General features: G+C 42.3%; 1 protein-coding gene across 2 annotated transcripts; it reads right to left on the bottom strand.

Moving 5' to 3' along the window:
- Positions 1-3,389: 3,389 nt before the first annotated feature.
- Positions 3,390-33,309, bottom strand: SQLE (squalene epoxidase). Of its 2 annotated transcripts, XM_032783331.2 has the most exons (12): positions 32,982-33,309; positions 32,110-32,849; positions 29,769-30,015; positions 29,282-29,462; positions 22,300-22,396; positions 19,728-19,841; positions 17,850-18,021; positions 10,032-10,127; positions 9,322-9,464; positions 6,737-6,833; positions 6,195-6,282; positions 3,390-5,304 (listed from the first exon to the last, which is right to left on the bottom strand). In XM_032783331.2, the coding sequence occupies exons 2-12, from the start codon at positions 32,401-32,403 to the stop codon at positions 5,112-5,114; spliced, it is 1,722 nt and encodes a 573-aa protein (XP_032639222.1). In that variant the 5' UTR covers positions 32,404-32,849; positions 32,982-33,309; the 3' UTR covers positions 3,390-5,111. The 2 variants fall into 2 exon arrangements, with proteins under 2 accessions (XP_032639222.1, XP_074919321.1); XM_075063220.1 differs by having other exon boundaries at positions 32,110-33,309.
- Positions 33,310-63,886: the final 30,577 nt, after the last annotated feature.

Here is a 63,886-nt window from a genome sequence, read left to right as displayed (position 1 = left end):
CGCTGTCGGGTCTACTGCTACAGAGGAAATGAAAGAAGTTCAATCTTGCATCATTGGATTCAGGGCCATTTTCGAGCATGCGAACAATTTGAAGGCCTTGTTTTACACAGAGCGAGAGCAGTGCAGAGGCCCCCCTGTTGTGCCACGTGGGGAGAGGAGCTTGTATTTTCCTTCCATCATATAAATAAGGCGTTGACTGTGCTAATGTGTCTCTTAGACAGGGCCGGTGCAAGGATGTTTCGTGCCCTAGACGAAACTTCCACCTTGTGCCCTCCCCCGCCCTGCCTTGAGGCACCTCCGCAGTGGCATCTTCCACACACACACGGCAGCTCCCCTCCTGCACCGTTAGGTACCCCCCACCCCGCGGCAGCTCCCCCCTTAGCCTGTGTCGCCCCCTTGAACCAGACCAGAGTAGTAAGGAGCAGTTTAGGGGCAAAGTCTCAGCAGCACACCGTTGCTGCCAGTGATGTTGTTAATCTCTATCTTTGGCAGTTTTGAACATATAGACTTGTCAGAATGGCACTGTCAACAAGAAGAGGTAGCATATTCCAGGATAACATGGGGACTTTAAGAGAGGAGGAGGAAAGACATTAATTCTGGACGCTTGCATCCCTAGGTCCAGTTCTGATTTCTAAGACGTCTTGGCAACCAGTCAATCTTCCGTTATGAATATCCTGAACTTTTCTTTGGAGGATTCAGGCAACGTGTCTGACTTTGATTATAGTCTCAAAGTATTATTTTGTGAATGGAGAGAACAGCACCTGCTGATTTGCATGCTCATTTGTAAGGATGAGATCAAATACATTTTTATCCCCATCAAACCAACCTCTGAGTCTCTTGGCCTTAGGTATGGACTTATATCTCCCATGAAACAATCTCTCTCTAGTTGCCATTACAACAAGGGAGTTGGAGACTGGATGAGAATAGAAGCACTCAGGACTTTGCACCGGCACATAGTTTCATTTGTCAGTACACTTCCCTGTTGGAAGTAAGGAAGCATGGGTATCCCACGATCTTTCCAGGTGTGATGGTGCCACCCATAAGGCTTTATAGAAATATGCTTTTGGATGTATATATATATATAACATAACTAGAATGTGTTTTATGCTACATATGCCATGTAATATCTCTGTAAAGGTTATGATCTACTGAATCTATTAATCCTATTTGTATGCATGTATCATTTTTGTTTTTGAAGTTATAAATATTGGCTACATACTTGTTTGATTCTACGTAGGCTGTAGTGAAGCAGTTGGTCAGCTTCCGGAGAAAAGACTATTCTGTCTCAATTAAGAAACACTTAGGCCAACAATGAGCTTGAAGACACAAATCCACATCTAGGCTTTCCTAGGAACGTGGCTTGGCTGGTAAGGAACTCAGTCAATTGCGGATATGTGACTTGCCCAGGTGACTCCAAAACTCCATTTTGTAGCTGGACTTTGCATAGGAGAGAGATGATCTCCACCCACAAGAGAAAGTCTATTTAAGCCTGTGAGAGACCCCTCCATTTTGTCTTCAGCTGGCTGAAGAGAGAGAACCTCTCCACCCCCAAAGATACCTGAAGGAAACTGGAACAAAGGACAGTGACTGCAAGGGGTGTGAGTGATTGCTGGACCCAGACTAAAAGATTAGTCTGTAAAAAGAAGCATTCTGGAACTGGTGAGGATCTTATCTGTATTCAGTTTCTTACTGTATTAGACATAATTTGCATGTTTTATTTTACTTAGTAGTTCACTTTGTTCTGTCTGTCACTACTTGGAACCACTTAAATCCTACTTTCTGTATTTAATAAAAATCATTTTACTTATTAACTCAGAGTATGTGTTAATACCTGGGTGAGCAAACAGCCGTGCATCTCTCTCTCTCAGTGTTAGAGAGAAAAATTTTATGAGTTTACCCTGTATAAAGCTTACCCTGTATAAGCTTTATACAGGGTAAAACGTATCTATTTGGGGTTTGGACCCCATTGGGAATTGGGCATCTGAGTGTTGAAGACAAGTACACTTCTGTGAGCTGCTTTTAGGCAAGCCTACAGCTGTTAGGGGACGTGATTCCGACCTGGGTCTGAGTTTGCAGCAGGCTAGTGATTCTGGCTCAAACCAGGCAGGGAACTGAAGTCCCAAGCTGACAGGGCAGGTAAGCAGGAGCAGAGGTGGTCTTGCTACATCTGGTGGCAGCTCCCAAGGTGGGTTCTGTGATCCAACCTGTCACAGCAGGTTCCAATAGTACTTCATTTATAGGGAGAGCTACCTTTTCTGGGGCCAAGGACTGCAGAATGTCCATCAACTTGTGTGTATTTTCCTGCACAAACTCAGCCTGAATGCCCAAGATTGAAGCCATTTGCCTCAGAAGATCCTGATGTGATTAAAATCCTCAGGCCCAAGAGAAACACTCTGGTATGAGTTTCAGCCTGATACCCCTCAGGTGCTTTGGCAATTCTGAAAGGATGTTGGTTAAACCTACAGGGTGAAAAATTCTGATCCTGTTGAAAGCAATGGCAAAACTTATATTGTCTTCAATGGGGCCAGGATTTCACCCAGGAAGTGGGATTTTCCAAAGTGCTCAGGAGACGGAGGGGTAGAGCAGTATGGGTCCCTGGTGCCCCTTGATGGCGGATACCATGCTTAAAGGAGAGTTTCCTGTGCGCAGGTTTGAGTGTGGGCGGAGCTCATCCTTGTAGTAAAACTTCCATTTACTTCAATGGGAGAAAAGTCAGGCCATGAGTGACTGCTTAAATTTAACACATAGCTTCAAAAAGGGGAGCTGCAAGTGCAGAGTTATGCCCTTTCTGTATCAAGTCAAAATTGCATGCAAAACTGGAATTACTCTTGGATTTTGAAATCTAGATAAGACCTCTTCCACTTTTCTCATAGGATAGTTCTAGTATTTGATGATCTAAATCGAAACCTTTTATTTATATGAACCTTTATTATAGCAACTATATTGTTTAGCCTGAATTTGCTGAGCATCTAATATAACCATGCAAATAAGTTCAGCTTTTACTTTCAGGTGGCAGCAGGATGCTATGTGGTGCTTGTATTTTTAGTAGCACGCTGTAGTCTATGTCACTGTTATGTATTTTAAATAGATCCCAGTTCAACATCTCATCATGTTTGTTCAAAAATGTTTTGTATCTTGTTCTGTAGACAAATTATATGTCCATTTAATCAAGTTACATTTGCAAATTACTCTTCAACACAAGCACGCACAGGATTTACTGTTCCCCTATTACAAACTCTGATGAGTAGTATTTGTCCTTCGGTATCCATCCTTAGATCCAGACTCAGAAAGGTACTTAAACACATGTGTAAATTTAAGCATGTTAGTGGTCACTGCTAAATTGGTGCCTTACAACATTCATTACCCAGAGAAAGTGACAAATCTACAAATGAACAATAAGTATCATAACTTTATTTAAGTTAGTTAGCTGGGGGTGCATATTTGGCTCAGGATCTTTAGGCCCTGGTTTACAGGAGACCGACTGCAAAGAATATTTATATATAAAACATACATTAAGAATGCATTAAACCAATCCATAATATTTCAAAAATTAGACTCCACAAATTATGAAAACACTTTAAATATAAACGCTGCAAACTTTGAATACCCTTAAAGTGGCATTGTTTAATTTTTATATATAATAGGATTTGAAAATATTACTGTTTTCCCTTTGAGTAAAGTTATCAGTTATTAAAGTAGCAATGTTTAATTTCAGTAGGGAATGAAGAGTGATATTGGTTAGAAAAATATACCTATTTCTGTTTTCACTTGGAAAAAAAGGTCATTTGAAATATTTATAAAATAAAGTATTAAAATTCTCTCCATAAATATTTTTCACAGTCCAACAGAAAAGTTGATTATGTTTATATACAGCTATGTAATCTGTCATTTTTTTTTAAAGATACATCCTCAATTTTTTGTAAATTGTAGAGGAAAAAAGAGTGATCTGTCATTATTTTCCAACCTGTTGGCAGTGCTGAAAAAAGGGTTTTTAGTGAGCCAAAAGGAAAGAGCCATCCAATATTATATAATACAATCAAAAGAAAGGTAGGGCCACAACAAAAAAACACAGCAGAGGAAAGGACATTATTAAAGGTAACATTGAGAGGAATATTGTCAGTAAACGGCATTAAATTTTTTTGGTCACGTGCAATAACTTGTAGAAGAAAAACAAAAACCAAGTATTAAAAAGAACATTTTTGAAGTCTTTTTCATGCATTTTAAATAATCTTTTCTACTATTTTTAATATCCACTTGGAATAGCGCCTGGCTGATTTTTTTTTTTTTTTTTTTGGTGTGTACAACTTGTGGCTATACTTCTGTTAAATAGTCAGTATTTGTTAACTTCTGTTGCACAAGCAAAATGAAAGGTAAGTCTTTTAAATAAAGTGAGACTGTGGAACTGGAAGAAGGTAGCTTGAATGAAATACAGAGTTGTTAAACAAACTGTGATCTGGTAATCTCTTGCATAAAGTAATTCTGGTGAAGAGAATGATTTTTTTAAATTAGCTACTTAATATAGGATGACATTTGCAACAGTAATGAAGTTTAAATATATGGTAATTTTTTAACCTGAAACCCCTTGACAGTGTCCTTTTAAGTGTCAGTAGATTGCTATTTTAATTGCAACTGAAATAAAATAGAGGCAAAGACTTTTAATGAAATAAATGAAAAATTTCTTACAATATTTCACAGTAATAAAGAAAACAAACAATCCATGGAAACATTGAAGGAGGCTGCAGCAAATGACTTAAACTGTTCACTCTGCATTTTATTAACATCATCAACATTATAGGTGCATTCTATGCAATGGATAAAGTGAGGAAATTGTCCTCTGCCAGAAGTTACCATATGTTACTTTTCTACCATATGTTAACAGTTAATGATGGTCCTTGTAAACAGTTAGATCATTTTTAAATTTACATGGTAAAGGAACATATATTTACATATGTACATATACCCACAAGAATAAAATTAAACCAAATCCTGAACAGGGGGTTGCACTTTAAACAGAGTTGAACATAATACAGTGTTGAACAGTACTTGTCCAAAAGACTGTAAAGGCTTGGGGAGTTTCACATATTCTTCCTCCATTCAATTCCCTCTAATATTTAATAGACTATATACTTCATTTCAGAGCAAATAAGTGGAAATATTACAGAGCAAGCTCGGTAAAGTACAGCACCGCTACGGAAAAACGCTCGTGGCTTCATGATCCAGGACTCTGATTTAAAGCAAAAATAAACAGCATATAGCGCAACGGCAAAGAAGTGGCCTATCAGTACCATTGGTTTAGGAGATAAGCTGTACAGACAGAAGAGAAAACACATTAATAAAGAGAAATTTGAAGCACTATAGAATTTTCGGTCTTACATATTAATTTAATAGATTTTTGTTAGCACACTACTAACATCTGTTTAATCTAAACAATCCCAGCCCTGCTGTCTACAGTGGAAGAATCTGGCATAACTTGGAGTTGCTGTGTGCTAAGTAATTCCTCCTACATCATTACCCTGATACACCATTGCCTCAGCTCCATTTCTGCTGCAGTCCTCATCCCTGCCTTTATCATTTCCCGTCTGGAGTATTTCAACTCCCTTCCTGATAGCCTCCGTAGATCCAGCTCTCTTGACTCCACTGAGTGAGGAACGCAGCAGCCCTCTTTCTCACATGCTCAGAAAAGCACGGTCTATTGTTTTATCCATTTCAGGATACAGTTCAAAACTGTCCCATTTTTAAAAACCATCCAGACTCACACCAACCTTCTTCAAAGAACTTGCCTCTCTCTGCTCCCATCCCTGCTCCCTCCACTCATCTAGAACTGGCCTCTTCTGTAGCTTTACATAAACTCAGCTCTTGGTGAATGAATTGTGCCAGCTATCATCAAGTCTTCAACCATCCTGAACCTCTTTGTCTCACTGAAACTCTCATGCCCACGTATCTTACTTCCTCTCCAAACTGTTAAGAGTGGAATCTTCAACTGTTCAGCATTTTGGGACACACTTTATATGAAAGGCATAAAACAAAATAAGGACCAATCCTAAAGAGGTTTGCTAGTGTGGACCCTTCTGCCCATGCAGTTGCCGACTCAGGGTCAGCAAGGGTCTGCATTAGTGGACTGCAATCCATTATCTATGGTCTATGCTAGTTTCTGATACAGTACAGTAGGTGTTCCGATATTTTATATAACTTACACAGATAGCAATCCAACTGGACCTGAGACACACTCTCCCCCAAGTTTGAAGTAATGGAAACATGCTTGCCTTAGTTGATGCAAGGAATCTAGAAAAGGAATTAAAAATATCTTCAGTAACTACTAAAACCACCTAAAACCAAATAAAGCTGTGATCCAAAGTCCACTGAAGTTAATGGGAGTCATTCATTGATTTCAATGGGCTTTGGATCGGGCCTTACTATTTAAGTAAAGAATAACCTTACAAAACACTTACTAGTCTGTGAGTACTACATTCAGGCACCACAAATATGTTTTTTTAACTGGAATTCCTTATACCAATTGTCCCTGGGCTGTTTGCTGAGACATTATCAGCAAAATGTCAGCTCACACCAGACATCAGCACTACTCTCAGTTTTGGAGGCATAGTCTAACACTGATAAGTATTTCTAAAATCTTTTGAAAATTATAAATGCAATACATGCTCATGCATGAAAATACACAGAGAGTGTACTTATTTAATAAGTTTCACTTAATTACAGAAGTTCTCTTAAATGTACTTACCATCTCTGGCAGCAAACAGTTCATAAAGGGCCTGAGCAAGAACATTCACTACAAAAGAATGAGACTTTTTTCTTGACCAATAAAATGTCTTTTTTGCCTGTAAAGGTAAAAAAAAAAATCTTTATATCAGGGCACAGGAAGATACTCTTTTCTTTCTAAAAAGGTATAGGTATGACTTCCTTTTCAAAGTTATACCGGTGCTACTGCATTATCTTCCTACAGATTTTGTACACTTTTTCTATTTAAAGGTCAAAATCTGTCTCAATTATAATATTGACATCAGCCTGTTTAAAAGCCATTTAGATCTCCTCTTCCCCCATTCTGCTGTAGCCATTAGGATAATAAAATCATAGAACTTTGATATGGAAGAGACCTGTTACATCATAAAGTCCATCCCCCTGCCAACTCCTATAGTATCTCTTGAAATAGAGAAGAGACAGGAAGAATGTTCTAACTAATGGGGCTTTCATTATTTCCTTGGAAGACTATATCATATAGTATACACACGTTTTTTTCAGATATTCATCCATTGCTCCCAGTTATACCCCACTTTCCCATTTAATAATTGCTCTCCATCCTGGGTATTTACCCCTCCAAATATTTGTAAATTCTTATTCTTCTCTCTTTTACACATTGATCTGCCAAACTAAACATTGTTTAACTGGCCACTCTAAAAATTTTGTACTGTTTTGAATAAGTCTACTATTTTAAATATAATTTCCCTCTTATAAACCTATTTCAAACCCAATTGAAATTGATGGAGTCTTTCAATTGACTTCAGTAGACTTTGGATTAGTCTTTATATAGGTATGGAATGCATAGCTTAAAATGATAGACTCTTTCAAAACAGTAGAACTATGCCCACCACCACTTTTTGATTCTTTCCTCTAAAGGTACTTTTGCTGGACCTAATTTCTGTACATTTTTCTGAACTGAAAACAATATTTACTGTGCATAACAACAGTTTAGGAGCAGGTGAAGAAGAATATCACATTCAACTGATACTGAAGAGTGTATTTAGAGATGTAGGGTAAAAGTTTCAAAAGCACCTTGGTGACTAGCAACTTTGAAAATCGATGAGATTTAAGCTCTGAAGCACCTGTCACTTTTGAAAAATATGTCCATGAACGCTTTGAAAAATATACCCCTCACATAGTGGGGTAAGACCTTCTACAAGGGTGTGATTGTTAAAGCACACAAATGGGTCTGTGTAGATTCTGCTGTTGTGGTTAACCATAGTGCTGCCTGAAATAGTACTATTTTAAAGCACACGAGGGTCCTTTAGTGTGCACCAATAGGGTCTACAGAGACTAATTAATGTGCAACACCTTAGTGTGCTTTAGAAATCTCACTTCCGTAGAGCTCATTACCCCAACATATACATAAGCCCTTAGCTTGTGAGATCTGACTAGATCACAGCATGAAGGGGCACATAAAGGATGCTGGCAAAACCAATTATTAATCATGTTTATTGCAGCAGTGCCTAAAGACCCATCCCAAATGAGGCCCCATTGTGCGAGGCACTGTCCAAACACAGACAATCCCTGATCCAAGGAGCTTGCAATCTAAATAGACAAGACAAAAACAGGATGGGGAAATGGGATATAACAAACAAGCAGAGTAACAATGTGATGGCGGCAAACTTCAAGTTAATGCCACATTTGTTTGCAGTGGATTTGGTTAGGAGAGGAGAAGCTAAACATGGAAAATATGAAGGGAGAGAAGATGCTGAAGGAAGAAGGGTGAAGGGCAAAGGAAAAGAGGGTAAGAGGGGCAGGTACAGAGCAATGCTGAGGTGAAGAGACTGAGGGAGGGGAAGGCGAAGGAATGGAGCAAATAGCCAATTACCACAGGACAGTAAAAGTCCAGTCAAACATTTTAGAAACTTCTCTAAGTGTCCAAAAGGTCCTTGATTTGGCTTCTTCTGCAACTGCTCCTACCAGCTACAGTATCTGGCTGATTCCTCTCTGTAGTTTCTTCCCCACTCCCACCCAAATGCTACATAGCAAGAAGCAAGAGTGGGGAACAGAGACACCACCTGGGTCTTAATTTCCTCAGAATGGATGAGGGAGGGAGTGTCTGCCCTGCCTGGTTGTGAATTTACACAGGGAGGGAGGGATGGCCCCAGTTGGGCCCATTTTACCCCTCCCGCCATCCACAGCAGTTTAATGATTCAGAAAAACATCGAAAAACAGCTTTCACTAGATGAGCAAAGAACTATTAATTGCCCCATCCCCAAGTTGGAAGAAATTTTAAGTAAGTGAAAGAAATTGCATAAACTAAAGCCTAGGCATGTCCCAGAAATAGGGTTGCCAACAGTTCCTTATTAGAAGGGACATCCTTTATTTCTTCATCTCTATACAACAAGATCTGAAGTTGCTGAGTACTGCAAAAAGCAGCAAGAAATACCTCAGGAGAATGTGGGTGAGTGCTGCTTATTTATGAATTATTATTATTGACGACAGCAACATTAGGAGAAGGGGTGGGGCAGACGCGCTAAGAAAACAAACCCTTATTTCTGAAATAGGTTGGCAACGCTACTCAGAAAGCACAATTATAATTCTAATATCAAAATAATGTCTCACCTGAAGAACAGCAGAATCCTCATAAAGATCTGGAATATCCTGGAGCAAGCGTCTCCATATTTTAACATCATTCAAAACAACACTCATTCCTCCACCTGTCAGAGGGTGCCTCATGTTATATGCATCTCCCAAAAGAAGAACACCTAGGTGGGAGAAAAATGATAATGGCATAGAACACATGGCAAGTACCCCATTTTAGAAATCAAAACTTTTCTGTCTCTATCCATTTTGCTAAGCCTTAGCAAAGAAAGCATTGCAGTTTGAAAACTACATAGATTCCACACAGCAGCTTAAAATCACAGGGTAAAATGCAACTGAACAACTTAAAGCTTGGAAATGTTTTGTTTTTTTTTAACACACAGCTCAAGGACAGGTTATAAAAATTTCTTCATACTTGCCTTTAAAAAATAAGCCACCTTTGACAGATAACAAGCATGAAAAACCATCAGCCTGAAACTGACTTTAAAAAAAATACGTTTTAAAATAGGGTTTTAAAATGGACCAACCAACAAGCTTAATTCTAGTGTCACTATCAATATGCTGTTTATAGGTGCCAAACACACACACAACTGTTTTTTAAAGTACTATTTTCACAAAAGATAAAACAAACTTGACTGGGAAAGTAGCACTGACAACAAAGAAAAATATTTCTAAATTTGTCATTAATGGTCATTAATCCTATACTTCTAAATATTTTTTTCTTACTATACCTGGTTTGTTAACAGGTGATGGAGGTAGGAAGCTTGCTGGCATGGTCCTCAAACGATCATTCTGAACTGCTATTAGGAATGGTTCCTTTAGGTGCTCTGCAGTAACAAAACTCTATTTAGTTATATTACGTATATGAAGTCAAATAATCTGCACAGAACTACTCATAACCAGTTCTCAGAGATGTAACTCTTCGGAGTTACCTGTGTTACATATGGAAACTGAACAAACTACTGTTTGATGTTATGGTATCTATTAGTAACATAAAATTAGGGTCCAATGCTGCAAACTCTACAATGGCTCAATCCTGCGATATGCTGAATGTCCTCAATTGCAGCTGACTTTTACTGGGAGTACGGGATGCTCAGCACCTCATAGGATCCGTACACAGGTATGAACATAAATTGGAGCTCATCATATATAAGGTTTGCAGTATCAGGTACTTGGGCCATGGCTACACTGGCGCTTTACAGTGCTGCAACTTTCGCGCTCAGGGGTGTGAAAAAAACACCCCCCTGAGTGCTGCAAGATACAGCGCTGTAAAGCCTCAGTGTAAACAGTGCCGCAGTGCTGGGGAGCACAGCGCTCCCAGCGCTTGAGCTACCATCCGAGAGGGATATGGTGTACATGGGCGAGCGCTGGGTAGAGTCCTCTCCAGTCGCTGCACTGCGATCCACACTCGCTTTCAAATGCAGCTTGCGCACAGTGTAGCAACCTTGTTTGCAGAGGGAAGGAAAAACGAAAAGACAAAGAATAATTCAGATTTTATTCAGAATGAGGCACACTAACTCATAATACATTTGCGGTTTTCAAATGACCTTACTCCCACGTTCTCTCTCTCAAATCAGTGGCAAATCACAATTTGGTAACGCAGGATCTGGACCTAGAAAGTACCATGGCAAAATCTATCGTCTTGAAACATCATCAGAGGAAACAGGGCACAAAAGTTGCCTCCTTCAATTGGTCACTCAAAATAGTTTTCAAATCGCCAAGAAGAACCATTTCAGCAGAGACTGACTAGAATATTCCGTCTCTTCAATACCAACTTCCCCCAGCAGGCCTAAGTTGTCTTCAGATTTTTCATTTCTGCCATTATTTAGATTTCTCCAAGTATTTAAATGAGAAACCCACTGTAAATGGCTGCACACTTAATACGATTTCAATTCCCACATTACTGTAAAGAACATAAGAACGGACATACTGGACAGACCAAAAGGTCTATCTAGCCCTAGTCATCCTGTCTTTCTGCACAGTGGGCAATGTCCCAGCGCTGCCCAGAGACAATGTACTGAACAGTAATACTCAAGTGATCCTCCCTAGTCGCATCCGCTTCTAGTCAAACAGAGCGCGCGACAACCATCCTTTCCCATCTGGCTATAGCCTATGCTGGACCTATCCCTCCCATGAACATCTTGTTCTTTTTTTTGAGACCTTTTATAGTCTTGACTTTCGCAAACCCTGGCAAAGATTCCCAAAAGTTCGAGGGGCATTGTGTGGGAAAATTGTCCTATTGCGTTTGTTTAATCTCTGTACTTATTCATTCAGTTGGTGATCGGCCTAGTTCTAGTTATCTTATGCGAAGGAGTAAAAACCACTCCTTATCACTTTCTCCAATCTGATTTTAATAGACCTCCTATCATAAGCCCTCCATATGTCCGTCTCTTTCTCCAACAGCTGAAAACATCCTAGTCTTTACTAATCTCTCCTCATAAGCAACCTGCTCCCCCCCTAATAATTTTGTCTGGCCTTATTCATGCAGCATTTCACATCAATCATATCTTTTCAGATGCGGCATAACATGTCACAAAGTATAAAGGCAGTGGGTGTGTACCATGGATTCTATCATACGAGGCATTATACTCATTTTTCTGCTCCTTCACTATTATTCTCTTTCTTACATGGCAAATTTGACTCCGCTGCAGCAAGTGGACCTTGGGTTTTCAGGCAATTTACTCATGACCTCCGGAATTCTATCTTGAGTGATAACAGTGCTAATTTAGACCTCCATGCATTCTATGTATAGTGGGATATGACTTGTCCGCAATTGTGTTTACTGCACTTGATCAATGTGCTATTATTTCACCTCATTTTGGACTCCGTCCCACCAGTTTGAGAATCCTTTTGAGCTCTTTCGGCAGCGCCGGACTTAACTTCTTGGAGCTAGTTCTGTGTTCATCAATAATTTGCCACATCTAACTCGTTACTTCACTTCTTATCCGATCATGTTTGATTTGAATAAGCCTCTGGTCCCGTACGAGCACCAGCTAGGGGTACACCCTATTTCTCTCTCCATTGAACTGAATTTCATTCTTACCCTTTGTTGAATCCTATCTTTTTAACACAGTTACCAATCAGAGAAGTTCTCCTTCTTATCCATGACACTTACATTTATGTAGGCCTTGGTGGGTAGGGACCTTGTCAGAGCGTTCTCTAAAATTCTAAATACACTATATCCATGGATCCCCTGTCCACTGCTCCCTGTGACACCTCTCAAAATTCTAGTAGATTGGAGGCATGATTCCTTTACAAACAACCGTAGTGACTGCTTCCCCAATCAAATTTTCTTTGTCTACTGTGGTCTGACATTTTGTTCTTTACTATATTCAAGCCAGTTTGCCCGGTCTGATGTCAGGCTAGTACCGGCTGTAATTGCCAGGTCAACTCTGGGAGCCCTTTTTAGTAATTGGTCAACATTAGCTATCCGTCCAGCAACCTCAGTGATTTAAATGAAGGTTACATAGACTACAGTTAGTACAGAGGGTAGCCGTGTTAGTCTGGATCTGTGAAAAGCGACAAAGAGTCCTGTGGCAACCTTATACACTAACAGACCATACTGGAGCATAAGCTTTTCACTGGTGAAATACCTGCTTTTGTTCAGAATTTTCACCAATAAACTCAGATAGGTAATAACAGAAGTTTTTCTTTTCAAGTAATCTGAGCAGCAAGACCCGGGCTAAACAACTGGTTAGGGCCTCTGGATAGATCAGGAATACAAAAGGCAGCACTTAACAGATTGATAGAGTCCATTGCGGAGAAATAATTAATCTGGTTGCTCAGTCTTCATGGCTGAGGATGTTAGGAGATCCCTACCTGAATCGCCTTTGTATGTGACAAATTGAGGAATTGTCACAGATTGAGTGCACCAGTAGAGGAGGTTTTGGAAGCTATATTGATGACTTACATACAGTCCCAGACTGCCAGAAGTTACGGTCCGTCACCAGGACGCCAGGTGTCCTGCACTAAGAGTTGACGTCTAAACTGTGAACTTGCGGAACTAAAACATATGGTTGTAACCTGTCCTTTAAATCAGCTTCTTGCACCCAGTGACTGGAAGATAGCTAATGGTAACGCCAGTATATTAAAAGGGCCTCTAGAGGTGATCCCAGCAATTACAGACACGGTAAGCCTACACGTGTGATTCGACGCGGGCAAATAGTGAAAACAATAAAAGAATAAAATTTCAGCACTAGGAAAGAACAGTAAATTTGGTGGGAAAAAAGCCAATGGTTCATGTAGGAAAATATACTACGGAATACTATTAGAGATTCTTTGAGGGTTAAAAAAACTTGTGGAAAGGGGGATCCAGTGGAACATAGTGTACTTGATTTCCAGAAAGCCTTTTTGACAGGTCCCTCACAAAGCTATTATGTACAATTAAAGTTGTCATGGATAATAGGAAGATCCTATACATGGATTGAGAGAACTGGTATATAAAGGCAGGGAAACAAAGTTGTATGGAAATAACTGGTAAATTTTAGATGGAGAATGGGTCACTACTAGTGGTGATTGCCCAAGAATCAGGGTCCTAGGACCATCATTTAAGTGGCTAGCTGTAGTTAGTCTTGTATCGGCAAAAGACAGTGATGAAGTCGTTGTGCACCTTAAGATCTAACAAATGATCATTGAGCATAAGCTTTCATGAACTAAAACCCACTCATCGTGCATAAGAGGGAAAAATAAGAAGCAGGTAAATAACAATGAAGGAGATGGGGGTTTGCTTTACCAAGTGAGTGAGGTCAGGCCTACGAGATCATCAATCATTCACAGCAGATATCAGGAGGAATGGGAAACATTTGAAGTGGTAAGTACCAAAACCTCTTTACTATCTGAATCTAGGCCTGGAATAAACACTGGGAGTGTGCTGCGTCCATTACAAACCCTACCTTAAAAACTAATTTTCCCCAATTAATTCTCCCACTGTACTCACAACTTCTTGTTCGATGTCGATAACCTGGGACCTTCTGTACCCACTGTCAGAAGTTATTATTTCTCTCCCTTGTAATCCTGCTGTTAATTGATTTATTCATTCATGGACGACCTCAACTTGGTACAGCAACACCCATCCTTCCAGTATTTATACCTCCTCTGTTTTTCACTTCATGGCATCCGATGAAGGGGTTTCTAGCCCACGAAAGCTTATGTCCAAATAATTTGTTAATCCTATTAACTTATTCATAAATGGATCTGGAGAAGGGGTAACAGTGAGGTGGCAAAGTTTGGCAGATCATACTAAATGCTAAAGATATTAAGACCAAAGCAGACTGTGAAGAACTTCAAAAACCATCTCACAAAACTAAGTGATTGGGCAACAAAATGGCAAAATGAAATTTAATGTGGATAAATGTAAAAGTATGCACATTGCGGAAAAAATATACTCCAACTATACATACAATCTGGTGGGGGCTAATTTAGCTACAACGAGTCAGGAAAAAGATCTTGGAGTCATCGTGGACAGTTTCTGAACACGTCAACGCAGTGGTGCAGTGGCAGTCAAAAAAGCAAACAGGATGTTAGGAATCATTAAAAAAAGAGATAGAGAATAGATGTAGACTATCTTATTGCCCCTTATATAATTGCCATCGTATGTCCCATCTGATTACGTGCATAAGATGTGCTCTTCATCTCAAAACGATATACCTGCCATTACAAAAGGTTCAGAGTAGGGCATACAAATGATCAAGGGTTTGAAACGGGTCCCATATGAGAAAGATTAAGGCTAGGACTTTTCAGCTTGAAAAAGAGGAGACTGGAGGGCGGAGCGGGGGATGATAGAGGTATAATAATCATGAGCAGTGTGGAGAAAGTGATAAGGAAAGTTATGTACTTGTGTCCGGACAATTTAAGAACTATGGCGGCACAAATGAAATTGATGGGCAGTAGGTTTAAACAAATAAAAGAAGTTCTTCTTCACAAGCGCACAGTACCTGTGCAACGCCTTGCCTGAGGGGTTGTGAGGCTTAAGGACTATATCAGGGTTTAAAAGAAACTAGATAAATTCACTGGAGGTTAAGTCCATTTAATCGCCAGTACAAAAGGTGTCTCTAACTCTCTGTTCTGTCAGGGGTGTGAGATGCGAGTGGTAGGAGAGAAAATCACTGTGATCATTACCCTCTTAAGGATTGCACTCCCTCTAGCATTGGCCACTGTTGGCAGACAGGATACTGGGCTGGATGGACCTTTGGTCTGACCGAGTATGGCCAATCTTATGTTCTTATGTTGAGTTCCTTCAGAACTCTTGGGTGAATACCATCTTGTCCTGGTGACTTATTACTGTTTCGTTTATCAATTTGTTCCAAAACCCCCTCTAATGTCATCTCAATCTGGGACAGTTCCTCAGATTTGTCACCTAAAAAGAATGACTCAGGTTTGGGAATCTCCACCTCATCCTCAACCATGAAGACCGATGCAAAGAATTAATTTAGTTTCTCCACAATGGCCTTATCGTCCTTGAGTGCTCCTTTAGCATCTCAATCATCCAGTGGTCCTACTGGTTGTTTAGCAGGCTTCCTGCTTCTGATGTACTTACATTTTTTTTTGCTATTACTTTTTGAGTCTTTGGCTAGCTGTTCTTCAAATTCTTTTTTGGTCTTCTTAATTATATTTTTATACTTCATTTGCCAGAGTTTAGTGTTCTTTCTATTTTCCTCATTAAGATTTAACTTCTACTTTTTAAAGGATGCATTTTTGCCTCTCCCTGCTTCTTTTACTTTGTTGTTTAGCCATGGTGGCTCTTTTTTGGTTCTCTTACTATGTTTTTTAATTTGGGGTAAATATTTAAGTTGAGCCTCTATTATGGTGTCTTTTAAAAGTTTCCATGCAGCTTGCAGGGATTTTACTTTTGGTGCTGTACCTTTTAATTTCTGTTTAACTAACCTTCTCATTTTTTGTAGTTCTCCTTTCTGAAATTAAATGCTACAGTGTTGGGCCACTGTGGTGTTTTCCCTGCCAGAGGGATGTTAAATTTAATTATATTATGGTCGCTATTACCAAGCAGTCCAGCTATATTCAGCTCTTGGGCCTGATAAAATCAAGAATGGCCTCTCCTCTTGTGTGTTCCAGGACTAACTGCTCCAAGAAACAGTCATTTAAGGCGTCAAGAAATTTTCTCTGCATCCCTTCCTGAGGTTGTATGTACCCAGTCAATATGGGGTTAGTTGAAATCCCCCATTATTTATGAGTTTTTTATTTCAATAGCCTCTCTAATCTCTCTGAACATTTCACAGTCACTATCACCATCCTTGTCAGGTGGTGTACAATATATCCTTACTGCTATTTTCTTATTATTCAAGCATGGAATTACTATCCATAGAGATTCTATGGTACAGTTTGGTTCATTTAAGATTTTTACTTCATTTGATTCTACACTTTCGTTTCACATATAGTGCCACTCTGCCACCAGCACGACCTGTTCTGTCCTTCCGATACATTTTGTATCTTGGTGTTACTGTGTCCCATTGATTATCCCCATTTCACCAAGTTTCCGTGATGCCTGTTATATCAATATCCTCATTTAATACAAGGCACTCTAGTTCACCCGTCTTATTAATAAGACTTCTAGCATTAGTATATAAGCACTTTAAAAACTTGTCACTTTTTAGCTGTCTGCCATTACATGATGTAATTGAATGTTGTGTTTACATACAGATACTGTATAATGGTTTATTACAGCAGTTCCCAACTTTTTTGCCTGCATGACCCCATTTTAAGACTTACTTATTCCACCACCCCAGACAGCAACAAAACAACATGGGCTTGCAGCACGACCTCACCAGTACAGTGTTCTACAAAATGACATCTTCCATGCAGCATGACTTTGCACACACCATACACATGAGGTCACACCGCACAAAGGACACCATTTTGTGGAAAAGATCCAGGTGCATTCATGACCCTATCTGCTGATAGCATAACTCCACTTGGGGTTGCAACTCATAATTTAGGAACCGCTGGTTTATTCACTATTAAAAACATCATTAAAAGGATGTTGTAGTTGCTCGACAATACCTAGTACCCACCCAGAATGTGAATGTTGGCAGCTGAAACAGAAACACGTGAGTTCTAGGAAATACGCTCAACCAAATGAAGCCAAAACATTAAAAAAAACAGGAAATGCAGAGTTAAGGTAATGCCCACCAGACCACATACCTTTCACTCTGCCCCCTTTAGAAAGGAAAGGCAAAGCTTAATTAAACCTCTGAAACCAAACAATTGACAGTTAAAGTAAGGTCCTCCATACTCTACCAGGTCTGAACTCCCCACCCTGATCTCAGCATGGTTTTCCTGTGCCATAGCAGACCCCTTTCTGGGAGTAGAGTCAGAATCTCCATCCAGCCCATATGACAGTCAAGCTTAGAAAAGCTCCCTGACAATACACATTGTGACTGATAAGATGTCTGGCTTTCCAAATGGACAATTCAGCAACAAATTGAAAACAAAGCCAAAACCAACCCCTCTCTCCGCCCTTCCCCCCCCCGCCCACACCCTGGTGAATAATACATTATAATTCTGAAGAGTACATACACAAATCTTCATAGTCTTACCAGGCAGTTGTGGATAAATTTTCTCAGTCATGTATTCTTTGATGTTTTTTGGCATTTCTCCTCGAATATCAACAAGTACTCGAGTCTCATTTGAAGAAATCTGATAGACAATGACTGGACTAGGATTAGCTAAAACAAGTTCAGCATGATTGGCTTTAAACTGTGGTGAGTCCTTTTAAAAAAAAAAGGAAGGAAAAAACTGATTAGTAAAGGGGTCAAAAGTTGCTCTCTTGCTGAATCATTTTCTGACATCCTTTAAAGTGTATTTAATGCAAAACAAGTCACATTAATTTAACATTAGGATTGCATGTTGGGCAATGAAAGTGCTAAGGTTCAAAAAACAATGATAATTTGACTTCTTTGCACATTCTCAATACTTTGACAATACATTTTAATTTGTATATTAAGCCATATATTTCACTAAATCCTTCATTAATTCTTATGTGTAAAGTGGCCTATTTAGGATTTTGTTTAAATGAACAAAAGAGAGATGAGGAGACAAAATGCCAATAGGTGTAATTACGCTTTCTACTCCATATAGGCACCAATTCAGCAAAATATTTAAGTACGTATTTAACATTAAGCACGTGAGTAGTCAATGGGACTACTTATATGAGAGTTCAGCAATCTCTGGCACGCGGCACACCAGGGTAAACACCCTGGAAGGCCGGGCCACTTTGTTTACCTGCCGCGTCGGCAGGTTCCATGGATCGTGGCTCCCACTGGCCGTGATTCACTGTCCCAGGCCAATGGGTGCGGCAGGAAGCGCACGGGCCGAGGGATGTGCTGGCCGCGGCTTCCCGCCTCCCACATTGGCTTCGGACAGCGAACTGCGGTCAGTGGGAGCTGCGGTCCACTGAACCTGCCGACGCGGCAGATAAACAAACTGGCCCGGCCTGCCAGGGTACTTACCCTGGCAAGCCGCGTGCCAGAGGTTGCTGACCCCTGACTTATTTTTATTCCATGACTGGTTTTAATATTGTTAAATAAAAACCAGAGTGGTTTTTTTTCCCAAACCAAGTAAGGGCACTAGTCCTCAGTATGGACTATGGGCCCAAACCTTCTTTCACTGAACTCAATGAAAAATTTATCACTGACTTCAATAGGGGTAACATTTTTAGAACATTGAAAGTTTGGGCTGGTATGAATTTGTACCTCGTGTATTATATTTGACATTACACCTATAATATCCCCAGATAAAAAATGGTGTTAAGTCTGGGTACACATCAGTGTGATTGTCCACGCAGAAGGTTAATGCATGGTAACCCAAGGTGTGAATCTACAGCACACTAGCTTGCCACACACTAACTGGCCATGTTGGCCCTGCTACTGTGCACTAAAAGTTCTGCAGTACATTTATAATGAGAGTGCATCAAAGCACACTACAGAACTTTTAGTGCACAGTAACAGGGTCTACATAGCCAGTTAATGTGCAGCAAGCTAGAGCTAGAGAGTCACACTTGGGTTGCTGTGCACTAAACTTTTCATGTAGACAAATCCAGTAATTTAAGAGCAAAAATACACAATCCAATTTTTAATGTCCCTACTCTTACTATGGTCCAATAATTCCCAAAGCCAAAATGAAAAAGAAGTTAATGGAACTCCTGTTAAAATATTTAAAATCATGTTGTTCTTCTAATAGATGCTTTGGAGGCCATTTAATAATACTGTATAATTAAAGAGACTGCTGTCAGTACTTGCTAAATAACAAAAAATAATAAAGCATAGGTTTTCTAAATGTCTTCCGTAAGGATAAATTCTCACTTCATATACATAACTCTCATTACAGCTACTGGCAGATATGGTTGAATTTGGAGAGAAAATATATATCAGCTATTAGTCATCTGTCTTCCTGTACTATACATACAAGGTCCTTACTTTCAAAATGCAGCCAACAAAATGGGATGAAACAGAAACTTTGTTGGAGATCAAATTTTTCCTAAACTTGGAGAAAAGCCCATCAGCAACAACAGTCAGAGGCGCATGTAATTCCTGCAACATAAAAATATGATATTTATCTCAAAAAGATAAAAAGGATAAAGTATCTTTTTATTGATATGTTGAGCCTATATAATTTTAGATCTGATATTAAGATATAATTAGCTGAATTAATTTATCTCAATTTTAAAGGGAAAAAACACAATAAATCACTTTTGGAATGAGAGAAAGTAAGAACTTTGAGACATTCTGAGCAATTTAAGAAGATGAAGAGCTTATACAGGAAAATGCTTGTCGACATTTAATTTATTTTTTATTGAAGAATCTGAACGTCTATATATAAATAAATAAGCAAAACAAAAACGGAACATCTTTTACAACAGTAACACACCGATAAATAAATAAAAGATTTCTGCTGAGGTTCCTCAATTCATTTTTCTTTTAAAGGAACAAACAAAAAATAAAATGAGAACATAATTTCCAGATAACACACCACCACCACTTTTATTTAATTCTGCAATTACTGACCAAATCACTGGCAATCTATCAAAATGAGTTACGTAGAATCTCCTACTTCTTTTAGGATACCACATAATTTAATATCAACAAACCACCCCAAGCCCTATATTTTTCAACCACTTACCGGTTTTGAGGTTAAAATAATCATGGAAGAGTGACTGTGACACTAAGCATTCCTGTATTCAGACGCTACACATTACTGTAATAATCTTTGTACAAAATATGCCCTGTGAGGTATCATTTGAAAACTCACTGGTCATTAATATTCTTGGGTGTTTAGGTACACAATGTGCATTAAGAGTTATAGACATCTGCTGGAATGATAATTAAAATGTGTTCAAGCTAGGCATGAAGTATAAAGAAATGTGTTTTTGAATCTCTGACCAGCCTGATATTCAGGCAAAGACAATGAAGGTCCATTTTTACATATCACAAACCTATTAAACTAACAAGTGGGGGAAGAAAGAGCATAGAGCTTCCTTCACCACCAGATTTCAGGCTGCCTACCTCACAGCTTGAATAAGCTTTACTTTGAGGGCTAACCCTCAGACGAATCCATTTCAAAGGTTTCTTGGTATACAAAGTAGACCAATAACCAGACTAATACTATTGGATATTTTACTATTACATAGGAATGTCGTCTTTTCCTGTGAATAATGAACCAGCTCATACCCACTAGATCTGTGCATGGAAGATCCCATCTAGATTCTAGTCTCCACCCTCCCACAGAGAAGTGGAACTCAGCTACCTTTGTAGCATCATCTCCTCATCCGGAGAAGGTCCATGCTGGAGAGAGCACAGACTGGGCAGGCCAGAGGGAGAAATGGGTCGGCCAGAATGAGGACCCACTATCTGGACCCCTGAAAATTGGTCCAAAAAGAAATATGGATTGGAGCTGCATTACCCTTTTTGTGACCTCTGAAAATTACTGCAGGCAGCCACAGACAAAAGCTCTGGCAGCTACACTAAATTTATGCACCCAAGGAGCAGAAAAGTTTTACATGGGAAGCCAGAACCTATGCAGAGACTGACAGGACTTCCACACAGACAGCCGTAGTCTCCTGATATCCACCAGATTTAGTGGTGACTCCTGCAGCCTTTTCTCTATGGGGAACATCCTGCCTCCCACAGGCAGAATGCATCAGAAAGGGGTGAGGGGGTGGGGGTGGGAGGGAGGTGCGAGGGTGAGAGATCTCTGTAGAAAGTCCTCCCATTGGATTTCTGAAGAACAGGTTTTGGCTACTAATAAATAAACAAGGCAGATATATAATACTTTCCATCTGTAGATATTAAAACACTTAAAAGTTAAATATTCTTATCCCCCTGTAGGCTTAGAGAGGTAGAGTGACTCCCAGTCCAGTGGACCACATTTAAAACCCTCTACAGCAAAGAGCAGAAAAACTGAAAAAGTTGTAATGTACAAAAATCCCATAATAAAATATATAATACAGTTTGAAAATACACCAATGATTTTCTGAAATTGAAACTGCAGGAATGTTAAATGGATTGTATTTGAAGAAAAAGAAAATCTTCAGAACTAGAAAGTGACCGAAACTGGGTTTTTTTCCCCAAATAAAGAGAATGTACAAATTTCTTAATGTAATGTACTATCCTGTACTGCCGTAGGTGGAAGTCACTACTTCCTTGTTTAAAAGAATAAAAATACCTCACCTGTATATAGCACTTTTCAATGATAGATCAAAATGCTTTATAAATCATCACATATTCCCAATTTACAGATCAGGAAACAGAGGCACAGGGAGTGAAGTGACTTCGCCAAGATCACCCAGCAGGCCAGTGGCAGAACCAGAAATTGAAACCATGACCCAGTCCAGCCCTCTATCCACATGGCCACAAAACCTCCCTTTATTTTTCCAAAGCTTGATGCACATTTATTTAATGTTCTGAAATATCCAAATCTTCTTACATGCTGTATCTGTGACCATACAACACAACACTTAAACACAAAGAACAGTAAAATCTGTTGTCTCACCTTAATATCTCCAGTTTCTTTATCCTTATACTGAACACCCACCACACAGTCATCTTCCTCGAGCAGTTGTAACACAGTCCCTTCAATGAATTTTGTGCTGAAATAAACCAGAACTTTTAAAAGTACAGGAAAAAATAAAAGGCTATTTAGGGCAATAGTTTCAAACTGACTTATGACATAGAGAATGCAAGTTGTTCATGATCACATTACTGCATATAAAAAGCATTCATTTACACATATAAAATTGTTCTGCCTAGTTTCAGACACAGTATTAAACAGTTCCTGTTTTCTTGAAATCAATGGCCAAGACCAAGTGTCACTGAACACTATGGCCCTGATCCTGTGAAGACATCCACATGGGCTTAACTTTATACACTGTGATTAGTCCTGTTCACTTCATAGTCTATCACATAAAATATACATGGAAGTCTTTCCAAGATTGGGATCTGTGGGCTTGCTAAATCAGTGGTTCTCAATCAGGGGTCCAAGGCCCTCTGGGGAGCCACGAGCAGGTTTCAGGAGGGTCGCTAAAAAGGGCTAGCATTAGAGTCGCTGGGGCCTAGAGCAGAAAGACCTGCCGCATGGGGTTGAAGCCCAGGCCCTGATTCCCACCACCCGAGGTTGAAGCCGAAGCCTGAGCAATGTAGCTTTGCAAGGGCTCCTACGGCATGAGGCCCCAGCCAACTGTCCTGCTTGCTACCCCCTAATGCCGGTCCTAGTTTTTAAATCCAGAAAACCAGTTATTGTGACACAGGTAGACTGTGGAGTTTTTAGGGGCGGGGAAGAGACTTGGAAAGAAAAAGGGTGAGAACCCCTGGTCTACACTACAGAGCCTTGGCCTCTATAGCTATGCAGGCAGAACCTCCTAGTGTACATGGTGTAAGCTGCCATAAGAAGTTCTATTTACAGCATAGCCACACTATGACATTAGCTAAGCCAACAGGAGCACTGTTCTGTTGGTATAGTTGCATCTACATTAGACAGTTTTCAGGCATAGCTAAGTCAGCTAGGGGTTGTGATTTTTTTCACTGTTGGAATGATTGGGGCCTAAGAGGCCTACTTTAGTGGTTAGCTTAACTAGTGAAAAAATGAGTAAAGATTCATGAATTGCTACAATGACGCATTACATAAAATTGTTTAAGAAAAGATGTAAGGAGGAGACAGAAAGACTGATTTAATTTAAACAAAGAGATCCCGATACCACCCAAGGACTGTGTTAAGATCATGAGTGACAAAAACGAAGCATGTAAGACCAGAAATTAGGCCTACTTGGTGGACAAAATAATGAGGGAGATGAGTTATTCTATCCATCAACCATTTTGGGGGCCCTACAAAAAGAGATGGGGTAGGAAGGATGACTATCACCACTACCGTGGCTGCAGCAGAAGGATTTTTATCGTGACACGCAGACCTTGACACACCAGTGGGAACACCTGACAATCACTGCTGCACCAGCAAACACCCCAGCCTGATACCTGTGAGATCCCGCTCTGTCTTCCCCTCCCTTGTGTGTCTCTTTCTGATCCCCACTGTCTTCCTCCTCTTGGTTTTTCGCCACATCCTGAAACCAGCTGCACTGCATGGCACCCGCAAGAGATGAGATGGCCCATCCAGCTCTCCTCAGCCTGAGAAAGACCAGTGAAGGAGAGGGGCCTAACCAGACCATCCAGATGATGTCCTAACTGCAGAGGTGAGCTAGGGTCATAGTCGTGGCTGTCCATGACTGACTAGCTATTATGAATCCTGAGAACACCAAAAGCCATATATCTTCCATTTTTAATTATGCTGTCTCTTCTCTCCCAACTTATTGCGCTCTTCACAATCTTTGTAAAGCCAGACGTGAGTCAGTTCCCCCTCAATGGATGCATGACAGTGACAGACCGCTGATCAACTACACTTAGTCAGAAAGTGCAACTACCAGAGCCTGGACTTAATCTATATTTCCTCTCTTTAAAGAGAGATTTTAATAGGTTTTGATTATGTTCATTTTATTTAATCACTCAATTTCAATTTGAATGCTGGTGTAGGCCAGGTGTAGGCCAGGTCACTATGTTACCACATGGCTTTCCTCCTCCATTATCTCACACATAACTGTATGCTCCTTATAAGTATGGGGGAAGAAGAGGGAAAAAAACACCACATTTTCATGGGGTTAGAGTTTCAGATTAGGAAGATTAAAAAAAAAGTCTGGCTTTTTTTTCCTTTCATTATTTAATAAAAATACTAAAATAAATTTTATTTCCTAGAAAAAGATTTTCAAAACCATTTTCTTTAACAATATTACACTGTAAATATACTTTTAGTTCTATCATCAAAATAAAGGTGTGTACATTACCAAAATTAATACATATTTGCATGACTTGGTCTCATCTGTTCATAAACCTATTAAAATAAATCCTTATGACAGTAAAAGGAGCTCCTCAAGTGAATTGCCAACAACTGAATTGTCAGAGGGATTTCACATGGGTGCAAGGATCCACCTACACAGATTCAATTACAGGCTCTGTCTTTTAGGTTAAACTCTTCAGGGTAGGGAGCACAGGCACTGACTCCGTGGGTGCTCCAGGACTGGAGCACCCATGAAAAAAAATTGGTGGGTGCTGAGCACTCACTGGCAGCTCCCCCCCCACTCCAGTTTACCTCCACCTCCTCCGCAAGCACCGCTGCATCCTGCTTCTCCCCGCTCCCTCCCAGTGCTTGCTCCGCAAAACAGCTGATTCGCGGGGTGAGGAGGGCGGGGGAATGCGGTGCACTAGGGGAAGAGGCGGGGCCAGGGATTTGGGGAAGGAATCCAATAGGGGCAGGGAGGGGGCGGAGTTAGGGCAGGGACTTTGGGGTTGGGGTTGGAATGGGGGCATGGCCAGGGGCAGAGAAAGGGATGGAGTCAAGGCAGGGCCAGGGGAAAGGGGCCGGGGGGGGGGGTGGCGCAGGCACCCACCGGCGCCGGAGAAAGTTGGCGCCTATGGCAGGGAGTGTCTATCTTTGAGTCTGGTGAAGCACTAAGCACATTGTTAGAACTAAACAAATAAACAGTAATAATATTGATAAAGGACCATCCCTTTACCCTATGTGTAATTTTACTTGTATTCATCTGAAAATAAATACTTATTGCTTAGTACATGTTAAAATAATATATTCACTTGTAATGACACTAATCTTTCACTCCCCATGACACATTTTTTAAGAATTCTGAGAGAAAAAGTAAGACCACATGGCACTCAAAATTACAAATGTTTGAAATCTCCCAATTATAATTAAATATTCAACTTTCCCTACCCTGGTACATGGAGAGGTGGAATACATTCAAAATGAACCACAAAAGGAAGAAATGAACTCGTTACAAATACTAGCTTTTCTAAATTTCCGCTAGAAAAATGTGTAAAGAATTTTCAAGGATTTTAAGAAGAAGTAGGTGCCCAAATCACACTGAAATTAAAGGTATGCCCAGGCAGCTTAAACTTTCATAATGACCACAAATGCAGCAGATCACCTCAGCTTGCATCAACCTTAGCAGTATTGCAGGGTTGATATTTTAAAAATTCTTTCAAAATAATTAATTCGTTCAATCTAATAGATTTAATGGAAACAAACAAGTTTTCAGTAAAGAACAAAGATTCATACATACCCGTGTACTTATTTTTTAAAATATATAGCTTATTGTGGTATGTTGCATGATAAAGCAATAAAACCTTACTTTCCTTTAACATTTAGGTTTCTTGACACCCCTCTTACATAAAGGCAGTGATCATATAAAGAAGTTTGTTACAAATGTTTTTAGGGAAGAAGGGGCTGCCTTCAAGACTCTAGAATCCCAAAACTACTGGATGTGTTCATCGCTCTTTTACGAAAATTTTACTTTTATATGTAGTATTGGAAAAGGTGGAGGAGTAGAGAAAAGAAGATCATGATCATCCTCATTCTTGCTAAGGCAAGCTTCATTTCCAGCATCATGAAACATATCAGCAGGAAGATCAACATGTCTATACTTGAAAGTTAATGAAGATCAAGGTGGAGCGTGAATTTAAGTACAGTGGCTATTCCTGAATAACTCCATGTATTTACAATTCCTGATCATGAAGTGAGTCATCTCTACCACTTTCTTCTCTGATCTATCCAGGTAGTTCTGTGCATTATTTACTGATAAGAGTATAGCTGTTTTTGGCAAATAGCCCAGATCAGCACTGGTGTACACAAGTTCATCTCCATTCAAGTTACTACTATTTGCTGCAGGGCTCATTTTGGGTACGTCTACACTATGGGATTATTCCAATTTTACATAAACCGGTTTTATAAAACAGATTGTATAAAGTCGAGTGCACGCGGTCACACTAAGCACATTAATTTGGCGGTGTTCGTCCATGGTCCGAGGCTAGCGTCGATTCCCGGAGCGTTGCACTGTGGGTAGCTATTCCGTAGCTATCCCATAGTTCCCGCAGTCTCCCCTGCCCCTTAGAATTCTGGATTGAGAGCCCAGTGGCTGATGGGACAAAAATCATTGTCACGGGTGGTTCCGGGTAAATGTCATCAGTCATTCCTTCCTCGGGAAAGCAACGGCAATCATTTCGCGCCCTTTTTCCCTGTATTGCCCTGGCAGACGCGATAGCACGGCAACCATGGAGCCCATTCAGCTTTTTTTTTTTTTTTTTTAAACAGTCACCGTATGTGTACTGGATGCCGCGGACAGAGTGATACTCCAGTGCTGATAGCAAGCTTCATTTGCTTTTGCATGATGTAGAGATGGTTATCAGTTGTTCTGTACTGTTCTGCTACCACGTAAATTGCTAATGGAGATGAATGGTTAATCTGTTTGTCTGTACTGCCTGTTACTATATGGTCCCCTGGCTGAGATCGGCCGGAGGTAAAAGAAAAAACTGGGATGATCTCCTGATTCAATCACCTCTTATGGTTTCTAAAAGATAGAGTCGTCTGCTAGAATATGGGCAAGTGTTACTAGAGCAGCACAGTGTAAAATCAGACGAGCAGCTGCTCTGTGGGTCAGATCCCGCAGAAATTGATGGCTATTCGTGCATTCATGGGAGCTGCCTGCAACAAACCCACAGTTCTCCTCTCCCCCACACTTCCTGGGACTACCGAGGCAGTGTCCCCCCATTTGTTTATGAAGTAATAAAGAATGCAGGAATAAGAAACACTGAATTTTAGTGACATAAAATGGAAGGTGGGTAGCCTCAGTGCTATATAGTCCAGGCAGGACATTAAGCGTGTGGGGAAAGGACCCAGCATCCACTGTCTGATAGTCCCAGACAGTACAGAATCTTTCTTTACAATGAAAGGGAGGAGCTGAAGAGAAGCTCAGTCCCATTGCTATGTGAAGACGGCTACACGTTCTGTACATCTACTGGAAATGACAGGAACATTCTTTTTTACCCAGCACCAGCCCGCGCCATCCTCACCTCTAGCCAGCCGAAGATATTCAACAGTTATCAAGCATAGGAGCACTCACTGGTTGATAAGGACGGTTACCAGTCCTACTACATCACTACCACCAGGGAGGAACGAGGAGCAAATCGCTTTCACTGCTGCAGCATCGCGTCTACCAGCAGCAATAGTAGACATAGGGGTGACACTGAAAGAAGTCAAAGAAAACGATTTCTTTCCCTTTACTTGCACGTGGTGGAGGAGGGAGTAAATTGAGGACTATTCCCTGAACCACGGCCAAACATGTGTTGGAACCTACAGGCATTGGGAACTCAGGCCAAGAATGCAAATACTTTTCGGAGACTGCTGTGACTGTGGGATAGCTGGAGTCCTCCGACCCTCCCCCATGAGACGTACATTTGTCTTGGCTTCCGTTACGCTTGTCGCACGCAGCACTGTGTTCCTGGAATTTTTTTTTTTCATAAACGCGTTGGCATTCGTCTTCTGTAACGGAGCTGACTGATAGAAAGATTGTTTCCCCATACAGTGATCAAATCCAGTATCTCCATACGGGTCCTGCTGGAGTTCTTTTGGATTTGACTGCATTGCCACCTGTGCTGATGCAGAGCGCCACGCTGGGCAAACAGGAAATGAAAATCTAAATTTCGCAGGGCTTTTTCTGTTTACGTGGCCACAGCATCCGTCATCAGATTGCTGGCCAGAGCGGTCACAGTGGTGCACTGTGGATACCACCCGGAGGCCAATACCGTCGATTTGCGGCCACACTAACCCTAATCCGATATGGTAATATCGATTTTAGCGCTACTCTCGTTGGGGAGGAGTACAGAAACCGATTTAAAGAGCCCTTTATATCGATATAAAGAGCGTTGTAGTGTGGACGGGTACAGCGTTAAATCGGTTTAACGCTGCTAAAATCAGTTTAAACGCGTAGTATAGACCAGGCCTTTGACCCAATTTATTAAAGTATATATTATACATTACAGACCTGTTTCCCCACTGAATCAGAATCAACCTGTGGGACAAGATCCGCCTCACAGACTGCCAGTTGGACCACATTTTGTAATTCTGTGGCATGCAGTGCAAGCGTTGCATACACAGACAGCACACTATCGATGACTGGTAGTGTTTTACAACCGCTTTGCAGAAATATAAACAACTACAACAGATGCAAGTGAAGAATTAACCTCTGAGACTTGGGACACTCCTTCATGTGGTACAATATGTTGTCTCCGCTCAATGTTTAAAATCTGTATTCTCATAAATCCAAGACCAAATTATGTCCCAAAGACCAATGCACAGTTGCTTACTTACATGCTCTTTTAGCTGATTATGGTGTAATTAATATACCTCTTATAAACATCTACAAAAATATGTTATGTGCATATTGAAGCGAAAAAAAAAACGATTAACGCTCAGTTCCTGCATCAGGATTGTCTAGTGCAGACCTTTGAACCCTTGCAGAGTTCCACTGAAGTGAATGGAGCATCTCAGAGGTGCAGGGAACTGTGCTATTGGATCCTGATGCAGGAACAGGACCTAAAATTTTTATACTATGTTGATTAAAATTTTAAGCCAGCTGTCTTACTTGGGTTCTGCCATGGCTGCCCTTCGGAGACCCATGATGAAGCGCCCATGATGAAATGCTCTTCCACTCTGCACCAGTCCATCTGCAGAGTTTGGATAAGGAATTTCAACCTCTGACTTGCTCTCTAGATCATGAATTACGTAACCCTTTACTATGTGAGCATCAAGACCTTCCACTGAATCTGGAAAACAAATCCCAATTTATTACTGAAAGAATAAAGAACAACAAGGAATATGCATTAGTCTGTAAAAATTGACCTCTACACCAAGAATATTCTATTTCTTTAGCATATGATCACATGCATACAACACAGAAGGGGACATTTTCAAAATGGTGGACAGGAAACAATAAGAACAAGCAGCTTTAATCCAAATATATCCAGAATATGTTGTATTTTTTAAATTTTCTTTGTAAGCATGCTTTTCTTTGATAGAAGGGGTTTTTGTCCTTGTTGAGTAAATACCTTTGCAACAAAATATTTACTTACCTTCAAGACCCAGTTCCTTAAGAGCATTATATCCTCCAGGTTGTAACAACTCTCCAACTATTCTGTCAGGTTCCTTCAGATCCCTCTCTACTACTGTCACTTTTCTTCCATCCCGTGACAGCACTGCAGCCAAAGCAGAACCAAGTACACCTGAACCCACAATGATAACCTCTGGATCAGACCGAGGAGCTAATATTGTATTTGTAGCAGTCTCTGTCACAGTGTTTGAGTTTACCTCTCTTTTACCCTATGTAGAAATTAAGACCAACAAAAATGCAAGTGACATATCTAGCATTTATACTCTTTAATAATAATAATAACAATAGACAATATAATATAAAAATTGAATGACTGTGAATTATCTTTTGGCTTTTAAAATTAGTCAGTTTTTTTCTAAGTCTAGGTTTGAATATCAACTCCCCTAATGCTGCAAACCATTACTACTGAGCCTAGTGATCTGAGTAGTCCCACTGGAATTCAATGGGGGTACTCAGTAATGTGTCATGTTCATGCTGGCAGACATTAAGCTCAGTATAAAGGGTTTGCAGGAGTGGATCCTGAGCCATATAAGGGCCATGGATGGCAGGACAGTACTGATCTGGAGACAGAGATTTTTCTGAGGCCAAGTATAAATGTGGTCAGATTTGGGAGAATTTTCGCAGGGAGGACAAAAAGTATGTTCCTGACACAAAGGCAACCTCCCTGCCAAATTTCTGCAAAGCAGACGCACTAGAACTTCTCAAAAGTTGAAAGAATTTCTTTTAACATGGTCAAAATGCATTTCTGCACAACCTTGTTCTGAGAATGGCTGAACCATTTTAGCTGAAATCTCCCCTCAAAAAAACAAACAAATACCCCAAGGCAGGCACCCAAAATGGAAAATTTCAGCCCAAACAGTTACAATTTGGCAAAGCTATAAATAACTGAAAACAGAGATTTATCATGAAAAGTGTTAGGTAACTTTAAATATATGCTGTGCTATCATTTGACTATTTATATTGCTTACAACTGAAACCCGAAATACTGTCATTCATCAAATTATATATATGCTGGTTAATCAATTTCTCTTGTGTATGGAAAAGGCCTGATAAGTTCCAGTCCTTCCTGGCAATTACCAATCAATTATACCTCACATTGCACAAAATGACAAATGTGATAGTAGAGTTTCTTATTTATACTCTGTCAACAACTCACTTGGCAAACCTGCAAAATATTTTTTGACTACCAGAACTGCAGTTTATACCTGCAATTTTCAAAATCTCAAGTATTTTCTGCTTTTTACGTCACTCCCAGCAATAAACACTCTACAATCAGAATTTAAATGACAGCTGTCAATGGTGTACAAAGTAGAACGGAATCCAGCTCATTTTGACACAGCTCTGTAGCACTTACTGTAGTAAAAGCTAGATTGTATCAGTACAACTACCTAGAAAGGAAACAGGATTCTTAGGTAACAGGGTGCCACGTTTATAGCTACTTTAAATGATTATAAAATCTGGGAAGTAAAGATAAAATAAATTAACTGAGGCTCAGGGTATAGTCTTTATAAGAAACAATACAACAGCTGAAAGTCCCAGGAGAATTGCTGCAGCATGAGGTCACAATCTCTAGTGCAGGGGATCAGACAGAGTCAGCTCTGCTCCAAAGTGCATATGGAAGGGGGTCCAGCTATTGTAGTTCAAAGGATGCACTGACTCTGTACATCTGCTTGAGACCCTAGTGGGGCTCCTACTGAGCTCCTTCCACAAACTAAAGCTTTCCACTATCATATCACTGGCAGACAAGAAAATGCTGGCAGTCTGCTTCAGAGATTCTGCCCAATGTTCTAAAAGCCTTTGAAGGTGTAAAACCCTATATATGTGATATTTCATTACTATTACTATTATCTATAGAAATCTATGAATTTCATCAGATGTATCTGCAAAAAAATTTTCTAGTCTGCCAGATAAATGTTTTTCTTTCAAATGTAGAGATGCTGAAAGCTGATGTATGTCACAGCACTAACAATTCAAGATGTTTCCTATATGGGAAAAATACTTTACTGGAAATTACACAAACACAGAAACTGCAAATCAACTTAATAATGGCGTTTTGCCCAAGGTTTACCTTTAAACTTAATTTGAAACCTGAGACCCTAGTGTCTTGATTAAACAGGCTCCATCTATGAGTTTGTCACCCAAAACCAAAATAAAAATCTAACAAATCCCTAGGTGGGGACTACAAAGATAAATCCTCTCCAACCTTCATTAGGTGCTTTTCCCTCAAACTGACAGAGGAGCCCTAATATAAAAACAACAGTGAAAGGACTCCATTCTATTTTCCAGGTTTGAACTGAACTTACCTTTCTGGATTTAGTTTGCTCTGCCTGTGCAGATCCAGGGGTGGATTTGGTCCAGAAAAAACCAATGAGTGGCAAAGCTGAGAGAGCACTACAGAGCATCCCAAAGTGGGACTGTTTCTGCTGCCCCCACTGCTGTTGTTTTAGCCACCCAGAACGATACCGATAAGACAGGAACAAACCAAGAGAGAAAAACATCAACATAGTCAGCAGCACCTCTTTGTTGACATAAGTCATCAAGTCTCCACATTTCTTATATACATAGATGAAGGAGGCGATGCCCAGAAAAGTCCACATTATGACAAGAGCAAGTAACTGTCCCCAGTGGTTCCTTTTAACACTTGTGCTGTGACTGAAGTTTCTGAAAAGGGGATTTTGCACAAGCTATAAAAATCATAAAAATACAAATATCCTCTTTAAAATATATATGTGGTAACAGAGAAGACTCTCTCACAAAGCCCTGCAAAAGGCAGCAACTGCAGCTTTACTGTGGCATGGCAGCCCAGAGACAAGGATGCTCCAAAAAGTGGTATGAATTCACTACAAATCTCTTAAACCATCAGAGAGAGATTTACAGCAGCTCAAAGGATTTAAATTCTACAAACTGACTACAGCACTGGCCCCAGCTATTGCCACCTGATGTTCATGAGGGTCAAATTCATTGCTGCGGTGGTGGTGGTGGGTTGATGCCATATCTCCTTTGGGGGGGTCACAGTCTCTTTTCTCCAACAGCAGGTGCTCTCCTGCACAAAAATAATTACACCAACATATTATTACACGTGGCCTGAAATGAGACTTCTGGCGGTAGCCACAAGAGGGGATTTATAAGACGGGGAGACCCTTCCCGTTAAATATCAAATCTTATTAAATCTCACGTTGAACACAGGCTCCTCCCCGAAATAAATACGCTGGTGCAGCCCTTCAGAAATCCTCCGGCTGGTCTCTCCCAGCCCTCACCAGAAGCCCCAGCAGGCTGACAGAAGCGATCCCAAAAAGCTGTTCCCTGGCACAGGTCGCCCGGCAATGGACCCGCGCTGATCTGCGGCTCCCCTGCCCCTCGGTGGGTTCCGGGCAGCCCCTCTCCCCACGGCTGAGCCGTTCCTCGCCCAGGCTGACGAGGATGGAGCCAGGCCTCCCGCGCTCCCTCTTCCCCAGACGCCGCCACTGCCAGGCTACAGACTTGACAGCTGGCAGCCAAGCAGCCAGGAGCACAGGGAGGGGGGATTATGCTAATAAGCGGCTCCCCCAGTCCCCTTCCAAGCGCCGCGCGCCCGGTGCCCGAGCAGCTCTGGGCCAATCGGCGGTGCTAGGCCGAGATGGCGCTATTGGGATATGGCCAATAGTAGGGAGCGGAGGGCGGGGCTTGACGCCTTCCGGGCCCCTAGTGCGATGTGACGAAATAAGCGGGCGGGGCTAGGGGAAGGGGTTGCGCCCTGCGGTTGCCATGGGCACGGGGAGGGACGATGCTGCGCGCTGGTGGGGGAGGTAGGGCGCAGCTTCCCGCCTCTGACCGCTCGCCGTGGCTGGGGTCTCGGGGCTGCGTCCTGCTCCCCAGGAGAGCCTGTCTCCGGGCTCTCCATCTGCATAGCTGAGACCCCCTGGCAGCACCCGGGCCATCACCCTGCCGCTGTTCCCCCAGTGCGGAGGGATGGGGCACCTGGGCAGGCTGATAGAAGGGGGGAGAGATGGGGCACAAGGGCAAGAAGGAAGGGGGAAAATGAGGTGGGGCAGGACATAATTCTGGATTGCACTCCCCAGTGTAACATCTTGGTGTTTTACACAGTGACTTATTATGAGCCCTGGGGACAGACTTGTTACATCATATTTAGGCAAGTAAATAAGTGGCCTGATTTGCAGAAGTGATGCGATCTCAACAACAAAGTAGGAGCTGCTGAGTGCTCAGCAAGTCCAAAAATAATACCAAAGGTCCCTAAGTATAGATTTATGAGGTTAACTTCAGGCTTCCAACCTGAGGCCAAAGAGTAAGAAAAAACAGTGGGGCTCTGAAAGGTTGAATAAGAACATAAGAAGAATATAAGAACGGCTGTAGCGGGTCAGACCAAAGGTCCATCTAGCCCAGTAGCTGTCTACCAACAGTGGCCAATGCCAGGTGCCTCAGAGGGAATGAACCTAACAGGCAATGATCAAGTGATCACTCTCCTGCCATCCATCTCCATCCTCTGACAAACAGAGGCTAGGGGTACCATTCCTTACCCATCCTGGCTAATAGCCATTTATGGACTTAGCCACCATGAATTTATCCAGTTCCCTTTTAAACACTGTTATAGTCTCAGCCTTCACAACTTCCTCAGGTAAGGAGTTCCACAAGTTGACTGTGCACTGCTTGAAGAAAAACTTCCTTTTATTTGTTTTAAACCTGCTGCCCATTAATTTCATTTAGTGACCCCTAGTTCTTGTATTATGAGAATAGTAATAATTTTTTCTTATACACTTTTCTCACATCACTCATATTATTATACCTCTATCATCATCCCCTTTAGAAATCTTCTTTTCCAGCTGAAGAGGCTATTAGACCTTTTAATCTTTTTCCTCATATCGGACCCTTTCCAAACCCCTTTAATATTTTAGTTGCCCTTTTTCTGAACTTTCTAGTGCAGTATATCTCTTTTGAGGTGAGGAGACCACATCTGACACGTATTCGAATTGTGCGTTTCCATGGATTTTATATTAAGGGCATCATCTCAGTCTTATTCTCTATCCTTCTTTTTTAATGTTCCTAAAATCCTGTTTGCTTTTTTGAACCGGATCTCTGCACACTGCGTGGACATCTTCAGAGAACTGTCCACGATGACTCCAAGATCTTTTTCTGATTCGTTAGTAGCTAAATTAGCCCTCCTTATTAGACATATGGTTGGGGTTATTTTTATCCACTGTGCATTACTTTACTTATCCACATTAATTTCATTTTGCATTTTCGTTGCCCAATCACTTAGTTTTGTGAGATGGTTTTTGAGTTCCTCAGAGCTGCTTTGGTCTTACTATTCTGGAGCAGTTTAGTATCATCTGCAATTTTGCCACATCACTGTTTTACCTTTTCTTCCAGATTTCATTATGACAATTGATAAGATTGGTCCTAGGCCTGACCCTTTGGGAAACACCTAGTTACCCTCCATTCTGAGACTTTACTATTTACCTACCCTTTGTTCCCTGTCTTTTAACCAGTTCTCCTGAAAGGACCTTCCCTTTATCCTGACAGCTTAGTTATGTTGTAGAGCCTTTGGTGAGGGACCTTGTCAAAGGCTTTCTGGATCAAGTATACTAGTCCACTGGCTCCCTTTGTCTACATGTTTGTTGACCCCTTCAAAAACTTCTAATCGTTAATAAGCACGTTCCCTTTTACAGAACCATGTTGACTATTGCTCAACAGTTTTATGTTTTTCTATGTGGTCTGACAATTTATTCTATATTGTTTCGATAATTTGCCTAGTACCGACATTAGACTTTCCCATCTGTAATTGCTGGGGGTCACCTCTAGAGCCCTTTTTAAATTTGACGTACATTAGCTAACTTCCAGTCATGGTACGAGGCCGTTTAAAGGACAGGTTACAAACCTAAGTTATAGTTCTGCAATCACATTTGAGTTTCTTCAAACTTGGATAATGCCACTGATCCCGGTGACTTGTTAATGTTGATTTGTCAATTAATTCCAAAACCTTCTCTCTAGTGCACTTCATCTGTGACAGTTCCTCAGATTTGCCCACCTACAAAGCCGGCTCGGTTTGGGATCCTGAAGCAAAGAATCCATTTAGTTTTGGCAATGGACTTTATCATCTTTAAGCGCTCCTTTGTATTTGATCCATAGGGGACCCACTGGTTGTGCAGAGGCTTCCTGCTTCTTGATGTACTTTAAAAACAATTTATTATTACCTTTGAAGTTTGTGGCTAGCCGTTCTTCAACACGTCTTCTGTTTCTTAATACTTCTGCCTTTAATTGCAGGTGTTTTTGTCCTTTTCTATTTGCCTCACTAGGATTTGATCTTCACTTTTTAAAGGAAGTCTTTTCTCTCTCCGCTTCTTTTAATGGTTCGTTAAGCCACGTGGCTCTTTTTTAGTTCTTTTACTTGTGTTTCTTAATTTGGGTATACACTGAGTGTTGGCCTTTTTTATTGGTGGTCTATTAAAAAGCGCCCATGCGCTTGAAGGGATTCACTTTAGTTCACTGTACTTTTTAACTTTGTTTAACTGACCCCCTCATTTTTATTGCTAGTTCTCCCTTTTGAAATTAATGCCACAGTGTTGGGCTGTTGAGATGTTTTCCCCCACCAGGAGTGACGCTATTTTGTATTATGGTCACTATTTCCAAGCGGGGACTTGCTATGGTTACCTCTTGGACCAGCCTCTGGCTCCACTCGGAATTAATCTGAGTGCCTCTGTCCTTGTGGGTTCCCATACCAGCTGCTCCATGAGCTCAGTCATTTTAAAGTTATCAGACATTTTATTCTCTCGCATTTCATCTGAGTGAAATGTTGCCCCTCAATATGGATTAATTGAAATCCCCACTATTATTGGATTCTTATTTTGATAGCCTCCTCTAATTTCCCTTTAGCATTTTCATCATCACTATACTGTCCTGGTTTCAGCGTGGTCAATAAATTATCCCTAATGTTATATTTTTTTAGAGCATGAATTTCTATCCATGAGATTCTTATGGGAACATGTGGATTCACTTAAGATTTTACTTCATTTGAATCTGCATTTTTTTCACATATAGTGCCACTCCTCCCCCTGCATTGACTCTGTTCTGTCCTTCCAATATATTTTGTACCCCGGAATGATTGTGTCCCATTGATTGCTCTCAGTCCCCCAGGTTTCTGTGATGCCTGTTATATCAATATCCTCCTTTATCACAAGGCACTCTAGTTCACCCATCTTATTATTTAGACTTCTAGCATTTGTGTACTGGCACTTTAAAAACTTGTCCTTGTTTATTTGTCTGAATGGGGTCTCTGCCCACACACAGCTCTGGGCAATATCAGGGTTTAAATCCTGGGTCCTGTCCCATACCCTGTGATGCATTGCTTCTCATCCCAGAAATCCCTGTGCTTCCGTCTGCATTTGGCGCCATCTTTCAATAGTTTGTGTACTGTGCGCTTTGCCTCTTCGGTCTGCAAGAATGGATCAGCAGTGTTGACTCATGTGCTGCTCACTCTCACTAACACGTCATCAGTGGCAGTGGAATTATTCCTTAAACTACAAAGGCAAGAGGAGTTCAACATTGATCTCACCTTGCATAGCAGCTAGCTACAACATGAGATTGCTGTGGCATTCACGGAGGTGCTGACCACCCTGGAATGCTGCTTCTGGGCTTGGGAAACAAGCACTGAGTGGTGGGATCACATCATCATGCATGTCTGAGATGATGAGCAGTGGCTGTAGAACTTTTGGATGAGGAAAGCCACATTCATGGGACTGTGTAATGAGCTCACCCCAGCCCTGTGGTGCAAGGACATGAGAATGAGAGCTGCCTTGTCATTGGAGAAGTATGTGGTGATTGCACTGTGGAAGCTGGCTACTCCAGACTGCTGCCGATTGGTCGCTAACCAGTTCGGAGTTGGAAAGTCAACTGTTGGACTCGTGTTGACGGAAGTGTGCAGGGCCATTAATCACATCCTGCTCTGAAAAACCGTGACTCTGGGCAACATGCGTGACATTGTATATGGCTTTGCACAAATGGGCTTCCATAACTGCGGAGAGGTGATAGATGGCACGCATATTTCAGTTCTGGTACAAGACTACCTAGCCACCGAGTACATTAATTGGAAGGGGTAGTGCTCTATTGTTCTCTAGGTGCTTGTGGATCTCCGTGGGCATTTCACGGACATTAACGCAGGCTGGTCTGGAAAAGTGCATGACGCACACATCTTTAGGAACAGTGGCCTGTTCCGGAAGCTGCATGCGGGGACTTTCTTCCCAGACCAGAAGATCACCATAGGGGAAGTCCAAATGCCCATTGTGATCCTGCGAGACCCTGCCTACCCCTTAATGACATGGCTTATGAAGCCACACCCGGGAAACCTTTGACAGCAGCAAGGAGCGGTTCAACAGCAGGCTGAGCAAATGCAGAATACCTGTTGAGTATGCTTTTGGCCATTTAAAGGCCTGCTGGCACTGCCTATATGGGAGGCTGGACCTGGCCGATGACAATATTTCTATGCTTATAACCATGTGCTGTATGCTCCATAATATTTGTGAAGGGAAGGGTGAGAGCTTCACTCAGGGCTGGACTGCAGTCAGAGACCAAGGCTATTAGAGGGGTGCGGCTAGGGGCAATAAAGATCAAGGATGCCTGGAGGCAACAATTTGAAGCTGAAAGCCATTAATATTTGTTGCCGTGTTCAAGACTGTAGTGCTTGTAATGCTAGGAGGTGATTGTGATTGGTGCAGACGATGCACTGTGAAGGGTTAAGAAAATTGCCTGTTGCTTTGCAGGGCTCTGTTTGCTTTCAATTAATGGAATAAAGATTGCTTTCAAACCAAAACAATTCTTTTATTAAAAAACAACAACCAAAGGAGAAAGAGAAACAAAAAAACACATCACCACTGTGGAGGATGGGGGAAAGGGAGGGTCTCAGGAGGAGGTGGGGTCCCGGGACGGTCCCCAAGGTCATATCTATGAAGGCAAAATGCAACATTTTACAGAAGCAGTATTGTTTGTAACACAGAGACCACTGATTCAGTGATTTAAAATAGGCACTATTAACATACCTGTCCCTAACTAGCTGACCCCAGGCAAGCACATATGAGCTACAAGACCCCCAAAATGGTGAGTAACCGCAGGGGCAGTAAAGACCATACTCTGGGCATGTGGCATTTGGGGATAGCCAGCACTGTATAGGGGGAGAGGGCTTATAATCATTACTGTCCCCACATTTTCCACAGGCTGTGTTCATTATGGAAGGTATCTCGCTGCTGAGGGTGAGCAGGGAATCAAGGGAGGGTCTTCTCCAAGATTGCAGCTTCCGCCTTAGCCCTTATGCAGCTCACCTGTGTGCAGCAATGGTCTCACCCTCACCCCAGGGGCAGCAGAGTGGCATGGGAAAACAAAGCAGCTCTAACAAAGAACCTGCGGCAGTGGATTGCCCAGTATCTCCAAGAGAGTTTCATGGAGATCTCTGAGGCAGATTGCTGTGAAGTGAGAGAGTCAATCAACACCTTGTTCCACCGCTCAGATTAGGCATGTGGTGATACGCACATCATACAGACACAAGTCAGCTTTCTGCAAACCTCCTGTCCCCAACAACTTGCTTCAGCAATTCCCCAAATCAAAACCACTTACCAGGGGCCTCCTCTCCTGTTTGCGCTTTGCCAATCTCCAACAGCTGTGACTGGCTATCCTCCTCCGAGGTAGAGAAGAGCTCCTAGCTGCATGCATCTCTGAACTGCAGGTCATCCTCTGCCTCTGAAAGGGGTAGAGCCTTGGGTGGAAGGGGCGGGGCTGGAGATCAGTAATCTAGATTTTTCTACAGTTGTTTCAACTGTTGTATTCAAGAGTTAATAACAAAGAATATACGTTAAATTTTTAAACCTAACCAGTGTTACTTATGTGACTTGACACAAGATGTGAGAACATGTTAGTATTAGAGCTGAGTGGGTCTAATATTCATTAAATCCTCTTTTTTTATATAGGAATTAGATACAGTGCTCCTATCAGCTAATTTCTAAGTTATCTGAAAAAAAAAAACCCTAGAGTTTTCAGGTGCCTAAGTAGCCCTTGGAATCACGGTTAAAGTTGTCCCCTGCAAAAAATCTGAAAAGGCACCCCTGGTGAGGGGATCAGGAACAGAGCCACAGTCAGGGGCTGAGGCTGAGAGTGAAGCCCTGGGCAGGGGTCAGGAGCAAGGACCGCTGCTGGCGGGTGAGTGGGGCTGGGTGGCACTCCCTGCCCCCCGAGCTTTCCTCCCCACAATTTGGGGACCGTTGGTCTACACAGACACTGCATTGACCTAACTACATTGACATAAGCCTTATGCCTCTCGTGGAGGTGGAATTATCAGGTCAGTGTAGATGGGCACTTACATCAGTGGGAGGAAGGCTGTCTAATCTAAGATGCCTTATGTTGACCTAACTGGGTAGTGTAGACCATCCCTGAGACACTTAGCTCCAGGAGAAAGTTCGCAGCTGAGGCAGTGGAGTTAGGTGATGAACACTCTGAGGGACTTGGGGCTTTGGAAAGCCTCCTCTCCACTTATTTAAGTGCATGCTGGCTTTTGTGAATCCCATTCTTAGATGTCTATCTCTAGTCATTGTGTAGGAAGCCTGAGCCTCTCACTCAGGCTTTTTGAATTCCAAGGATCTTCTAGGTGATAAACGTTAGGCATTGCAATGCTGAGCATCAAAAAGCCTAAGATCTTTTGTGGATTTAGCCCTTAATGTCTAAACTGTCTCTATGGCTTTGATGCTGTATAACAGGGTGAGGGGGATGCTTCTGGCTTTCTTGACAGAAATTCCTTTATGGTAGAACATCTTCAAGGATTATATCTCCATATTATTTCTAATTATAATAAAAAAAATAATTCTTTGCATTTAGAGCCTGATCCAAAATACTGTGTAGTTAATAGAAAAATTCCCGTTCACTTCAGGATATGTCTACACACACAGAAGTTGTGATTCCCAGTTTGGGTGGGTAGACAGATGCTAGCTCTGCTTCAGCTAACATGCTAAAAATAGCAGTGTTTAACCAGGGTTTAGCCACCCAAATATGTACCCTAGGTGTTAGGCAGGATGGTTAGCCCAAACTGCCACCATAGCCACATTGTTATTTTTAGCATGTTAGCTCCAGCAGAGCTAATGTGTTTATGTCCACCTGGGCTGGGAATCACACCTATCCACTGCACTGTAGACATACCTGCAGTGGGCTTTGGATTAGACCCTTATCTTCCAACCTATTCAAATAATGTTTGTCTCACAAATACCCATGTGAGGTAGATATGTATCATTACCTTCTTTTTTACAGATGAGAGAAATGAGACCCTGTGTACTGGAGGCTGGGGAGAGTAACATTACTTTACACAAGTTCCACCCTCAAACCTCTATATCTGATAATTTCTCTTTTAAAATTGCATAATGAGAAAGGCATGATCTAGTGCTCTGAGCACCAGACTAAGAGATGGGAATTTGACGTTCTAAACCTGGATCTAATGCTGAGACCTTGAGAAAGTCACTTAACCTTCTTGCCTTACTATGAGAATAATACTTCATAAGGGTGTTGCAAGCATTAACTGATATTTTTGAAAAGTTTTGAAAACAAGCATTATGTAAAGGAAGATTATTATTATCTATTATTCATACTCTGCTATGATTGTATCATATATAGCACCGCTAGTGGAAAAACTGGGTTTGATATGTAAAACGATATGGCAGAGTGTAAGGAGAGTAACATTTCTAAACCACCAGTTATTCCCAACTGAAAGCATCAATTTTGTGCCTGTAGAGAAAAGTTATAACAGGGAGAATTGGGGTGTCTTACTGTGGAGATCAGTTCTACAAAACAATTGGAGTGCCGTGGTTTTTGTCCAAAAACAATTTAAAAGGTACCGTTGAAGCAAATGATCAGAATACATTAGATATACTAGTTCATCCTTGAGACAGTTTAATATACAGAAAAATAATTGACAATAAGATTCAATTAACAAGTCTTACTGTAGTAAGAGGAGGCCCTAAGATATAAACCTTGGTATCAGAGGCCCGGTATAAGGCCTGAGGCCTGAACTAAAGTAACGGTCAAGACTTTGCTAACATAAAGCAAAGTTAAGCTGTGAGCCAGAGGCAGGCCCTGTTCACAAAAGCTGGCAAGAAAAGGGCTGATGCTGCAAGAAGATATGTACCTAAAACGTACTGAACACTAGATATCAGAACATTCACCTACTTGCACATTCCACACAGATAACAAGGAACAGGCTGACCCATCCCAATGACAGAGTCAAAAGGGTAATATGATGGATAGAGTTGTTTTGTTCAAACCAACATGTACAAGGTGAGAGGCGTCACCTTACTGCGTAGAGGGGTTGTACCTTGCTACGTAGAAGAGTTGCACCTCAATACGTAAGGAGTGATGTGTAAGTTGTTTGTACCTGTATATAAGAATGCATCCCTGGGGCAGTGTCTTTGTCCAGCCGAGGGGGCAGTGGAAAGTCCTGCCACTGACTGAGCTGAGTCTGTTGATCGGGGGCACATATTTGTAGTATGCCCTGAGCTAGAGTAAAAATCTACAGGGAACTACTATTGTGTCCAATACGGCAATAAACCTGGCCGAAGTGCCTTCGTACCTTACTAGACTCTATGGTCGTTGGGGGTTCTCTTCGGGTCTGCTGTGTCAGCTACCTGCGCAGAGCTGGGGCAGCACGCAGAGGGAACACACACATGCAGCCGAGTGATATCAACATTGAACAGAGCAGAGCACCACACCGGTAGCATCTGACAACACTTACTAGCTTACCAACATCATTTCCCCACATCAGTGACTAATTTGTGTGAATTCTTTGACCTCAAAGTAATTACCTAATTATTAGACAAAGAGAAATTACATTAATAGCTCCTTCAATAACTACCAATACATGTGACTGCTAGTACAGTATATTTCAGCTAATGCTTCAGTACTCACACTTCGGTTATTCTATTTGCTTAATGTTGAATATAACTTATTCTATATCTTGTAACCCAGTGTTCACAAGTGAACATTTAAATGGAGCCCCTACTTTTAAATGTGAGTCTCTAATTACTGGTGCAGTGGAGCCCTCTTTCATTAGTAAGTGCAAACAAAGCATAGGCTCAAATGGCCAGCAAAGTAAAGGATCATTACACTTACAGGTCCAGATCCACAATGGGACTGAAGTGCCTAAATCTCATTGTTAGGCACCACAAAATCCCCACTGTGCTGCCATCTAACCCTGTAGGTACCTAAACTCACTTGGCACCTAAACTTTTGCAGTAAAAATTCCCTAGACATCTATGCTTCTGCTTCTGGACATGCGCATTGCTGCCTCACACTAGGCACCCAGGCACCTATCTCCCACCTTAGCCCCAGTGTGATCCACAAACTGGAGGAAGATGGCAAAGGAGTCCCTATCTTGAATGCTTGGCTTGATCTGCTACAGTTGCTCAGAGGGCACCTAACTCCACACAACAGCTGGAGTAGGGGGAGGAGGAGGATTCCCTTATAATCTTGAGCCCAATTGCTAGATAGTCTCCCAGACTTTGGGAAACCATGGTTCAATTCCCTCCTCTGCCCGATGTGGAGAAGGGATTTGAACAAGGGTTCCCCACTTCTCAGGTGACTACCCTTGACTATAGAGCAATTCTCATTCTCTGGCCCAATTGATACTTAATTATTCAATCATTTAGTTGGAGAGATGGATAAAGACCATGAGCAGAACAACCCATAGTCCAGTGACAACATCACAATATGCAAGTCTCTTTGTGGATTTGGGCCAAAGTCCTCTGAATTCTTAGGCCTCAGATTCTTCATGGAATTGGAATGTAGCTAGAGAAATTATTAATTATGGTCCAGATTCTCAACTGTGACAAGTAGCTGCTGTTGTTCAATATGTTGGCTGACTATGGCCCCCCAGGACCATTATACCATTCAAGAAAAGCCAGAACGTATTATTCTGGCCACACTTCTTATGTGCCTGACAGACTCCCTGTGTTGGGAATTGCAAGGAATGGCTGCCCTAAAACAATGCCTATATGCTTGCTGCCTATACGAGCAACTGTAATAGGAGGCAGGTGATGCAAGGGCTGGCTATGCCAGTGCGGGTCTCCCCTACACCAGGGAAATGCAAGGCTGGGGAGATCTAGCTCCTTTTCATGCAACCAGAGCAGCACAAAGGATCTGGATCCCAGAGTAGAACCTTGCCTTTTGAGTAATACTATTATTTGCTTCCTCCAAGTCAGAATACCTGTTCCAGATATAGGTGGATGATTTATGAATAAAGACAAAGTAATCCCTTTGTAGTGTTTTGTGGAAACTTGATTACACCCACAAACTTGTGTAACCACATCAGCTACTGCAACTGTGCTGTAGTGTTTTTTCAGTGTAGCTCTCTTGCTTGTGTCTTAAACATGATGTTTTCCTCACAGATGCTCTTGTCCAGAGACATTTCTTGACTGACTATTCTTCTTCTTTGGCAGCTGGAGATCTTGGAGTCTAGTTTGCAGATGAAAGAGACAAAATACAAGAGAATCCTAACTCACTGACTTCTATAAAAGCTGCACATCGGTACTTCTTGGGCAGGGCGGCTCTAGGGATTTTGCCGCCCCAAGCACGCCAGGCAGGCTGCCTCCGGCAGTTGCCTGCAGAGGGTCCGCTGGTCCTGCGGCTTTGGCGGACCTGCCTCAGGCATGCCTGCGGGAGGTCCTTTGAAACCGCGGGACCAGCGGACCCTCCGCAGGCAAACCACCGGAGGCAACCTGCCTGCTGCCCTCACGGCACCGGCAGAGCACACCCCCATGGCTTGCCACCCCAAGCACACGCTTGGCGTGCTGGGGCCTGGAGCCGCCCCTGTTCTTGGGTGGAGTGACCTAAGGGATGTCCCAATTTGTTAGCGCCATGCTTTGAAGAATATCATACAAAAATGAAATTGGCTTTTACTTTGATTAACTGCCTTTCTCTAAGAAAAAATTGTTTTCTCTATCAGGATTTAGGGCATGTAAAATTTGTTCACAACCGATGACGGTAATTCAGTAGTTTGTTTTCCTGAAACTTACTCTTTGAATTTAAATTTGTAAGAGTTAAAACTGCATAAGGTCCTTTACATATCAGTAGTGTCAATACTACTTCTTTTTAAGTCCATTTTCAAACTGCCCAAGGATTTTTATTAGTTTCTTGATCACAACTTTTTCAATTTCTTTGGTTATTTTGGGTACCCAAGTTTGCACAAAATGAATTTATCCCCAGATTTTCACATCACTGATTGAGCAATTTTCTTTTGTTTCCTGATATAGTATAACATGTTTATAATCACACATTGTGATGGTCTATACTATTATGCTCACCACTTTTCCAAAGTATGATACATTTTGTACAAAGTATGCCTTGTAAGATATCATTTGAAAACTCATAAAGTGCTGAATATTGTTCTCTTGGTAAAATGTGTATATCAAAATTGTATGAGAAGTTATTAATTCCACTATGTATCATTGTTATAACATGCTCCAAAGTTAAGACAAGCAGTCATTCTCCAGCAATGGGAAGATGTGAATAAGAAATTTACATTGCATCACAGCAACATTTCAGACCTCACATCCACAAAAGACTATGTGTCACCATGACTCGGCAAGGATGTTTCTAGCACAAGAAATGGAGTTATAGAGGGGCAAGGAAACACTTGACTTCACCTGCCCTCCTCCTGTCTCTCTGCTCATGATATCAACAACTCTCAAAAAACTGAAGTAAGTGGGGAGTGGTACCAGGCTGAAAGGTGATGCAGCCTGTGAAAGTTACAGCAGCATATGGTAAGATAAAACCTTTGCTTTTAAGGCTTGTTAAGTTAGGTATTAGCTTGCATATTACTCTTTTATTTTCTTTCGTAACCAATTCTGAGTTCTATGCATCAGTACTTGTAATCACTTAAAATCTATCTTTCTGAAGTTAATAAACGTATTCTTTTATATTAAGAAGTGTGTTTGGATTAGTGTGTGGGAATCTCTGTTTAGGACGAGCAAGGCTAATGAATATATCATTTTCCTTTGATGAAATGACAGACTTTCTATGAGTTTGCAATGTTTGGTAGTGTGCTAGACAGTACAAGATGCACAGTTCTAGGGGAAAGTCTGGAAATAAGAATTTGTGGGTGTCCCCCTATGTGCAATTCATGAATGACTAGTTAGAGTGCTTGTTTGTTTAGCTGGGAGTGCATTTGCATGATGAAGGTTGTGTGAGCAGGCCAGGTGTGGATATTCTGACAGCATAGTCATGTAAGGGACACCCCAGGCTAGACAATTAAGGAGACACAGCTGCTCAACAGTCCAGAATGTACCCTGGGGAATGCCTGCCACTATTGGACCCCTTCCCCAAATCCCCGACCCGGCCCCGCCTCGTCCCCAAGGGCGCCGCTTTCCTCTTCCTTCCTCCCTCCCTCCCAGCGCTTGCCGTGCAAAACAGTTGTTTTGCAGCACAAGTGCTGGGAGTTAGGGGGAATAAGCGGGCATGCAGCATGCTCAGGGGAAGAGGCAGAGGTGAGCTGGGGCGGGGAGGCAGGCCAGGGAACTGCCGGTGCGTGCAAAGCATCCACCAATTTTTTCCAATGGGTGATCCAGCCCTGGACCACGCACAGAGTCAGCGCCTGTGGGTGGAGATGATTTATGCTAAGAGCATAAATAATTGCAACACAGGGGCTTGCAAAAGAGATTTGGAGAGCATAGGTACAGGTTCATAAACCGCAACTCCTGTGTGCCCTATCTCCTGGTGCACACAACCCAGGGAGTATGAACACTGCAGGTTCTGGTGATGAAGAAAACAGGGCATACATTTTTGGTCCTTCCTGGCCATCTCTTCTTGTGCATGAGCCATGTTGTGTTTAATTGTGGCTAATAATATACACTCCAAGTCTAGGGCTTAGCAAATGTAGGGGCCTCGTCTATGGTTGAGAGTTTAACTCCTTAAAGGGTCATTGATATGTGTTGTTTTCTCTTCCTTTACACATACAAGGAAAATAGCAGGAAAGGGGGAAAGCAAGAGTAATTTTCATTATATGATGAAACTAAATTCTAAACTTACTCAGAAGATTTAAAGGAGGAGAAGGAAAGACAAGAATATTCCTGTATATTTAGGAGGCTGGACTGGTTGGAAATCTGGCTTCTTCCTCAGCTGAGGTAGTGCCTGTTGTATTAATTGGGCCCATGTGTTGCATTTAAAAGAGTGAAGGGTGTTAACATAAGCCAGTTACTGTCCCACATTAAATAGTATTAAACAAGATTTCGTGTTTGGTGTACAGAGACCGTGCCAGCTTAGTACCATGGTAAACTCACAAATAAACATCTTTTTAACCTGTTATTAAAGATACAGGGAAGGCAGCAAAAATGGTTAAAGCATTTGAAATGTAATATATAAAGTGAGGCTTTCATTTTAACAACATCTCTTTTTCCCTTTAGCTGGAGAGAATCTCTAGGAGGAAACCCCCCTTTTTTGACAGTCTCTTAGATGTTACTAACTCTGGTAATACCTGTCCTTTTGGGGAAAAGAGAAGTTAGTTGACACAGGCTGGAGCTGTTATTGCTGTTGTTAAAAGTCCAAGCCAATTTCCTAAGAAAAGATAAACACATGAAAAAGGAGAGGAAAAAGAACAGCAAAAATAAGAAATGCAGATTATGTCTCTGGTGTTGACTTTCACTGCTGGAAAAACACAGGCACAGCATATGGTCTTGTCAGCCACTCCAAGACCTGATGAACTTGTATCAGCACTGGGCTGTTTAGGTCATTGCATTTAGCTACCTCTTTCTGGTCACAGATTTACAGCAGTGTTGCATAATATACAGCCTTAGCTGGCTGAACCAGACTCTTATCAGACAGGAGGAAAAAGGAGAGGGATAGGAAAGAAAGGAAATGTAGGGAAGGAAAAGAACACACAGGAGGGGGTGGGGTCAGGACCGGTGCTAGGGGTTTTAGCGCCCTAGGCGCACGACAATTTCGCCGCCCTGCGCCCTGGTCCCGCGGCTCTGGTGGAGCTGCCACAGTCGTGCCTGCGGAGGGTCTGCTGGTCCGCGGCTCCCGCAGTGGTGCCTGCGGCAGCTCCACCGGAGCCGCAGACCAGCGGACCCTCCGCAGGCACGACTGCGGCAGCTTCACCGGAGCCGCCTGCCTCTCCCTCCGGCAAAATGCTGCCCACCAATAATCCTGGCACCCTAGGCGATTGCCTAGGCCACCTAAATGGAAGCGCCAGCCCTGGGTGGGGTGTGACCAAGTCTCACATCTCAGGTGGTATTTGAAATTTAGCTGGAGCTGGTGGAGGTGGCAATGTGATCTGACTCCCTCTAGTTGGCCTGGGTCTGGTCAGGACATCTTTCAGGAATAGGATGAAGAAAGTCCAGGGTCCCAGGCGATAGTAGTGGTGGCAGCCATGATGGTGAAGCTCACTTTGGTAGCCAATTTTTCTCCCAAAGTCTTTAAGGACCCCAAAATGAAGTGATGGGTGGAATAGCCCATTCCTTCATTATTTTGCCCACCAGTTAGACCTAATCTGATCCACCAGTTTTAATTCATTAATTTCCAGTCCCACATTTCTCTTGTTTACTAGGCATGCTTTTAACACAGTCCTTGAATTATGTCAACAGGCCTTTTCCTTTTAACCCTTTCTTTCTTTCTTTCTTTCTTTCTTTCTTTCTTTCTTTCTTTCTTTACCTTTTCCCATTAACATTTCTTGTTATGAGATATTGTGACATCTTATGAACTCACACTCACTTTTTACAGTTGAACTCACAATTAGAGTAAACTTGTAGGCCTACTCTTTATAAGAGATCAAAGGCAAGAATAGTAAGACAAGACTTAGGCCATGTCTACACTACAAACTTTGGCTGAAACAAACTACACAGTATATCACTCGTGCACATGCCAGTGCTGCATGTATCAGTGTCAGTGCTGCATGTATTCACCAGGAATGCTCACTGTACAGTATGGTGCAACATTACATCTGACTGTAGCTTTCTGGATGAAACTGTCCCTGGTATGGTCTTGATGCACGTTAAGGACAGCTACATTATTATCTTCTTATCTCTCCCTGTTTTATTGATTCCCAACATTCTGTTCGCTTTTTTGACTGACACTGCGCACTGAGCAGTGTTGTCAGATGCTACCGGTGTGGTGCTCTGCTCTGTTCAATGTTGATATCACTCGGCTGCGTGCATGTATTCCCTCTGTGTGCTAATCCCAGCTCTTCGAAGATAGCTGACACAGCAGACCCAAAGAGAACCCCCAATGACCACAGAGTCTAGTAAGGTACGAAGGCACTTCGGCCAGGTTTATTGCCGTATGGACACAATTGCAGTTCCCCGTAGATTACTTAGTCTACCGGGCATACTACGAGAGAGTGTCCCTGGTCAATGGACTCAGCTCAGTCAGTGGCGCGACTTTCCACTGCCCCCTCGGCCAGACAAAGACACCGCCTGTTCCTTGTTATCTGTGTGGAATGTGCAAGTATGTGAATGTTCTGATATCTAGTGTTCAGTACCTTTTAGGTACGTATCTTCTTGCAGCATCAGCCCTTTCCTTGCCAGCTTCTGTGAGCAGGGCCTGCCTCTGCCTCACAGCTTAACTTTGCTTTATGTTAGCAAAGTCTTGACCATTACTTTAGTTCAGGCCTCAGGCCTCATACCAGGCCTTTGATACCAAGGTTTATATCTCAGGGCCTCTACTTACTACAAGCAGATGTTTTCAGAGAACTATCCCCAATAACTCCAAGATCTCTTTTTTGACAGGTAACAGCTAATTTAGACCTCATTATTTTGTATGTACAGCTGGGATTATATTTTGCCATGTGCATTGCTTTGCATTTATCGACATTGAATGTCATCTGCCATTTTGTTGCCCAGTCACCTAGTTTTGTCAGATCCCTTTGTAACTCTTTGCAGTCAGCTTTGGACTTAATTTTGTAATTTTGGATCATCTGCAAATTTTGCCGTCTCACTGTTTACCTCTTTTTCCAGATCATTTATGAATAGGGTAACCAGAAGTCCTGGTTTTAAAGGGACAGTCCAGTTTTTGGGGACTTTTTCTTATATAGGCAACTATTACCCCCTACCCCACCCTCTGTCCCGTTTTTTCACAATTGCTTTCTGGTCACCCTATTTATGAATATGTTGAAGTTGGCACAGATCCAGGTACAGACCCCTGGAGGACACCACTCTTTACTTCTCTCCATTCTGAAAACTGACCATTTATTCCTATCCTTTGTTTCTGTCGGGGACTCGAACCCAGACGGTGAGGTTCGTTGTCTGACCGCGAGAGAGACAGGCAACACCAGCAAGGTCCAATCAAAAGCTCTTTATTGAAGAGGGCACATGACAATAAAGAGCAGCTCGTCTCCAGAGAGAACCAGCTAGCTCTTTACATCTTAATATAAGCCTATATAGACAGTTCCGTTGCGTCATAAATTATTCACTGGAGCAACCCACCCCCTTCTTCTAACAATTAGAAACTAGACATCTTTAGTATACATGTTTTACAGCATTAGGTGATTAATAATATCTTAACAAGTACCAGAAGTTAGGAATGTAGGGGAGTTAAAAACAGACAGAGAACAGAACCAGGGAGTGAAAACAGGGAGGCTGGGGTTTCTTATCAGTTCTTCAAACAAACTGTTCCTAGCACAGCACAGCTGGTACTATGCAAGGAATGTAGCCCCTCCCTTATCTCACTTTTTCCCAGCTGTTTGTGAGACATGCTGCTTCTTAGTATTTTCCACTCAAGGATTTCCCAGAAACCTCTGTTAGCCTGACTTTGGTCAGGTTGGCATACCTGGTTTTATCTGCTATATCTTTATTCAGGCCCAACACTTCCTATGTTTTAATTGGAGTGCCTGACAATGTTTTCTAATGATCCTTAATTTAATTTAATAACAAGCCTTTTGTTAGCTTAATCTCCTGCCTCTGTTTAGAAACAAACTCCCTACTCCAAAGGCAGAAGCTGGGAGTATCACAGAACTCATCTCACATTTCACACACTCAAACTGGGCTGCATTTAAGAGTTCTGTCTAGGGCTAGGGCATACGCTATGAGCAGATCTCTGCTGGTAGGAAACTCAAGGAGAGGTCTGGCCAGGAGTCCCGCCCCCACTCACAAATCGTGCCTGGAGGACAGACCCCCTCCTGGCAGGCAGAGTAGAGCAGCTCCTCATTCACAGAAGTGGGGGAGCAGTGGCAGTGACTCTGCATGTGCCTTACCCACACACACCACGCCTTGCCTCTGTTTGGGGGAGGAAGGGCAATGCCCTTTCCCCACCCCCAAAACTGCACCCATGGACTCCCCTCCCCCTCTCACGACACTGCAGCAGGCCCCACCCCTAGCCCAGCTCTCTCTGTGTGGCATGGGACTAGGGTGACCAGATGTCCTGATTTTATAGGGACAGTCACGATTTTTGGGTCTTTTTCTTATATAGGTTCCTGTCATAAATAGATAGCTAAGGGTTAATGTTTCTTTTACCTGTAAAGGGTTAACAAAGGGAACCAAACACCTGACCAGAGGACCAATCAGGAAACTGGATTTTTCAAAGTCAGGGAGGGAATTTTTGGGGTCTGAGTCTTTTGTCTGTCTCTCAGCTATGAGAAGGTTCTTTCTATCTTCTAATCTTCTGTTTCCAAATTGTAAGTACAGGTAGAAAAACAATATAGGTTTTTATTGTATGTTTTTTGGTTAGTATTTACATGTGTGGTAGCTGCTGGAATGTTTCAATTGAATATTGTTTGAATCAGACTGTTTATTCATATTTTTCTTGATAAGCAATAGCACCTGTATGCGTCATCTTGATACAGAGAATATTTGATGTCTTTTTTATCTTTCTTTCTTTTTTAGATAAAGTTTTCTTTTTAAGACTTTGTTTGAGTTTTTCTCTCTGGGTAGGTTAAGGAACAAAGGGAGGGAATTCTCTTTGTGTTTAAATCTACGGGAGGGTAAGCTCTGCAGCACCAGGGAATTAGGTGGAGGAGGAGAGAGAGATTCCTTTCTGTTTCCTTTATTTGGGGTTTGCTCTTTGTCGAAATAGAGGAGACATGCTTCTTGGTATTGTGATGTAAAGAGATTGCATCAGTACTCTCAGGTTAGACCCAGAGAGGAAAGTCTGGGTGGCGAGAGAGAGGGCGGAAGGAAGTGGGTTTTTCCCTTTGTTGTGAAGACGCAGAGTCTCTGAGTCGTTGGGCGGTCCCTTCCAAGGAAAGTTTGGGGGACCAGAGAGAGGCAGGCACTGTAATTCCTGTCTGGTGGCAGTGAGATAAGATCTAAGCTAGTAATTAAGCTTGGAGGTTCATGCTAGGCACCCACATTTTGGACGCTAAGGTCCAGATTTGGGAAAGAGGCTTATGATAGTTCCTATTACCCCCCACCCCCATCCCGATTTTTCACATTTGCTGTCTGGGATGCACCTGCTGCCTGTGGTTGGATCCCGGCTGGGAGCAGCAGCCACACAGGGAGCCTGCCTAGGAGATGCAGGTAGGAGGTGAGGTGGCTCCAGATGAGCATGGTTTCTTACTGCTGCTGATCACGCTTGGCTTCTGCAGAGAAGAGCGAGCCCTGTGCTTCCTGCCCTTGCTCACTCTGGCTGAAGCAGCCCCCCACCCCCACTGAGGGCTGAAGCAGGACTGGGTCAGCTCATGCCACAGCAGCTGCTCAGCTCAGAGGCTTCAAAACAGCTGATGAGGGGGGAGAGGGCTGCTAAACAGCTGATAAGCACAGATTCCTAACAGCTGATGGGGGGGGCGGGGGCAGGCCACCCCAGAACAGCTGATCTGTGGCCAGGGCTGCAAAACCACTATGGCTGGTAGGTGCTGAGCATCTGGAGTACCCACAGAGTCGGCACCTATGGTGGAGGCCATTGTCATGCAAGTGCTATTAATTACTCCGGGGAGGGATTGTGTCAAAATACTAAAAATTCTGCATGCAATATTTTAAAATTCTGCAAAACTCTGCACATTTTATTTGTCAAAATAATACTATATAATCACACCAATTTCAATTATTTTGATAATTTATTTCAGAGCACCTGTCAGCAAGTACATCTGTAACAATACAGCCACAAAAAAAATCCCCTCAGGAGCAGAGAGCTAAAGAAACCCCTGCAACAACCCAGTACCTGCTTTTCTGCCCCCTTTCCCCCAGAGCACAGCCAGGGAGGCAAGACACTCACACCTCTACCCCCTTCAAAGGCCAGCTGCAGACACTCACAGACCCTATCCTCCTAGAGCCCAAGTATCCAGAAGGAGAAACAGTTTCATGCTGAGCCCTGGCTCTGCCTCCTTCCTTCAGGAAGTGCTGGCAACTGCAGCTGCTGGGAACCCTCCAGTTCTCTCCTTGGTCTTGTCTTCTATTTGTGAGCTGGGCTCTGCTGGGTCCTGCAGCCCATAACAGCAGCCAAAATCTCCACAGCCCATTTCTGTGAGGAAAAAAGTAAATTCTGTGCACCCAACATTAATTTCTGTAAAATTCTGCATTGCACAGTGGCACAGAATTCCCCCAGGAGTAGTTACATTAATCGTCTCTTGCTGCACAGGACTGTGACTCTCAGCAATGTAGAGAACGTAGTGGATGGATTTGCAGCAATGAGGTTCCCAAACTGCAGTAAAATGATAGATGGCATGCATATCCCTATTTTGTCAGCAGCCCACCCAGCATGTGTCAGCAGAAAGGGCTACTTTTCTATAGTTATGCACGCACAGGATTGTTCTGAAAGCTGCAAATAGGGACTTTCTTTCCCGATCTGTGGATTACCATTGGCAATGTCAAAAGACCCACAGTCATCCTGGGGGACTCAGCCCAGCCCTTGCTCCCCTGAAATTTTAAACAAGACATGTTTTTGTCACTTCTATGCTTGTGCATGGCCCCATTCTCAGCACCAGCCATAGTGTTTATGGTCCACCAGGGTGAGGGAAATGAGGAGGGAATTCTTTGGTTGCATGAAATGCAGTCTAGGGCAATGGCACTGAATACTGGCACCATTTTCTACAGGTGGTGACAATTTTAGCTGATCTTTCACTTCTGAGGGTAACAAAGGCTGCTGGTGTCCTGAAGCTGCCTGCATCTGTATGCCAATAGCTTGTCTACTGCAGTGGTGCCTCCTGAAGTTATTACAGATTGGGGCGGGAAAGTATTCTCCCACAGGGGAAGAAATAAGGCTGCCATCCCTTGGGAGAGGATGGCAGAGTACCTCCATGAAAGTTGCATTGAAATCTCTCCGCAGGATACAAGGGGCAACCCTGCATGCATAAACAAACTGCCCCACATGCTCCCCACCCACCTGGCCTCACTCTACAGGGGAATGCAAACCAGAGAGCAACTCTACCTCTCTTTGTTGTACTGGTACCTCTTCTAGTACAAGACAAGGAAATCTGCCTTAGCCCCGCCTCCCCACACTGCACCACTGACCGGGAGCCACTGAAGGTAAGCCTGCACCCCAACCCCCTGCCCTGAGGCCCCCCCAACCCAGAGCCCCTCCTGCACCCCAAACCCCTCATCCCCAGCCCCATCTCAGATCCTGCACCCTCAGTTGGAGCCCTCACCTCCTCCCACACCCTGTATCAGCCCAGAGCCCCATCCCATACCCTGAACCTCTCATTTCTGGCCCCATACAGCACCCCCAATTAGAGCCCTCAGCCCCTCCGGCATGCTAACTGCCTGCCCCAGCTCAGTGAAAGTGAGTGAGGATGGGGGAGAGCGAGCCACCAAGGAAGGGGGTATGTAGTGAGCGGGAGGCAGGGCCTTGGGGAAAGGGTGGGATAGGAGGTGTGGCCTCAGGGAAGGGGCGGGGCTAGGGTGTTTGGTTTTGTGAGATTAGAAAGTTGGCTCACCTAGGCCGCACTGCCTCCCCAGAGCTCCAGGGCTGGGACGAGGAGTTTGGGCCGTGCCACACACTCACTCGGCACTCTGGGGCTGTGCCGGGGGCTGGGGCAGGCTGAGGCAGGGGGACCAGTGGTTCCAATGGGGGAGCTCTGGGTTCCGGGTAGTGGATGGGGGACGTGGAATGGGTAGGGCTGGGGGCTAGAATCCCCGAACAGATGCAGCGTGCACTGCCCATGGCTCTGGATTATGTCCTGAAGAAAGGATTCATACCCTAGAAAAAAATGTAATTCCAGAAAAATCTCAGAGCAGCTTATAAATAACAGTGTAACTTAACACTGAATGGCAATTGGTTTGTTGGCAGGAATGCAACTTATTTCATGCATGTAGTGTTCCTGTAGATGTGTTGGTCCCAGAATATTAGAGAGAAAGTGGATGAGGCAATATATTTTATTGGACCAATTTCTGATAAGCTTTCTTGTTCCACAGAGCTCTTCTTCAGACCTAGGAAAGGTACTCAGTGTCACAGCTACACGCAAGATCAAAACAGAGAGCTACTTATGAAAAACTATCTGTTTGATCATGTATTTAGTTGTGATATTCAGCAAATCTTTCCCAGACCTGAAGAACAGGTCTGTGCAGTAGGAAAGCATGTCTCTCTCACCAACAGATGCTGGTCCAGCAAAAGATATTACCTCACCCACCTTGTGTCATTTATTTCATGTGTACCAAATCAACTACAAAAATCTATTTTAAGCTGTATTTTTAAGAAGTGTTCTATTTCAGTTCCTGACTGGGTATTTCTGAGGGGCTAAAAAAGGCAGCTCCCTTCCACAGGCAACAGGAAAGCTTTGTTGCACAAAAATGGAATACATATAAAAAAGAAAAGAGAGCATGTTTTGCAGTCATTCATAAAAATCATTCACTAGTCAAAAAGCGTTTTGTGAACCAGGCCGCTAGCATATGCCGTTATACTTTCTACCAGTTTGCATCTAGGTCCCTGATTCTGGAAATAATTAAGCACATGCGTAACTATAGTCATGTGAATAACCCCATACTGCTCAATGGAGCAATCCACATGAGTAAAGTTATGCATATGCTTATGTGTTTGCAGGAGTGGGTCCTAAAAATAACTTTTTCATAGTAAGCAGGCAACCTTCATGTAAATCATCAGTTTTAATCTTGAGTAGTTTAGTATCATCTGCAAACTTTGATTTAGAGTGGGCCACCCTAAATGAAACTTCTCTTGCTAAATGGTGGTGGGGTAGGAATGACAAATGCTAGTGAGAGGGAAGAAAGTAAAAGTTGAGTTGGTTTTTTATTGTTGAGCAAGTCTAGGACCTAAGCCTTGGATCTTCTGTGGGAACAGTAAAAGGCAACATAGAAGCTGCACTAGTACTGAGAGGTAAATTAAGCAGCAGAGCCTTGGACTAGGATGCCATAGCAATAGAGAGGAGTAGCAGCAGCTATAAGTTAGTTGTAGTAATAGTCGTAGTAGAGTATTAATCAATTCTTCTTCCCCCTGCCCCCCATGGATGCACCTCTGAACTGTGGGTCTGTGCTAACCAAGGACTGCCAGCTGTAAGTAGGGTACTACAGAGGGAAAGGAGAGCAGTGTGTTACAGGACATTCCTTTATTGGCCTTTCACACTAAAAGGTGAGAAACTAAGGTAAAGAGCATTGCCCAGTGCACTGTGGAGGGGGTGTTTCCTTAAGGTCATGTGCTTGGACACTGCCCAGTACACGGTGGGGTGGGTGCTTTTGTATTATGGTTGTGGTGTTTTCCCCAAATTATTGTTGAGTTCCCTTTGCCCTTTTAATAAAAGTTTTATTTTGTTGTACACAGCATCTCATACTTGCCCTAAGGGAAGTATTGCCTCTTAGAGGCACCCGGGGTGGTGTTTTGTTTTCCCAGATTACTGGGTCAGGGCTCAAGCTGGTTCTGTTTTCTGTTGCTAGGAGAACCCCCTGGCTCTTGTTGCTGCCAACTCCACCTGGCATAAGGGTTACACTAACTGGAAGGATACAGTATATCTATGCACATTTATTTAAGCAATTACATAGCTTAATTCACATTTATTCAGATTCTTAATTTTTACATTTTTTATGTTAAAAATGGAGAATGACATTTCTTATTTACTAGATTAATTTTTTTCCTTGTGATTTCTAGCTAGCTCTATTTGGATAGAAATTTAAAATTCAGTTTAAACACACAAAAACAGCATTTTAAAATGTTTTTATTAGTTAAATGAAACTATCTTATGGGCTGGATACATAAGAAAATTTAAAACTAACTGAATTGTTAAACCCAAGAAGTACTATCTGTAGTTAGTAATTGTTTTTGGTCATCATGCCCTTCAAGATTTTTGAACAGATAGATCCCTCACTGGTTTTTATTCAGAGCTTGGAAGAGAAAAACAAGCTTTCCTACTTATGGTTTCTTAACTTTGAACGAACTAGTCTTTGAACTGAACTAGGTGAATAAACTAAAATAAAGAAAATATTCTCTCTGCACCTGTAGAGAGGCTACTGATGTCAAAAGCTGGTTTTGCATGTCAACAAAACCTAATTTCAGGTACTTAGCCAGTGACTTCTACCAGTACAGTGGTCTGACTTTCTTTGAAGTTTGACAGCAAACACGAACTACTTAATTTAAATCATTAATAGATTATAGTAAATTTAGGCCTTAACATAGGTTATCATAATTTCAAACGTAACCTTTCTACCAGATGGAGCCGGCAGCAACCAGGGCCAAGTTCAATATCTAGGAGTTTCTTTTCAATAGTACAACACAGAACCAGCTCAAGCCCCCACCCAGTAACCTGGGAAAATTACACACCAGCCCTGGGTGCCTCTGAGAGGCAATACTTCCCCACTTGCAGGCACAGAGTCTGAATGTAGCAAAGAAACTGTTAATGAAAGAAGAGAAGTCACCCAACATTAATTAGGGAACATGCCAGAAGCAGGATTCATAAACATGAACAGGACACCCACCCCAGAGTGCGTGAGGCAGTACCTTTTGTCTGATGTTCTTGAGTTCTACAACTAAAAGTTCCTTTTCTGTGCCCCTCTTTGCACCCCATGTACAGTAGTTGTCCTTCATCAGTGAGGCCCCAGGGTTTCAAGGTGCATTTATGTGAGTTCACTTCTGACATGGGGAAGAAGGCACCTTGCTTGCTCTGCCATCTGAGCACTTGGTCTGGCAGGCTACTGCCCCACTAGCCGTGGTTCCTTTCAGCTAGCCACCCCAGCAGTCACATGTTCCACTCACCAGCCACCTGCCTCTGTGCTGTGACTTTAGCATGTGACTGAGTGATTTTCAGCTCTTTGCAGGCTAGGTAGAAAATATTTAAATTAAGATGATACAAAGAGTTTGATGCGTCAGTTATTAGTCATCGGGGGTAACATACAGAGTATAGGGGACGCTGGTATTTGGTTATTGGTTAGCATATAATATATACAGTCTGTAATGTCCCCAATGCAGGGTGTACGGTGGGTGGGGTCAAGATACAGTAGGGGAGCAGTGAAGGTACATCGCTCATATAATGGGTTACACATAGCCATGATTAGAGTAAGCGGGCCAGGTAATGGGAACAGGATGACCCTCACATGGTGGAATCCAGGTCGGTGGGTTCAGGACTCAGGGGATATACTACCCCACCACAGTTCATTTCAGCTCACATTTGATCATATTAATGTAACAAAAGGCTCCTGGTAAATCTTATTTAATTCTGTCTTTGAACAGTAGGGAAGAATAGTTTAAACCAAACTAAGACCCCTTAGAAAGATACTACAACACCTGGCTAGAACACTTATTGCTACCTCCCCTTACTTATTACAGCTGTCTGGCATTTGAGCCCTTGGCTTAACGAGTTCCTTTCAGTTGTGGGTGACACTTCAGTCAGCACAAGCTCAGCACAGTTCTGCTTCTTTAGTCATACAATGAAGATAACAACATTTCACTACCCCTGCATTCAAGTGATTTGTAACCCAACAACAACCAAAGCTAATCACTTGAAGCTACACAACTTCTGTCTGTTGGATACCTATGCAGGGTACGTGTGTTCATGTAAATACTGTTTGCTCCTGAAGTCTCTCTCCCTCCCGAACGAGCTGTCAGGGGATAGTTCATTCAGACCCTGCTTATATAAATTTAATTAGAAAAGGTTTGTTTTTAAAAAATAAACTTAACTTTAAAAAAATCCAATTTAAATCAAAATCAGATTAAAAAAAAAATCCTTGATTTTTATCGACCCTGATGCCTGTTAAATATTTGGCAGTTCTTAGAGGGACTACTCAAAGAAAACCCAGTCATGTGAGAGACAGAAAAAATTGTCAGTAAAGAGCAGTACAAACCTACTAAGCAAGACAGCTTCCCAGATTTCAAAGTCAAAATGTTATGGTTGCTTAATGAAAATGTAGAAAGTGTCGCAGTTTAAGATTTAATTTTGTTGTACAACCCATTGAAAATGTCCAAGTAAACCAGCAGGTGGCCCCACAAACAAGCATCTGAAAAGATCAGATTGGTTTCTTAGCAAGTGGCCAGGATATGATTTCTTACACTGGTGTATACTTGCTGTAGCTCCATTGAAGTAAATGGAGTTACATGTGTATAAAAGCCATGTCAGATCAGAATCTGACCCTTAGTTTCTAGTACCAAAATCTAAATGAAACAGTGTACAGATAATCCAATACCTGGCCCAAATATTGTCAGCCAAAATTCTGTTTTGCCTTTTACTATATATAGCCATTTAGACCTGTGCAAAATGGCTGGAAAAACACTACCACTGGTGTAAGTTAGTGGGGAATTCTGTTTTGGCAGCATTTATGCCCAGTGTGCCACAGCTGTGGCAAATCAGATCCTAAAGGTACTCAAGTGAATAGCCCCTGCTAATCCTAAAAGGTGATAGCTATCAATCCTGGGAGAGCTGGGACTTGCACGCTTAATGCACTGCTACACATATTAATGTAAAGTTACTCCTGTTCTGAAGCCTCACTTTGAACACAAATCTTCCCAGAGCCCTTTTTACAGTATGTAAGGCTAGCCCCTGCACTTAACCAACCCATTAACCAAAGGACTCCTGTCATGATGGGTGAGTCTTTAGGGACAGGGAGTTAATTGTACAACCCACTCTCTCCATGTTCCACAAGGCATACCTAGGGACCCGCCAGCTGATTTCAGCAACGCACTTCCTTTAGATTAGGAAATGACTGTGCAAGGAGCTCTTCTCTTTCCCCATACCTTAGCACTGGTCCTAGTCTCATCTCTTCCTCTCTGGGGATGGAGTGAGAAGAGCGATCTTCCATATTCATAATTCAGTGATTCTATCACATATTTACACCCCAGATTGCTGCTGTGTTAGAAAGTGAGGAAATCATCAGAACCCAGTGAAGATATTACTGGGTCTTGCGAAACCAGAGAAGGGGAACAGACTGAAATCTTTCCTATCTGTACAGACTAGCACTACAGTAAAGGAACTGAAAATCAGAATTGCACAAGGGGGCAGGAATGAAAAAACTGCTTCTGCCTTACATTGCCTTTAAGCCTTTATAAAACTTTAATTATAATTAATAATTAACCACAACTCTCAAGCAAATCTCTGACCCTTGCATGAACTATACTGTTATTTCAGCACTTGATTTAAAGGTACAGCATACCACAGTATACCTATGTAATGGGAGCAAAGGCTCTCAGCTCTATAGAGCTGCCAGGTGAGGTCACTAAGACCAGGCAGGCTCGACTGTATTAGGGAAATGTAAATCCAGGCTGTGACGCTCACAGACCTGGGGCCAGCTCATGCCAAGGCCCCAGGTCTCACTGAACACTGACAAATGCCTAGCTGGAAACCAGTCTGTTTCACCTTTGTACTAGTGTTGTTAAAATTGATATTAGAGTTATACGAATGTGTTTAGTGCTTAGACTTCATGGAATGCTTTAGGATGCTGCATGTATTAATCCTACTTATAATATCTCTATTCTATAATATCTCTATCTTGTTTAAATGTTTGCTCTGTAACTATAAAAATAGCAAAGAGTCTTGTGGCCCCCACTTCGTCGGATGCATACCCACTTCATCTGACGAAGTGGGTATTCACCCACGAAAGCTCATGCTCCAAAACGTCTGTTAGTCTATAAGGTGCCACAAGACTCTTTGCTGCTTTTACAGATCCAGGCTAACACAGCTACCCCTCTGATAACTATAAAAATGTTTGCTAAGGCTATGTCTACACTACAACTTATGCTGGCCTAATATGAATATCCCACCCTCCTCAGTTACATAAATTAGGCCAGCATAAGCACTCATGTGCATAGCACTATATTGGTGGGAGAGCTTCTCCTGCCAACATAGCTTCTGCTACTCGTGGAGGTGATTTTCTTATGCCGACTGGAGAGCTCTCTCCCATTGGCATATAGCGTCTTCGCCACACTTGCTGCAAGGGTGCAGCTGTATTGGTATAGCTGCAGCGCTGTATGTAGAGACATGGCCTAAGACTGTAAATCCCCCAGAGTCAGGGGAGAAGCATTGCCAAGTGTGAAATACTAGCTTACCACAAGAGGTGTTATCTGCTCCCTAACAAAAGAAGGACATCAGACAAGCCACTGTGAACAGCTGAGTGCTTCCCCACACCCCTGAAGAGGGTACTGCACAAGCCCTTGTCCCATCACAGCTTGTACACTGAGAGAAGGAAATAAAAATGCCTATTAAGGAGAAATTGATGGTCCTATACTACTTGAAGGGATGAAGATTTCTAAGCATAAGCAAGGGTTCCCCAGCTGTTTAGCTTGGGTTAGCCCTATGGTGCTGGCATGTTACAGCAGCTTCTATTACCTTTTGAAACCAGATTGTAATTTATTTGTATGTTTACCTGCTTTAACATTATGAATAATTGTCATATTTCTTTTTCCTAGTTAATAAACCTTTAGTTAGTTTATTACAGGACTGGCTACAAGCACTGTCTTTGGTGAGAGATCTAAGGTACAATTGACCTGGCGTAAGTGACTGGTCTTTTGGAATTGGGAGTAACCTGACTATTGATGTGATTTTTGGTGTAAGGGACAATGTATCACAAAGGCATGCTTGCTCGGGTGCAAGATAGACCAGAGTGGCCAAGGGGACTGTCTGTGACTTTATGGTAAGGCTGTTACAGCACTTTAGGAATTCATATCTGATACTTGGTTGGTGAAATCTAAGTATAGAACACACAACCAATTTAGGGTTTATGCCCTGTTTTCTCGACAATCTGCCCTGAGATTGGCACACATGGTCGTGAGCCACACCAGACACCATGACACGGGCAGATAATGCAGCATGCATGTATGGGGTACCAGAGGTGAGCTAAAACACATAGCTAATCTGGTGTTGGGGTTGCTGGATGAATGCTCTTGTTGGGGGCTGCTAGTTGTCAGAAGTTGGGCAGAAGTTAGACGAAGTTGCTTCTTTCTCCTACTGCTACCCTGCCCCACTCCATTCTTCTTCACTTCTCTCCCCATCCCAGAAACACCACCATGCTATGTTCTGGAGGAGGTACCTTTTAAGAGCTGTTTGAGTGCTCTAAGCATCAGAGATCTGGGGATCAAAAAGGCATATTCCTCCTCTAGCTGAGCACAATGTAGGTGGAAGGAGGGGCAAGGAAAGGCCAAGGTGTGAGGGATAATTCTCCTCTTTTCCCTTTCTCTCCAGTAGGGTCCTCTTGGCTACCCTCTGAGGGAAAATTCTGTCACACTTAATAGAGAATTCCATCTTTTCTCTAGAATTTAACCAAACTCTAGAATTCTAAAGGTTGGTTCAAAAAATCTTCAAGGCGGGTAACGTTCGCTATTAAATTGTGTAGGTGTTTAGAGTAAATAGAGCCCTATTACATTTTTACAGAATTGCCATTTCCATCCAACCCTGTTGGTTTCATCCCTACCAAATTCCATGATTCTTTTCTGTAACAACTGAGGAGCTGGCTGAAATCTTGTTTATTGGTGGTATTTTACCCTGTAGCCACTCCTTGGTTACCTAGTTGGAGTCTCAACCCCAAAGCTAAGAGCTGCTGTTTTACTGTAATATGATGTGTGAAAAGAGCTTCTGGGACAAATTCAGCCATGGTGTAAGCAGGTACCACCCACCACAATGACACAAGGGCTAGATGTAGCCCATTGATTCTATTTGCCACTCATGGATCTTAATGATTTTCATTCATTGACTTTTATTGGAATTTGTTGGTGGCTAGCATTTCTGAAAATCAGGTCACTTTTATTTAGCACCATTAACATGTATTGAGGAGCCTAACTCAACATTGAAAAAAATAGTTATTGTTGGTAGTCTGGAGTTGAGCCCACACTCATTCAGCATCGTATTGTCATGACCCTACAGGTCTCAAACCTGGGTCATTGAGGTTTACCAGTGAGTTGCTGCCTCCTTATTCACATTCAGTGGCTTGCTACTCACTGACCAAGGAGAGAGCCTGTGAAACCTGAAATTACATCTGGGAAGCCCCCTCTGGGCACAGACTGAAAGAACACTGGGACTTCTGGTAGGTCAGAGCTTCCTATTTAAACCCCCAGGAAGTTGTCTACACAGCTAGGCCTTACCTGTCTGCTGTGCTTCAAGCTCTGACATGCCTCATTCCTGATGACCCATCTGGTGTCCAAAGCCATCCAAATTAGTTTGAGTGGCTCTTGCCTGGTTCCCAGTAACCTGAATACAATCCTAAGGAATTAGGTTGCTAATCGCTTGGCCTGGCTACCTGTGTCCCAGCCTTGACACTCACAGGATTGGGGAAATGTGTGTGCTGTCATATCACATAGCAGGTTAAAGAATCATAATTACATATTTTATATTCTTAGTGTTTCTTGAATTAAGTACAGTAAGAGACTAATAAATGCAGAATAAGGAGAGAAAAAGACACAGTTTAAGCACCAAATATATAGCAGCGAGAAGGTACAGAAGAAGAACAGCGATGTCATTGCAACATTTTCTAAAGTGTCAACTGCTGTGAAATAATAAAAATATAATATCAAGAATGGTTTGGACTTATGAATTAATGACACATGACAAATTAAGCAGTGAAGACACTCAAATGTAAAACATATTCCAGGATTAACACAGAAGATAAAACCCATCATGGTTGGTCAATCTGTGGACCATGGACTTCTGCACTGTCATCCATGGTAACATATTATCATTAATAAGTTATTATTTTACAGTGCCCAGATGTGTGAAAGACCTCTTACAGTACAGAAAAGATGGTATTGTCCATGACCTCTGAGTTTACAAACTATGGCCTGGATCTTGGAAAC

The sequence above is a fragment of the Chelonoidis abingdonii genome, chromosome 2, assembly GCF_003597395.2.
Source record: "Chelonoidis abingdonii isolate Lonesome George chromosome 2, CheloAbing_2.0, whole genome shotgun sequence".
NCBI lineage: Eukaryota > Metazoa > Chordata > Testudines > Testudinidae > Chelonoidis > Chelonoidis abingdonii.
This window is presented reverse-complemented; position numbering and strand designations above follow the sequence as displayed.

What these genes read in the sequence shown, in the direction of transcription:
- SQLE (XM_075063220.1), bottom strand. Translation starts at nt 32,403, where the DNA reads ATGTGGACTTTTCTGGGCATCGCCTCCTTCATCTATGTATATAAGAAA. An exon ending in AAGAAACTGGAGATATTAAG is followed by an intron (nt 19,842 to 22,299) that starts GTGAGACAACAG and finishes TTTATGTTGCAG; the next exon opens with GAATTACATGCGCCTCTGAC. An exon ending in TTGTTGGCTGCATTTTGAAA is followed by an intron (nt 18,022 to 19,727) that starts GTAAGGACCTTG and finishes TTTTTTTAAAAG; the next exon opens with GACTCACCACAGTTTAAAGC.